The sequence below is a fragment of the Frieseomelitta varia genome, unplaced genomic scaffold, assembly GCF_011392965.1.
Source record: "Frieseomelitta varia isolate USP_RPSP 00005682 unplaced genomic scaffold, Fvar_1.2 scaffold_411, whole genome shotgun sequence".
Taxonomy (NCBI): domain Eukaryota; kingdom Metazoa; phylum Arthropoda; class Insecta; order Hymenoptera; family Apidae; genus Frieseomelitta; species Frieseomelitta varia.
Window position 1 is genome coordinate 651,842 of NW_025110159.1, and position 63,107 is coordinate 714,948.

General features: G+C 28.4%; 4 protein-coding genes and 1 long non-coding RNA gene across 15 annotated transcripts in view; 2 read left to right on the top strand and 3 right to left on the bottom strand.

The window, feature by feature from the left end:
- Nucleotides 1-11,851, top strand: part of LOC122531683 (probable G-protein coupled receptor CG31760) — a 58,700-nt gene extending 46,849 nt beyond the window's left edge. For 3 of the 4 annotated variants that reach the window (XM_043659791.1, XM_043659793.1, XM_043659794.1), the window contains 9 exons: nt 1,371-1,524; nt 1,617-1,726; nt 2,382-2,596; nt 5,503-5,641; nt 5,717-5,822; nt 5,941-6,084; nt 8,752-8,934; nt 10,339-10,713; nt 11,575-11,851. In XM_043659791.1, coding sequence (XP_043515726.1) covers nt 1,371-1,524; nt 1,617-1,726; nt 2,382-2,596; nt 5,503-5,641; nt 5,717-5,822; nt 5,941-6,084; nt 8,752-8,934; nt 10,339-10,692 — 1,405 coding nt within the window. In that variant the 3' untranslated portion in view covers nt 10,693-10,713; nt 11,575-11,851. The remainder of the gene's footprint in view (nt 1-1,370; nt 1,525-1,616; nt 1,727-2,381; nt 2,597-5,502; nt 5,642-5,716; nt 5,823-5,940; nt 6,085-8,751; nt 8,935-10,338; nt 10,714-11,574) is intronic. The other variant, XM_043659792.1, reaches the window with a different exon arrangement.
- Nucleotides 11,852-18,397: 6,546 nt separating this feature from the next.
- LOC122531684 (zinc finger E-box-binding homeobox 1-like) lies at nt 18,398-38,225 on the bottom strand. Of its 6 annotated transcripts, none has more exons than XM_043659800.1 (6): nt 38,087-38,225; nt 30,246-30,474; nt 28,664-29,055; nt 25,089-25,355; nt 24,423-24,809; nt 18,398-21,422 (listed from the first exon to the last, which is right to left on the bottom strand). In XM_043659800.1, exons 2-6 carry the CDS (start codon nt 30,463-30,465, stop codon nt 21,171-21,173), a joined length of 1,518 nt encoding a protein of 505 aa, XP_043515735.1. In that variant the 5' UTR covers nt 30,466-30,474; nt 38,087-38,225; the 3' UTR covers nt 18,398-21,170. The 6 variants fall into 6 exon arrangements, with proteins under 6 accessions (XP_043515735.1, XP_043515734.1, XP_043515731.1 ...); XM_043659799.1 differs by having other exon boundaries at nt 30,246-30,488; nt 38,087-38,223; XM_043659796.1 differs by lacking the exon at nt 38,087-38,225 and adding an exon at nt 34,722-34,965 and having other exon boundaries at nt 18,398-21,419; nt 30,246-30,488.
- Nucleotides 37,222-40,040, top strand: LOC122531685. Its single transcript, XR_006307355.1, has 3 exons — nt 37,222-37,893; nt 38,077-38,181; nt 39,475-40,040. It is a non-coding gene; the product is annotated as an uncharacterized LOC122531685 (long non-coding RNA).
- Nucleotides 40,041-40,641: 601 nt separating this feature from the next.
- Nucleotides 40,642-43,192, bottom strand: LOC122531687 (protein downstream neighbor of son homolog). 2 transcript variants are annotated; one of them, XM_043659804.1, is made up of 7 exons: nt 43,070-43,192; nt 42,175-42,796; nt 41,788-42,116; nt 41,501-41,715; nt 41,230-41,433; nt 40,979-41,165; nt 40,642-40,896 (listed from the first exon to the last, which is right to left on the bottom strand). In XM_043659804.1, exons 2-7 carry the CDS (start codon nt 42,768-42,770, stop codon nt 40,724-40,726), a joined length of 1,704 nt encoding a protein of 567 aa, XP_043515739.1. In that variant the 5' UTR covers nt 42,771-42,796; nt 43,070-43,192; the 3' UTR covers nt 40,642-40,723. The 2 variants fall into 2 exon arrangements, with proteins under 2 accessions (XP_043515739.1, XP_043515738.1); XM_043659803.1 differs by having other exon boundaries at nt 40,644-40,899.
- Nucleotides 43,193-45,069: 1,877 nt separating this feature from the next.
- Nucleotides 45,070-46,574, bottom strand: LOC122531688 (40S ribosomal protein S13). 2 transcript variants are annotated; one of them, XM_043659805.1, is made up of 4 exons: nt 46,480-46,574; nt 45,905-46,032; nt 45,205-45,520; nt 45,070-45,141 (listed from the first exon to the last, which is right to left on the bottom strand). In XM_043659805.1, the coding sequence occupies exons 1-3, from the start codon at nt 46,500-46,502 to the stop codon at nt 45,216-45,218; spliced, it is 456 nt and encodes a 151-aa protein (XP_043515740.1). In that variant the 5' UTR covers nt 46,503-46,574; the 3' UTR covers nt 45,070-45,141; nt 45,205-45,215. The 2 variants fall into 2 exon arrangements, with proteins under 2 accessions (XP_043515740.1, XP_043515742.1); XM_043659807.1 differs by having other exon boundaries at nt 45,119-45,520.
- Between the last annotated feature and the right edge of the window lie 16,533 nt (nt 46,575-63,107).

A 63,107-nucleotide genomic window follows, 5' to 3' on the forward strand; every position in this document is an offset into this window, starting at 1 on the left:
ACTTTTGACTATCATGATTTACATTGTTGTATTCACCTGAAGAGAAAAAATCGAAGTGGTCTTTTGTAAATTATCATTTTGTAAATTAGAATGAAGCTAAACAAATTTTCTCTGACAAAATGATAGTCTCACAAAACCAAAATTTATAAAATATAACGTTTTTAAGCAATAAAATAATTATTGTCGATATTAACAGTTCTAGTTTATAAGATATACTTTTATATAGATTAAATTCATTTTTTATTTCTTTCTTTTAGATGAGTACAATACCAATCAAGGTAATTATTAAAAATGATATACCGTGGAAAACATGCAGTAATTTAAATAATTATACAAAAATTACATTATATCATCTTGAAATATAAATCAATAGATACACGAAATTCTAGAAATATGATCAAATAGGTACACGAAATTTCAAAACTTTTAATCTATAATACTCGCTTAAAAATAAATTAGCCACTTAGAATGAATCCTTTTAAATACGTAAATTAACCTTCATCTGTCTCTTGTATCTCAATTTGATACGAAAAATACGAAACTTTGTGACATCTATTTTTCAAATGTAACACATATTTTTCACATTTTTCATAAAAAAATATTCTACCAGAACTGCTGATATTGTTGGGCGCTAGAAAAATATATAACATAACTGTAACAGGCTAGTTTATCAAATATTTAACAGACGTATATACAAAATCAAACGATATGCAAATCGACACGCATTGACCAAATGATTACATCTACTATTGAAAATTGTGCACATAACACAAGACCAGACAAAGGGAATTAAATATTTTTGTTGAACCCATAACGTCACGATTACCATCTTTTCAGCACACATTTTCAAAATACTCAGCAGCAGTACATTGTAGTATAATTATCATGCATTCGATATATCATCTTTCCGAAGATGCATATAAACATCTATAGTTTTGAACATGTGTTCCTCAAAAAGAAAAAAAAAAAAAAAATGAACAAGAAGATGCATAGATACTGTAATAAGTAAACAAATGGTCGTAATATTAGACAAACCTAGAGAAGATAATATGGATATAAAATCAAACACATGTACATGGGAGTAGGATTATTGTGGATCTTATATGTGATTAAATAGAAACTTAATTTATTTATAGTTAATAAAGGAATTTATAAATTTAATTATTTATCTTTTCATTATATCAACCGTGATGTCAATTTGATACCAAAGAACAAATTAAGTTCGAAAAGTACGGAGCAGATGCAGGTTAAAATGTATTTTCATATTATATACTTTATCTATTAAAATTGTCAAATTTTTAGACAAATTGAATAAATTTTGCAACTCTGCGAAATATTGATTTGTCAGTTAATAAAATGTCTGTTTTCAGAATCTCTCTTCTATCGGTCTCTATTTTCTGTGTATTTGGTACTATTATCCTAGTGGTCTATATGTATCAACAGCGTAAGCTTAAAGTGTTCAAGGTCGCTTCGCCGATATTTTTGTCCATTACGCTTTTGGGTTGTGCTATTATGTATCTCGAAGTACGCACACAATTTTGTAACTGCGTATTAACATAATATTTGTATTTGGTAATTTTAATATTCTTTTGTATGGTAATTTTAATATTCTTTAGATGGCCGCAATATTTCCCGTTTTGGATATGTACTCGTGCATCGCTACGAAATGGACGAGACATCTCGGTTTTTGTATTTCTTATACTGCATTGTTGATGAAAACTTGGAGGTAAATAATACAAACTTCGTAATTATTATTATAAACGTTATTTATCAAACTTATTGGAATATATAATTAGATAAAATAATAATGTTTACTGGTTTTAGAAACCAGGCTAATTTCCTTGTTATTTTGTGAATATTAATTTAATTCTTTACCTTTTTTCTATACTTAATTTTTTATTCTTTCTTGTACTTCTTATTTCTTTTCCTTTTTTTTTTTTTTGATGTTTTATATTTATGGCTTCATATCTTAATTATACGAATAAATATAAAAATTAATTTTGTTGCAATTTAATAATTAATCTTTCTTAAACAACGAGTAAATTATTTAGTTCAATGAACATAGATTATTACATACATATATTACCTTCATTGTAAAATATTATAATTAATGCATAACATTATATGTTAAATTCTAATTATTTGTATTATTATTAATATTATTTGTATTAATATATAAATATATTAAATGTATCTTATATTATTTGAGTACAAATAACATTGTACAAACAACGCTTTTTGATATAACTAATAATTTTAAAAATATATAATCGTTATACTTTAGATATTTCAATTTTATTATAGTTAATATTTTAATTCTTAAAATATACAAAAGAAATATATATATTAAAATAAAATTTGAACTATATTTTTTTTCACAGAGTTTCTCTCACATACCGTGTGAAAAGCGCGCATAAGGTAAAACTTACGGACAAACAACTGCTGCAGTGGATGTTTCCAATATTGTTAGTAATGTTAATTTATCTTGGTACGTGGACTTTGAGTGCACCGCCATATGCTGAAGTAATAGCTGACAATTATGGTCTGAAATTCTACCAATGCTCTTTCAACTGGTGGGACCATAGTTTAGCAATCGGTAATAACAAATCTTGAAACACATTAGAAACATATTATAAAAAAACATAAACTGATGTTTTGGTTTTTAAAAGTCTAAAAGAAAATATTTCATTTAGTATTTTTAATAAAACACATTTATCAATAGACATACAGAAATTTTATATCTACTCAAACAATAACTAGTTTTAAATATCAACGTTTGGCAAAAATATTAATATTTAATTTAGTATTAAATTAAAAATATTAATATTTAATTAAGTATCAGTATTACAAGAATATATTATGTTATTTCGCATTATATAGAGTCGCGCATTTTGATGTTTAAACTTTGCCAGTATGTTCTGTAACTAAGAACAAAATTAAAATATTATGTAGCAAAAGTCCATAAATGCTTCGTTAAAAAATTATAACAAAAATATGAAACATGAAACTATATTCTTTTATGTGTACATTTTGAATTTATTGTGATTCGAATTTTATGTTGACTTTGTCGAATTTTTTTGATTTTTAGCAATAATTCATCTTGTGGGAATGTTTCTTTGTTAAAATCTTTTTCTTTCCCACAAGTAGAAATCTAAAGACGTAAAAAGTAATAATGTGCCATATATATTATATTTTACCTTGTGTTAAAATCGGGTGAAAAAATGGAATCTAGATTCCAATCGTAGAACTTTTTCGAAAAATGTTTTTACATTACAAGTCTCGATAAGAACAGATAAGTAAATGTTTTTAAAAATAATAGTTTCATATAGAATAGAACTTATCGTAACAATCACATGTAGCGGGAAAAATATAAGCTCCATTAACAAACATTTACAAACAGCCATCAATACCCTTCAGGACTGGTCAAAAATAACGGGCTTAAAATTTTCTCCCAAAAAAAAAACCCAAGGCATCTTATTTACTAGGAAAACCAAACTCAGTCCCCCAGTTAAACTATATCTAAGTAATCTTGAAATAAAGATCACTGACACCATCAAAATATTAAGCTTTATTTTCGACAAAAAATCTTGGGCGCCAAAAACCTTAAAAGAGTCCTGTATAAAAAAACTTAACATTACCCTTTCCAATAATAACTGGAGAGTGGACAAAGACACTCTTCTAGAAACATACAGAGCGTTAATTAGATCCAAACTAGATTACGGCTCTACCGTTTATAACTCAGCCAAAAGCTCCACCAAAAGAATAATAGAATATCCAATCTCCCACACAGCTCTTAGACTAGCCACAGATACATACCGAACATGCCCCATAAACAGCCTACTATTCGAAGCCAAAGAAATGGTACTTAAATCCAGAAGGAAGTTCCTAACTCTTAAATACGCACTAAAAATCTCCAAATAATCCTTCCTATAAAATTTACACTGACGGGTAAAACGAACTCTGGAGCTGGATACGCCATCATTACAGATAAAGCCAAAATAACACAAAATCTCCCCTCATTATTATCCATCTTCACAGCCGAAACTTATGCTATCCTGGAAGCCATTAAATATGCACACTCAAATAACGAAGCGCAGATCGTTATATACACCGACTCCATGAGCGTTACAAAAACCCTAACGAAATCATATGATCAAGAAAACCAACAATATCCACCATCCAAGAACTAAACCACAACTAACACAAACGCCACAGTCATCTGAATTCCAGCTCATCAAGAAATAGAAGGAAATGAAAAAGCCGACGCAGCAGCGAAAGAAGCCACAGTTCCCTCACTTACTAACAATCGCAACCATCTTCCAATCCCCTGCGACGACCAAATAATCCATTGCAAAAAAGTAGCAAAAAATGAATGGAACAATACATGGAAAACAACTAAAAGCACCCAACTACACAAAAGTATCCAAGACTTTCACCAGCAAACACCAAACTTTAACAATAGGAAAGAAGGAATAATTATCACACGCCTAAGAACCGGTCGTACCAAGCTGACACATGAACACAAAATCAAAAAAACTATACCACCCTGCACTCATTGCAATAACCATTCATTAACAATAACTCACATACTGCACGAATACCACACCACAGAAACCCAAAGACAGAAATACGGAATCAACGCAAACATAAATCTGATTTCTCAAAATGACATACAAAGAGTATGAAAATATCTCAAAAACATAAACTACTACACACATATCTAATGGCACCGTCGTCGCTAATGACCTTACTGTCGATATGACATTAAAGAAAAATAAAAGAAGAAGAAGAACTTATCAAATATAAAAATAAAAATTTTTAGTTTTATTTTCCTGTGGAAGGAATAAACAGATAATTTGTTCATCAATATTTAAAAAGTTCTCAATATTTATAGTAAATCCTGACATTGAATATTATTCAGTGAATAGTACTTGAATATAAAAATGGATTTTTAATTAAATATTCTAAAATAACTTGTTTCCATGAAACTTTTATTATTCAGATTCTAAAATATTTGCTCCATGAGAACACTATTCAAAAGTATTCCTAAATGTAACACTTTTTTAAATAAAAATTCTACGAAAACAAATATTTTACAAAACAAATATTATACAAAATGTATAACTTCGTAACAGAATTTAAAAAAAAAGAATGTTAATTTCGATTTGTGGTTAAAATTACGTATTTGTCACGTTTCATATTTTGATTACATTTTTATATTCGTCACAAATTAAATATTTATGAACTTTTTGCTATATGATATTTTAGTAATATATTTTTCTTATATTATCTGTAAAACACAGAAAATTTGAATATTACAATACGGAACACTGTGTATAATATCAAAGTGACTCATTGTCAATATTGGCTGGGATTAAATAAATAATTTTTACAAATTATGAGTCATTGTTAAATCCATTAAAAATTTCTGATGCTACATCAATAAAAATATATTATAAGACATCGTTGTAAAATATACATAAGATATCTTTCTTTTTTCAGGGGAAATTATGTTTCTTGCATGGGGTATTAAAGTGTGTTACAACGTTCGCAACGCAGAAAGTCTCTTTAACGAGGCCCGTTTAATAAGCTACGCTATTTACAATATAGCAGCTGTGAATATAACCATGATCGCTATTCAGTATGATTTTTCATCTTTACTATTTGTTCCCAACATTACTATAACTTAAAATTTAAATTTTGTGACTTTTTGCAGTCTTTTCATTTTTCCTCATGCTGGCCCAGATATCAAGTATTTATTAGGTTTCTTACGTACACAGCTGTCTACTTCTGTCACCATATTTCTTGTATTTGGACCCAAGGTAATCTAATTATTTTTTTATCACTCTTTTCCCTATAAGGTAAAATAATATATTGAGTTTTGAAACAATTCAACAAGCATCATTTAATTGATCAGTAATAAACGTTATTTAACTATAGGTGCTTCGAGTTTTACGAGGTCAAGGTGATCAATGGGATAGTCGTGCTAGAGCCCGTGGTGTTACAGCGAGTTTCTCATTAAACGGGATCGGCCTTGTATCCGAAGAAGCGACTGATTTACATCAGGAAAACGAGGAACTGAAGGTATATTATTCTAGGTCACATGATTTTTATATTTATTCATTTATATATTATATTTATTCATTTATTTATTTCATTTATATATTATTTATATTTTTTATTTTATATTTTTATATTTATAATTAAGCACAATGATCATCAACGAGAATTTATTTATAATAATATTAATATAGTACAGTAATATTCTTCAAGAATATCTTATTATTTTACCATTTTTTTAGAAGCCTAAACTTTTCATTCCGTTATTTATTTTTAAAATAACGGAATGTTTTAACTCTCTATAGCCAGAATTTTATTTGCAAAAGAAAAAGATTCTAATTACTTACTTTAATTTAAAATTTGAGAACTAATAATTATTATGAATAAATCATTTGAGATTTTTATTTGGTGTTACCAATGAAATTTATAAGCGATATGATAGTAATATAATAATTCTTCCATTTATGCGGACTTTTAGCGTACAATATTAATTTACACGGTCAGAAATGTTTTTTTCTAATTTTTATTCAATTTACTACATATTCGGATAATTTTAATTGAGAAGATTTGGAGACGTACGAAAAATCCTCTAAATCGCCTATTTCACTAGTTTAACCATCATCGAATTGACGGACAGAACAGTAACAGAAATATGGCAACCATGTGAGATGAACCTTTCAGATTTTGGCAACTATACTTTTATCAAGAAATTCGAAACTCATTACCTGTGTCCCTTTAACTCGTTATTCTTTTGTCATAATACGCACAGTAGCGAAGACAATTGGGTGAATGTGTAGATTGACTACTCCCCCAATTTCGATGATTTTTGATTGTATTGTGAAGGTATTTTGAATAATATTCATTGAATGGTCTTTTAACGGCAATAAATGTCCTTCAATGATCTTGAAACGCCAAATATAGTAGTGCCCTTAAAAGTGACCACACTTTTGACTTCGTAAGCGTCCGTCTCTCATCTCCACCAATTTTTAGAATTGGGAATATCCCCACTCTACGCTATCTTACCGTGCGGCCGCGTGACATACTCGCACAACACAAAATAAATGATATATGATACCAATATTTCGGCACATTATGATTGTTTTAGATACATCCATCAAAGTTAGGCAAATTTTATTTAAAAAAGTAAGTACAGTAGTCCTTGCTTAAGTAATTGCTTCATTTTCATAAGTATTACGAATTGAATATTTCCTTAATATTAATATTACATTAATAATTATACTAAATTATACATTAAATAATAAGAATAAATAATGGTAGAAATATTACAGAAAAAAATAATAATAAAAAGAGCAAATAAAAATTATTTTAAGTTGTAATAATCTATTATAGATTTTGCATGATTTGCAATTCCTGGTTCTGTTGCAATAATTTTTCGTAGATAATGTAACAATTTGTCAGTTTCTTCTGCTTCTATTGGATTCACAGAAAGCTGCGAATGAGAAAAGTTTTCTGCATCTGTCTTTTTGGTAGCATCTTCTCTAATTCATTCTGCTTCTCCACTCCATTCATTGATCCACTCTTTTTCATCAGAAATTGTTTCACATGCTACATCACACGGAGCAGTTTCTGTTGAAAAAGTGACAAAATGCGTCAAGTTTTTTTTAATTTTTTAACTGTTTCTTGATTAAGGAGGTAATTTACTCTACTATTACTTCAGGAATTGAATATATTCGCAGCAGTCATAGTGGCCCATGTTTCATTTATTACATCTATACAATCTTGTCGTGACTGACTTCAACAAAGTGTAAAAAATATATATATTTTTTAAGAACTAGTCATTTTGACTGGTCACGATAAGACTTTCCTAGATATAGCAAGTATGAGTAGATCTAGTGTTAACAACTACATACTTTTATAGGAATTTCAATAAATTTTCAAGAAATTTAGATTAATTAAAATCATTTGATAATTATTGCTTTATTATAATTTATTGTCTTATTTAGTTTAAAAGTATATATGTATTAGGTTTAAAATGGTTTAAATATATTCAATTTTAAAAGAAGTTAAATTCCTTTAACTTTGAATGTTAAATTATTAAAACGTTAAATTTCTTTACAATCTTTAATAATTTAGTAAACAATACTGAAAATCGCCGTATGTGCCTGGTATCGGTATAACAGTTAACGTCCATCTTCACTCTTTCTTTCGATGCCAATTCGCAGAACACACAACTCCTCTTAAGCGTCCGCTTTTGGTCCCGACTGTGGAACCAAAAGCGGACGAGGGCACTATATATTTAAATCGATAAATTCATCATGAAACGGTCTACATGTTCGAGTAAAAATTTAAAAAAATGAAGATCACCCTGAAATCTCGGAGGCATGTTCACCTAAATAAAATGGTCATTATAAGATGTTTCCTTCAAAACATTGTAAATTTTATTTGAAACATTTCTTTCTATAACGAATAGTTTAAGAAATAGTTACATGACTCACTTTAAATAGGACATCTCGTATATTATATGACATTATATATATATATATATATATATATATATATATATATATAATTATATTTGTTTCTTATAATAATTGGGATTAGGAGGAAATAAATCTTTTACTGCCAGCAATGTATGCTAATATATACGAAAACGAGATTTGAAGCTTATTTCCCAAGTCATAAAAAACTCTATTTTACGCTAAAAATATTAATCATTACCATTAATTACAGGAAGAAATTCAAAAATTAGCAGCGCAAATAGAATTTATGAAAATCGTACATATGGAAATGTACAATCGTCACATAAAACCGAAAGCAGGTGGATATTTCACTACTCATGGGCATAGTCACAGTCATCCGTCCTCGGCACAGAGTCCCATTGCCAAAAGTTCGACAGCCAGTTTTATATTGAAAGTATGTACCTAACTCGTCTTATTCATTCGAGGCGTGTTTCTATTAGAGCTCTTACTAACAGGATTACCTAATAGTCTTTAGAGTACTTGTTATGACCCAAACTTCGTTTCGATTCAAATTTAACTTGAATGTAAGTACTCGTGTATCCAAACTGAATATTCAAATTTCTTACTCGAATGTAAAACTTTTTATATATTCAAACGAAACGTAACTTATTTCAAACAAAACGTAATTTATTAATTCATTAAATTATATTGTATATATCGTTATGTATTTACATTAAATTTATTGTTAATGCAATAATAAATGCAACTTATTAACCTTCGATTCAAAAATATAAAAGCGCATTATTTCAAACATCTGAATTATGCTTAAGGTGAAAAAAATTTATAATATAATATAATCATGTTTTAATTGTATTTTTATATAATATGATATAATATATATCGGTTTTTCTAATCCAATTTCAAATATTTAACAAATACTTTAATCAAATAATTAATAAAGGAAATATCTAACAAATACTATAATCAAATAATTAATAAAGGAAAACAAATTATTGAAGTTACATTCGAGTTATATTGAATATTTTGAGTACTTAGATATTCAAACAGAACGCGCTCATTGAGTGTCCAAGTTTAAATTGAGTAAGCTTCAACATATTCCGATATATTCAGATATTCAAATCAAGATTAAATAAGTGTTCTCAAATCTGGATACTCAAATCTGAATTACGTGAACACTAGCGGACAAAATTATGGCATTTTATATTTTTGTAAATTTCGTATATTTAAAAGAAAAACTTTATACATCTTGTATATAGACATATGCATGCTATCTACAGACAACAAAATCTCAAATTCATATGATTAACGGGAAAATTAGAGAAAAAAATATGAATATAAATTGATATTAGTTGAAAAAAATTGACATTGGTTAGCCTATTTTTTGCTTTTTACAATTTCTGTCAGTAATTATTCGACTATGAATGTTACTTCGAATTTTAAAGGAAATACAAAATAAAATCTACATTTTCATTTATCAATTTTATGTAGGTATTTTGCAAATATCTAAATAAGCTCAACAGTTTCATAGATAAAGTGAATAAAATCTCTATCTCTTAAGAAATAAAAAATGCTTACAGAGTCTAACGTGATTTTGTGAATCTGTGACTTCTATAAAAATAAAGAAATAAGAAATATAGAAACGAGTACCCATTGGGATCAAATATACGAAATTTAGCTCGAATGTGTAAAGTCTTATATTTATAATTATAATTTTGTCCATCAATGAATCATCAAAAATCAGGTAGCTCAGAGAAACAGTAAGAACTTTAGTTTTTGCTCGATGTAAATAGAGCAGATCGAGAACATATTGAAAAATACAGTCAAGTAAATTATTGAGCAGACGGCCGTGGAGCGAGGTGCGAGTGCGGCCGCGGCTGCCGCGGTCGAAGATTCTACTTTTCCTTCTGGAAGCTTGCATCGGGCACGTAGGATGGAATTCCTTAGAGAGCGCAAAGCTGAGAGGGAAAGAGAACGGGAGAAAGGGCGGGAAAAGGAAAGGGAAAAGGAAAAAGAGAAGTACAAAGAAAAATATGAGAAGGAGAAAGAGAAAGAAAAGGAGAAGGAAGGTACAGCGAAAGAAAAAGAAGCAGAAATGGAAAGAGAGAAGAATAAAGAGAAACAAGCAGAGAAAGAAAAAGAAAAGCAGGATAGAAAGCAAGAAGAGAATGTTGAAACAGGCGGAGAAGTCTGACTAGTACTGAATAGCGAAGAGGTAAGATTCATTTATTTACTTATAAATATTTTATTACCATTTAAAGATACGCGTAGATAAACATGATATATTATACTACTATAAATGATTTCCAAAATTATAATCATTCAATATGGACGTATTAAAAGTCACTATAAATGGCATAAATAAATGATTAATAATTCTGAATAAAAGAAGATTTTTTGTATTTATTTAAATTTTCTTTACTAACAATGTGATAGAAAGTAATAATACATATTTTAAGGCAAAGCCTTCAAATTGCGACTTTTAACTAAATTTTCGAATTATATTTATTTTGTTAAATCGTGAAGAGTGTTGCATAATGCACCTTATATAATTTATATTAGATTCGATCACATTTTATTTAGAACAAAATAAAAGATAACAATTTGAAATAATGAATTTCAACTAATTTATAATATTATTCTTATTTTAGAGATAACATAATAAATAAGAAAATAAATATATCATCTCCAAATAACTTCCTATTTGAGTTAATTTAATCATTATCAATTATAATAACAAATATTGTGACATAATAAGTTATAATGAAATTATCCATATTATTAATAATATTAATGTGTATACAAGAATTACAAATTTGTTTTTAAAAAAATTATTTGAATAAAAATTTATTCAAATACGAAATAAAAGATAAAATAAAAAGTTATTTCGTTTAAAAAACGAATAGTGAAATAATCTAAAGAAGAATCATTTTCATATTCAAATAAACTAATGCATAATTATATCAAATAACATCTGACTAAATAAGAATAACGTCTAAGTTTATTTAAGTCAGATGTTTCAATTTGTACTTGTTGAAATCTTGTTGGAATTTTAATATGTAATTACTATCTTTAGATATGGTTATGACAAACGCGAAGCGCTAAGAAGAATAGAAAAATGAAAGATAAATATGACTGGGAGGATAAAAAACAAAAGAAGCAAAGGAAACTTAAATGGTATCCTTTAATAGACAAAAGGCGTTCATGGTTTGTATAAATCAAAGAACTATCTAATCAGCAAATAGTGAATACTAAATCCGTATAACGTGTCATTTGCTTGTGGTGGCAATGTCTCCTTGTTAGCTTTATTGTAAATTATTTATGTGACCACCAAATGATACCTCGTTGTACGAAAAGAATGCATATTGTATGTATAACGACGAGATAGTTGTTAACGGTACAGTTATACAAGATTTTTATTAATTTCGTTACTACGCGATAAACGTAACGAAATTCTCATTATTTCAGTAACTATAATTGCGACTGTAGTAATATTACTCTTAGGTAAATATATTGTCCTGAGATACCTGTGAAGTAGAAGAGCGAAAATTGTATTTCTTGTTATCAAAACAATCACCTTTGTGATTCACGTTAACAAAATCATAAGTTGTGTAGATCTATCTGAATAGCTCACAAAGAATTAATAATTAGTTATTTTTCACTTTAACATTTACTTCTAATATTGACAAATATACTTTGTTTTAGAATGATATATGGTTTCTTAAAAACACAATTAAGAAAATAACAAAAAGAAAAGAATTGTTTAATATACGTATAATGTTTAATGTGTCAGAATATAATATATCGGTACATGTTATTTCCATAGCTAGAACAACAGACGATGGCATAAATGAAATAATTTTATAATAATTATTCGATTATAGTATTTTTGTTTCGCGTCAACAAAAAGGTCGATTATGTGTTTCTCTGTTAGAATAAAGAAAGATATAAATGGAAGCGTTTTTAAAAGTTTCGATTTATTACGAAAGTAATCTTTCTTTTTTTAAATTACAAACTGTAACATGTATTACATACATATGTATAGCATTTGTAATCTAATTGTAGTTTTAATTTCCGACACTGTTACCTGAGTATGTGAAAATCACATACGGATTTATGTCAACAAATGCAATCATATCACAATTCATACCGAGTAAAAATTGAAATTATCAATTGTCCGCTTTAATCAATAGCGTTATCTAAACATTCACTCGATATAAATTTCTAAGGTGTAACAGCTATTGCAAGTTATAATAACATACAGATAAGAAAATACAAAGAAGCGTAAATGATAATTACATACAATAAACATACCATTATTTGATACAACTCATGACATGTATTGACACTTGTTTATTTCTTTATAACTATACACGATGCATTGAGTAAGACAAAGTATGTATATATTTTAAATTGTTTACTTTCCTGCCACGAATTAAAATTAAGACAATTTTCATGACGCACCAAAGTTACAAAAATCTTGAAATAAATTTGGAAGTAGTTCTATAAGGACGGATAAGAGTTCTTATATGACGAATCGATGAATTGCAAATGTTCGGTATAAAATGTCGTGTTGTTTAAGAGCAATATTGTTAATTAAAAAATTAAACCTTGTATTTGAAATGCAAATTGGAACAGAATCTGGCAAATGATATTATCGGCTTTGTCGATATATCGACAATATTCACACACTCGCGAGCGTGCTATTTACGCATGTATATGTATAGATGTGTGTATGTGCATGCGTGTGTCATGTGAGAGTGTAAAAATTGCTTCAAGCGTACAAACGCACTTCCAAACCTTGACTTTTATAAAAAAAAAAAAAAAAAAGAGATGCGTTTCTAACTAAATTGAAGATCACGATAATCACAATTACTCGTACCGATTACAATTTTGTAATTCTTTTGTTCGTTTCATTCCAATTACAATATGAGATACTATTCGTACACACTGTAAAGGAACTGTGCGAATAATAATCGAGTCGCCTCGTAAAAATATCCTATTAGACGTAAATTGAGAGAAATGCGAGAGGCATATGATAGTTGAAAGTAAATACAGAATAAAAACATCGTTGTATCGCACAAAATATCGATAAGTATTGAGCACATAAAGCATTTTATTATATGATTGGAGTGTGAAAATTCACTTGAAGATACGTCAAAAGATATATGCATTTTATACGACAATAAGATAAAATTTAAGGTATGTTCTTGTTACTAGTGACACACAAAGCAGCTCGCAATTTGTAATTACTGAAACGACTTGCGTTATATATGATTTCGACCCTGATCATTAAAGACTCCGAACACTATTAAAATACGAATGTATGTAACGCAAATGTTTTATAATCACAGCCTGTACGTGGCAATTTTGTATTTCGTACAGTGCACCTGCTAAAATACTATACTCAAAATGCAATGCGTTGACTGCCATGCGAAATTTATGTGAATTTTTGCCTACGAGAGAGAACATTTAATTTTTGTGAAATATTATGTCATAATAAGAGTGCAATGAAAGCATATTTTTTATTTCAAGATATAATCTTATTTATATTACTACTAAGTTATACTATTTGTACTCTTTAAACTATTTAAACTCTTTCTCGATGATATTCATCTTATTTTGCTCATTCTAAAATATTCATAAAGTTAGAAACACCAGTCACTGATGACTATCATAATAGTCGATATATTAATTCGTAACACAAATTTTACTTTTTAATTACTCTAACGATTTAATAAATTCAATAAATTAATCAATTATTAACTGATTTTACAAACTCTATCGCGTGCTATCTGTTATCATTGGAAATAACACGTAAAACTGCATATATTTGACTGTTTAACGAAATTGCTATGTATAGCAATTGATCGTCGAGTAATAATTCTGCGTTATATTTCACAGCATGTTAACGTGTTGCAATATTATTCGCACGAGCCTGCCCAGCTTATGAACTATGTATAAATAAAACACGTAATGAAAAAAAAGATTGCATTATGGATCAATTTAAACGGTGACTATTTTACATTCTTTGGAAAATTTCAGTTCTCACGATAGATATTATTACGTAGAAGAAATTTATCACTGTTTATGTCCAAGATATTTATCGTATGTATCACCGTTGTTGAACTTGTATGTTTGCTTGCTTATCTGAATGACACACATAAATTAGTAGTCGTAATCAAGACATTTTTATTCGAACCTTGAGATAATACATGTACAGTGGACAAATTGTTTTTCTATTTTGTTTTTAATTTACGTACTATCTAATTTAAATTTCATAGATTAATTTTAAAGAAGACTTTTGTTTAATTCTAAAAAAGAAAATGTTATTATTTTAAATTACTATGTTATACACACACTGCCGCTCAAAAATTTAGGACATGTTAGAACGTGTTAAGAACGGACTTGTTCAAGTAAAGAAATATTTTATTCATAAGATTATATTTTTATCTTTAATATTTAGCTTTAATATTTTTATAGTATTGGAACTTTACGTTTATATTAATTGTATTTAAATCAAATATTTAAAAATCAAAGTTACAATTATAATATTCTTATTTCTCAGAAAAATACATATATGAAAAAGTCTGTTTCGCGCAAAGAGCAAAGGTTTCTTCAATCTTTTGAGCAGGAGTGTAGCTATATATTAATATTCGATAATTTTTAAAAATTTTAATAGGTTGTAATACATGAAATGTTCAATTTCGCTGTATTAATTTTCTAAATTCTCTTTTTTTTTACGAATACTTGTACTTTTGAGAATCTTCTTTTTCACACATGATTAAAATCTTTTAATTTTTAATCGGACATTTCATATGTTAAAACCTAATATATACTACACTAATTCATCGGAGGAAAATAGCTTTAAGAATAATCGCGTCGATACAAGCCAATTAGACCGATTTCGATGATAAGAACGTACGAAATTCCGAGGAATGGAGAAATTGATAGTAGGGATCGTCCAGATCGAATTTGTCTCGAGAAACAGAACTTGTCGTATACATTTGTATGTGCAAGTAAACTGTAAGTAATCTAATATTAAAACAGTGTTAATAGCTGGTAACTTGTTATGGCTTAAAAAATAGAATAATTTTAAAGATAAAAAATCGAATTGTTTGACTCGATGAAAAAGTACGGACAAAGAGTAAATAAATTAAATTTTTTTCATTTCGCAGAAAAAATATTATTAACATATTCGAGATCGATGATGTAACTTCTGCATCAATCTATTTCTTCACTCGTCAATAAGCAAAGATGCAATGTCTGCGTCATTAACTAAAATTGACGTTATTATTTATTGTCAGTTGTTGGATTGCAATCGAAAAACTCATTTTATTAATGAGGTCCTTAAGGTATTGTATAATGATTGAGTTTAACATTATATAAAAATATACAAATATATAAATGAGTATGTTACAAGCAGAATGGTTAACATATAAAAATAGTGACACATACGGTGCGTTAACCAATTATGTAACAGAAAAATAACTTCGTATATCCAATGACGCTTATATATATATATGAGACATTTATTTAATAAAATTTAGAATGTTAAAATATAATTATCTTCAACACGAATTTTATAGCTATATTAATACCGTAAGAGGAAAACTATCGTCAGCTATTAGCGATAGTGTTGCAAAATCCACTGATCTCAAATATGTTAAAATATGAAATACTTTAATAGTAATGGAAACAACATAGTTTGAAAGGTCAATATCTTTACTTTATGAATCTTTTTTTTTTCCTTTATGAATACAAAATAAATGTTACAAAAGTTATAAATACATTATTATCAAGTAACTTTCTTATTTGAAAAATATAGTATGGATGTAGGTAACACTCAAACGATAATAATAAAAGCAAAGAAATCAAAATGATAAATTTAGGTACATGATGTAAGCAAATAATGTCTGCAGAAAACTCATAATCATTCGTCAAAGAAACGTGTGATGTGTTCAAAGACATGATGCGTTTCTTCTTTAATGCAGTTACACGAGTGCAATCAATAGAAATAAGAAATAGGGCAGAAAACAGAAGGATAAAAAGAATATTATGCTTTCGATGTCGTCGTTGTAACTTAAATGTAAGGTTAGTTAAAGAAAGAAAGAAAAGCGCTATAAAGTAAATCGATGTTAGAAAAATGCTAATTCACTAAGATTGTGTTTACTAATTGAATATTATAGTTGCGATATGATATCTCTCGAGACCGATCTCGAACTCAGACGATTCTTCTCCATAATTTTTTATTAATGGGATCGGATATAATGATATTAGCATACAGTTTGACGCTATGTAACCATCGTAAAATCTGATGAACAGCAGGTATATGATTCTGCTAAACGGAAAAATATATTCGTAATTTTTCCCATTCGACCCTTGAAAAAGTCTGTGTATAAACGAGAAAACATATTTGTAAAAATATATTGTATGTCAGAGAATATAATGATAATTGCGAGTAACAAGAAAAATAATGCTCTTTGATGTTCTTTTGTACCTAATTTTCAATTACGTAGAGTATCCCACATTTCTTTTTTTACATAATATACTTTATGAATGAAAATGAGAAGGAAACGTTACATAAATATTGGCATGTATATAGCTTGTTAAAAAATTATAACATAATATAACAAGTTCTTTTGAACCGCTTTTAATAGAAATGTACTGAATGTTAACTATCACATATAAAAGTTATCAAATATATATCATTATATTTATTTATATAATTTACCAATAGAAATGTACTAAATGTTAGTTAACTATCACATATAAAAATTATTATCAAATATGTGTCATTATATTTATTTATATAATATATAATCTATTACATTTTCAAAAATTTTATATTACAAATATTTGAATCGCGGATTATTATTATAAATATGTTAAAACGTGCGGCAAAATGTTAAGAAACGATGGCATACAGAAAGAGATTGGTAATATTTACAATAATTTCATCTTAACTCTCATACATTTCTCATTTTTTTCAATTTAATTTGTCCCTATCAAATAATGAAAAATGAATAACCATAATGAAAAGATAAATAATTAAATTTGCAAATTCTTTTAAATTCGCAAATTAAATTTGCAAATGAAAAAACTAAATTTCTATTTAACTATTTGACATCCTATTCTTACATATAAGTATTTCATCTTATCTTCTGTAGTTTCATCTAACAATAGTTTGGATTTTCATTTGTTACAACCATGTACAGAATCGAAGATATCTACACGAATCTTCATTGAATGTATAATTATATAAATTTATAATAATTAGAAGATGATATACTGTCTATGAAGAAACTAGAAAATTATTCTTAATTTTCTTCTTTATTTTTAACAGTAGAATACCACCCGACATATATGTATATATATGTATGTATATCGTTCAATTTCAATTCAATAACATTTATCGTAAAATGTCGAAAATATTCTAAAAGAATTTACTGTAATAAATTAATACAATTGCAATATATTATACTCTGAATTTCATTAGCGTATAAATTTCAAACTTCATTTATTCGCTACAAGTAACATATTTTTCATATATGATACATATACGTGTGTACAAAAATTACTTGCAAATATTAGGAAAAGCATTAATATTTTTTATGTGTAATTGTGAATAATTGTTATATATAGTTCTAGGTCACATAATAAATATTTATATATATATATATATATATATATATATATATATATATATATATATATATATATATATATATATATATATATATATATATATATATATATATATATATGCCACAACTCATCCAGCTATTTTACTTATTACATTTTAAAACTATACAAATACTATAAAAAATACTAAAAATACTAAAATGTTTATGTTATCTGGAAATATCAAAAGATATAAAAGAAGGTATCAATTAAAATAGACATTGACTTTAGAATTTATTTACACATGCTACACAATATACACTGTAAGATATGAAGACGCGCGTACGACCTTCTGGACACTAATGGATTGCACCAAGTACTCGTAAATTGCCGCGGCAGACCAAAGAGTCGTATCGCTGAAATAATTGCACATTGCCATAATAAAAGTTATAATGCAGGAGGTATAACACTGGTAGATCGAGCAACAAGAATTTAACGAAACAAAATGCAATTCGTACAACAACAACAACCGATGTTACAGAAAGATACAATTCGGATGGCATCAACACATACTATGTAATATGTTATTCTATATTATTCTATAAAGACTGGTTTTTGTAAAATTTATCAAAATTAATGGTCGATTCAATTTCCATACTTGCAATATCGTTTCGTTTTTATTTTATACTTAAAACATGGAATCAATGGTGATTTGCTATTTTCTTATCAATAATTTTCTCATAAGAGAAAAAATTAACGAAAATGTATTTTTTTAACGTAAAAGTGGATAAACAAATGGCAAATTGATGCGAATAAATAACAATATCGATAAATATAAATGCATATTATTCCATATTTTAAGCATCAAATTGTTTCATTTAGTCAAAATCACCGAATTACAGTTGTTTAAATAAACGCAATTATATCTATTTATAAAATTATAAAAACAAAAACACAAAAAACATTGATTAATCGAAAGTCGTTCAAGAAGCTACATTATTGTATCTGAATAGAGAAAGAAACAAAAATAGATTAACAAGTTTCATTAGTATGAACGGAAAAGAATTACTTCCGCCAATTTTTGAACGTTATATCTATACTGCTATTTCTCTTATTTTCTTTTATAGTACGACAGGCACACACACTTACGCACATGTATATTCTAATATTTGGACATTTGTACTTGACGTGTTTAATAATCGCGTGTATAACAAAATATTTGAAGCTACATTTCTTTTTTCGGCTCTAAGAATTGTTGAGCCTCATCTACGCATAGATGTAGTTTGCACTGCCGTACATTTAACTGCATATATTTTATAATTATAAATTCAGAGAAATATATTCCTTCAAAAGAATTTCAACGCTTTGCGTTTGCATGAAAAGTTGAAAAGAAAAATGTTGCTTTCCTTCTTATAATATGATGGACATTAAAACATTTTTTAGGCATTTAAATAGTTCCAACTTTTGTTAGGCCTATATTTAAAGGCGTATATTAGAAATATAAATACATATATTGGTTTTGCTGCACAACAATCGAAATAATATAGTTGAAAATAATGAATCTTTTTAAATATTGAAAAATTATTTAAAGATATGTATATAATTGAATAACAAATAAATATAGAAAGAATATCAAAACGAACTAAAAAATGAATAACACAATATGCATTTACGTAATAAAATATTTCCCTAAATTGATAATTATCTTCGTATTCTAAGAACGCAAATAAATTCTGTAACTTAAGCTTTAATCAGTTAAACAGTTTCACAATGCAAACCATACCACAGTCTCCCAGCTTAAGTAATTTGGTCGAGTTCTCAACATAAATTTTTTTTCCTAATCTTATCATACGATAGAAATATCGTATTATACGACAGTGAATCGTCGTAGAATTCGACTTATCAGTACCTAAACAACCATCTTAGAAAATGGGAGATAAAAATTGTTTATTATTTTTCTACATGGCCTGTGTTCACCATCAGTTAGTCTCACATCTAACATAGGTGCTTCAGGTACTCTTTTGAACAAATTTCTATTTAATCTATAACAAGAATACCACGAATCTTAATAAATAAATATCTACGAAAGTCAAAATTATTTGGTAAGTTTCCTTCATAAAGTTATTTCGTTTCTATGACGAGATCGAAAAAGGACACGCGCGATGTACATAAAAAACGAGGGACACGAATTTTAAGTGTCAAAACTATATTATACGTTTATAAATAAAAAATAAATTTAATAAGTTCGCATGATTTTATACGCAATTATTATTTGTAGTATTACTTATAAGTGTTATTTCTTTAAAAAATACGTTAGATATTTTATGCTATTTATTGAATGCCTATTTATAGAAATCATTTTCAGTTGTTTCTTAATTCTTACATGAATTTTGAATGACTTGTTGCACGTGTAATAAACCAATTTATTTATACCTTAAAACGGTAATCTAAATAAACATTGCACACTTTTCATATGAGTTATGTAAATATCGACATCATGAACTGATTTTACAGTGACATAATTTTAAAGAATATACAAAAGTCAAACAAATATTGTATAAGACGAGTTGTATAAGAGTAACAATCGTTTCACAACAATCACTTTCATTCCATTAGCGTTTCAATTTGAAATGACAATTTCTAATTAATGTTCTTGTATACAGTGAAAATGTTTCCAGTACATATCGTTGCATATTTATCTTACGTATGTATATAAATATGAATTATAACTTTTAACCAATTTACGATCTTATTTATTTATTTCACTAATTCAAAGAATACAAATTTTCTTTGGGAAAGAATGAACATCGAGAATCAAGAATTATATTGCACGTAAAGTTTTGTTAGCATCTCAAAGTATGCTAATGAATTTATAGTTTATATTTATCTCACTATCAAACGTTGAATGAAGAAAGATCAAGAAAAGTATTTAGATCGTATCGTTGATCGAAAAAGCTCAGTAATTTCCATCACTTTTTAATCACGTGATTTCTTACCCATAGAAAAATATTTTTTGTAAAAGCACGGAAGATAATAAACGGAAATTACTTAAACAATATCTTGACCATTTTCAACTTGACAGCCATAATTGTCTTTATCTTTGTTTATGTCCTTATCCTTATCTTCGTTTCCTTCTTCCGCAGCATCCTCTTCTTGCTCTTTGATTTTTGCTTCATTTTCAGTGGAAGCGAAATCTTCATTTTTGTCCGTCGCATTCGCCGAATGGGATTTGTTCAAGAGAGAACTAAATTCGCCGAATTTTAAAATTTCTTCCATGGCCGACTGTTCTAAATTTACCTGCTACAAATTAATAATATTAGTATCTGCTCGTACAAATTCTTACTAAAATAGTCAAAATATTTTTGAATTACTTTCAAACTATTTAAGATTTACTTAAAATAGAATTTTTAAAATAGCCAAAATGAAGCAAGAACAAAAAAAGGTAATATAAATATTTACAAAAGTTTATGTTTTACAAATTTCGATGATCTTAAAAAATACAATGGTATGAATATTTATAAATTCATCAATATACATAGATATCCACATGATTTTTATTAAGAGATAGTTTCTTAAAAAATGTAACATCTTTATGCGTATCTTTCCACTTTCAGATCAAACTTGAATTATTGCATTGTAATTGAAAACGTTTCGCTATTTACAGCGATGAAGCTATTGTCTCTGAGTACTATCTATTTAACGGCCAGAGAGAACATTGGTAATTGCTTGTTTTGATCATAATTTTCTTTCCTTTTTCCAAAAAAATTACTAACTACATTTTGCAATATAATGTCTGTAACTTCTCACTGCAACATTTTATCATGTCGCAATATTCGTTCTATTTCTACATTCGCTACATTCGCTGTTCTATTTCTCTTAATTTATAATGCATTATAAATTAAGAATTATTTATAATTTATACAACAAAAATGGAGATGAATTTTTTGTTCCACATGAATACGAAGTAATCACGTATGCATTATGATTTGATTTTCAATAAATCTATGTTTATTCACAACTATAATACTAAATAATTACTTTTGTGTAATACTAAATAATTACTTTAATGAATGACTGCAGATTTTTATGCATTTATAGGAAATTTTAAACTACAAATGTGGATAAAATGCATATAATAAGAAAAAATATATAAAATAGTCATTTTATATATTTATTTAATATGTAATATTTATACGTATATGATATTTAGTACATAAAACAACTTTTTACCAAAATTCTATTTTAGAAATTGTACATTTAAAATTATATATGAAGTTACATAAAACTCCGCAATCTGCTAATAAAAAATTAGAAAATAATTCTTGCTCAAATTAAAACACATCCTGAAAAATTAAAATGATAAATTTAAAAATTTATTATTTTTCTATTCAAGAAATTTTCCAGAATTCTCTCTGAGCCTATAATTATCTACTATATGTTGTCAGAGGTCACGATTCTGAATAATTATGTGTAAAAATATTTTTAACATTTGAATTAAATTTATATTGATTTTAGCTGGTAATAAATAAAAATAATAATTACAATTTATATGATAATAAATAAAAATAATAATTACAATTTATTTTGGTAATAAATAAAAATAATAATTACAATTTATATGAAATTTTGTAGTATATAATTTCTGTTATTAAAAATTTTTCAGTTATAATATTTAAAGATACAATTACAGAAGTTGATCGTAGTTTGAACGGAATATTTTGTCATATACTGTATAATATTTCTAGCACGATTGATAATATCAGTAAAATTTACTCTTTTCTCTTATTTGTATAAAATTCTGTAAAAGAATTTTTTCTTTATTTCTACAATTAAATTTAAATCCTATCTAAAATAATATAAATTGAAATTTAAACTTTAAAAATACAATAGATATATCCAAACAATAAAAATATTCGTGTACTCGATGAAAAATTATCAATATTTTAAATTGTTTAAACTTCATGAAACAAAATCATGTAATAATCCAGTTGTCTTCATTTTAAAGTGTAAAACCTCTACTTTATCAACTTTTCTTTTTTTCCAAAGATGTTTTCTTGTTATGCAGCAAATAAAACAGTAAAGTCTTTTGTTGTCAAAAATTGAAAAAATTTAAATCTTTTGAAAATCTGTGAAAAATTTTTTTCATGACTAGATTCATCATCATAATCTTGAAGACTAAAATCTTCTTTTTATATCAATCTCTTAAAACTTGCTGTATAATCTTCCTTCGTTATTTTAACGGATCTTGAATATCGGAGTTAAACGACAAAAATTCCAAAAATCCTAACATATTACCATTTAATTCTAACATTCAAAATTCAATAAAAAGAGAAACTTCACGACCATGATAGATTTCACAACTTTCAAACTTCACGATCATGATAGATTTAGTCTTAAAAAAAGTTTTTTAATTTTTTCAGAGGTATTTGAATTTTTATAATTTTTGAGAACAAAAGTATGCGTACTTTTCCACTTGCTATATAATGTAAAAATATCTTTGAAAAAAAAAACGACGTAGAACTCTCAGAATGGAAGCTTTTTCACACTTTAAAATAAGACCAAATAAATTGTTATATGATCTTTTTTTTTATAAAATTATAACAGTTTAAAATATAGACAATATAGAAAATATAAAATATAATATATACAAAATATAATTTTTTGTCAAATGTGATCGTCTACTTCTGTAAAGTACAAAATACTTTTTGAAAATTAAAAGTGAACGACAGTTATGCATACATGTGTGTAAGTTAGTTACTGTTAGGATATTGACTTTATAACATGATTTTAAAATCATCGAAATCGACAAGGTGTACTTCTTTATAAATTATCATAATATCTATATGCCATCGTGAATAAAGAACTTATATAACATTTATACAAAAGAAAATAAGTTAAAAATACGCGTCCTTAATAATAATAAAAAATAAAAATAAAATAATAAAAACAAAACACATGAAGTTAAATTAAAAAAGAAAGAATAAACGGAAAAAAATAAGTATTATTCATAAAAGTATTTATCCAAATTAATAACAATGTGAAATACAAATTATATTATGGATTTTTGTGCAAATTTATATTTTTGATATTATTAATTATTTTATGTAAATTTATATTATTTATACTTTCATATTATTAATTATTAATGTCTCATGTAGTAAACATTATAGAAGGCACATTTTAGGCACATATCACATATTTTCTCACATTACGTGCATCCTGTACAATTCTAAACTTTAAAATTTCCTATAAATGTGCAAAAAAATCCGCAATCTAATGATTACAATATTCTGTAGACACCTTTCGAGGTCTACCCCTTTTCCCTTTAGCAGGTACAGAGGGGGCTGATTGACAACTTGAATTCGACAAGTTATTTTTTCTTTTTGGCCACTGTAAATGCGAATCCAAATGCTGTTTCAATTTATCCTGTCTAGCAAACATTCGAGGACAAATGTTGCAAGCGAATGGTCGTTCACCCGTGTGAACTCTTCTGTGTCTGGCCAAATGAGAAGCTCTCGTAAAGGCTAAAGTACATAGGTCGCAGGAGAAAGGTTTATATTGCGCTTTTGCATTTGTTTGCATCGGTCTAGCATCTTTTCCTTCGTTTAATCCTGATCTCTTCGTAGGGCAGTCGCCCTTCTTTTTGATAGTTAATCTTGAATTATCATCTGTGCTCTTTGAAGAATCCTGAAAATAGAATAGCAATTTATTGAAAATAATTGCTTGCAATAGAAACAACTCTGAACTTACAAGAACGGTCATAAAAAGTTTTAAATTCAATGAATCGATATATATATTTTGGTAAAATGAAATGTATTCGTAAAATCAAAGAGTTAATAAATTTTTATAAATGTGGATTACACTGTCAATTCTTATAAATATCGATGAATAAATATTAAAATATTGAAATGCCAATGATCTTAAATATACAAATATACAATTTCAATCGTGATCATCTTTTCATACCAGACTTTCATCTCGTTCTTGTAAGTCGTCGTTCATCTGTATATCCGGTACCGTAGGATCTGCAGATGCATTGTTAAAATTCGAGTCAGATTTAACCGTGTTCGATGAATCTTCGTAGCTTTCCCTCGTAGATTCTTCCTTTGAAGCTATGCGCTCCTTTGATCTGAATTCTAATACATCATTGTTTCTTGTTGAACGTCCCACAGAAACTCTTTTTTGGCCTTTAAATCTTGTTTCTCGTTTATACATTGGTGGTGGCATACGTCTCTGTTCATAAAAAAAGTTGTCAACAAATTAAAATATTAATTACAAATTACAATGTGAACTTATGATGTAAAAAATTACTACACATATACAAGTACTTCACACAACTTGTATATTATGAGTCAAAATGAATACGCGTTGTGAAATATGCACATGAACCTTCTAATATCAATACAATGATTTCTTTGTCTAAAATAATTTACTACATAAGAAGTGAACACGTCTGTCACTGTACAGTATAATCAAAAAATATGTAAGAAAGAACATATAGCGAAATATAAAACAAACAACAAATATGAAATACAAATGCAGTAAAAGTATATCCAAATTTTTGCTATTATATATAATATAATTTCAATTCTAATTATTAAGCAAATTACAAAATTTAGAAATGAATCTATCCACTTTATTTAAATAAGAAATCTAAGAATTTTACTGAAATGAGATAAATGAAATAATTATAATAATTTAACAATTTGTGAAAAGACACCACTCCAATTTTTATTTTGATAAGACTTTTGCTTTGTTCTTCTGATAAGACTTTCGATTCGTTATTCTGAATCGATTTGTTATAATTGACAATAGAAAAAATAATTAATGGAATGAAAAAATTGATCTTGAAAAAAATAAAATGTAATTTGTCGATAAACTTCCCTTTTTAAATTGTATTAAGATTTTTTCTAACTGTTTTATTGTCCAAAATAAAAGACGTAATTATAAAGTATAAACAAAAGATAAAAATTGTGGTTTGAGTTAACACTAATTTTATCTTATACCGTCATAAAGATGTCATCATTGAACAACAAGGAACTTTTTGTCGTTTCTTGTTGCTATATATTTCACAATATTTTCAAAAAATAACAACTTATAAGCCACGGCTTCACTCAAGCATCATGAAACTTTTTGTGCCATGTATCTTGAAAAAAATTGATGCCGAATGTTTCTCAAAATTTCTTTATGGTTTTGTTATTTAACTTACGTAATTCCATTATTCTATAATAGTATTTATGAACATTTTTAATTTTCAATATCAGGAGTTCTTAATAGTTCTCTATGAAAACATTAAAATTATATAACTGATAAATACCACAGCATTAGTAATGAAAATAAATAATATTCCATACCTATATAAAGTTATTTTAAACATTCTATATATAAAACATAAAAATATAAACAATTTAAAATAAATGATTTCTGTAGCTTTTGTACAAATATCATTAACAAATTACCATTACTATATCATTACTATATACGTTATCATTATTATATCATTAATTTATAATTAGATTATGTGATTATACAAGATGCTGTTTGTAATCATTAGAAGGAATAATCTGATACTTTTTACAAAATGATTGAATTAGAAATTGAGCAAAGGATCGACGAATATATACAGTGAGTCCCAAAATTATTGGCACACGTATATACTAACAAAAGAATGCATCAAATAAGTAGTTTGTAAAAATATTTTGAATACTTTTTCAGTTGTAACATATATTTTATACTCGAAACTAATAGAGCAATATTTATTGTTAACAAATAAAAATAACAGTCGATAACAAAATATATGCTTTTCTGACCTCACAAAAATATTGGCACACTTTGTATAAGAGTTAATTATAGTAAAATGTTAAACAGTATATTTGCTTTTCAATATTTTGTAGAATAGCCTTTTTGCTCTATTACTTTTGCCAACTTTTTTGGCATTGATTCGATCAACTTTTTTATATAATTTATGTCTACAAAATCCTATTTTGATTTCAGTTTAGCTTCTGAAATATTTTTATTAGTTACATTATATTTGCGAATTTATATATCAATTTTATTCCAAATCATCTCAATTGGGTTGAAATCTGGTGATTGCGGAGATGTATCGATAACTCCTGGACAATTATACAAAAGCCATTCCCTTACAACATATGCTTTGTGTTTTGGATCATTGTTTTCGTACAGCATGAACTTGTCCAAAATATTCTTTTTTTTCGGAACTCTGTTTTAAATTGTTTCTCAAAATGTCTAAATATATTGTTATTCATGTTTTGTTTAATAATACGTAAATTTTCCATACGTGATAACTGAAACATCCTACCATAACATTTCCGCCTCCATGCTTTACACTTGCTTGAAGATTTTTTGAATTGAATTCTTCGTCCGGTTTTCTTCATATTTTTGAATGACCATCTGATCCCCAAACTTACTTTCGTTTCACAAAAATGACATTATGCCAGAACTCGACAGTTTTTGATATATATTTTTTTGTAAAATCCAATCGCTTTTTTCTATTGATTGCACTTACTAGTGGTTTTTGTCTAGCAACGTGTCCATTGTATGAATGTATTCTCAGTACTCGTCGTACTGTTTCATTTGAAACAAATTTTTCGAAAAAATTTTCCAACATCACATTAATTCTGGGAGCAGTTTCTTTCGGATTTTTTTTATTTGTCTTATAATAAAACGTTCTTCTCCTGCATTTAAAATTTTCTTTTTCCCACGTACACTCTTATTTTCTACTGTTCCTTCAACTTGATATTTCTTAATGATATTTCTCATGGCACTAAAATTTCTGCCAATTATTTTGCCAATTTCTCTGGACTTGCCATCCTTCCAGTGAATTTTTCTCACAGTTACACTTGTTTCTGTATCTTCATTATCCATTATTGTATGCAATATTGAATAAATTAAATTCAATACAAGTATTTGAATTATAACGTTTCTTTTCGTTAACGATACACTGAGCAGTGATACATTATTGTTATGGTAAGCAGAAATATTTGGAGATCATGGTGTTTTTTTATTAATACAAAAAAACAGACTGTGCCAATATTTTTCTGAGGTCAGAAAAGCATATATTTTGTTATCGACTGTTATTTTTATTCGTTAACAATAAATATTGTTATTTTTTTTGTATTGTTCTATTAGTTTCGGGTATAAAACATATGTTACAACTAAAAAAGTATTAAAAATATTTTTACAAATCGCTTATTCGATGCATTCTTTTGTAAGTATATACATGTGCCAATAATTTTGGAACTCACTGTAGATTTAGAAATGGTCGTTAATGACTTTTGAAATTAACACGCAATGAATATAGAATATAGAATATAAAAAGATGTCAGAGAACACAGAGTATTGAATTCATTTAATGAGTCTCTTCAAATGCAACATAATTCATTAGAAATGTTTCTTCAATAAGAAACGAATTATTTTAGATAATAGTTCTCATTATTCTCATATTCTTTATATATATTTTATACACAATAATTGATTATGTCAAAATTTTCTACTACTTTAACTGTATTAATGAGACTTACAATTTGCGTTTCCGCCGATCGCAAGGGTTCGTCGAATGTATCTTCGTGCCCATCGATCACCATTGGATCATCTTCAACCTCAATTTCTTCCACCTTGATATGATCTTCTAATGATTCTATGGAAGACTGTTTTGGTAAAAAAGGAATCACAGACGGTTCTTTCAGATACTCCGTTGTGTGAACTCTCGTTTCTATGTGACATCGTTGCATCCGTGTCTCAACTCTCGTATAAGGACTACGACTATTTTCTTGATTCCTCTGCTCACCGGAAAGACCACGAATCTCTAGATCTGTTGCAGTTTTAATCAAAGAGGGCAAATGTTCTTCAGCAACATCGATTGAGCCACGATACATAAAATCCAGGAGACATTCCATTTCTTCAACTGCAACACCTGCGAAAAAGTAGAAGAAATATATGCAAAATATTTTAATATTGTTAAATATCCAAATAAATTTACACGTGTACAATGATGCTTAATTTATATAATACATGTATAAATGTTCATTCATTAAATAATAACTTATTTGTGATATATCTATTTTATGTTTGTGAAAAAACAATTTTATATAAATAAAATGCATTTTTTATCCAAAGTATTGTAATAGTATAATATTGGATGATAGCAAAAGTTCGTGCCTGATTTGAAAATAAAATACAATTATATTTTAAAACAGTTTTATTAACCAGTTATATAGTTGTAATCCTTTGTTATTCTCTACTAAGCATGCACAATATTATTTTTAATACCGGAAGATTGTCCAGAGCGAAGTCGATCGTCCATATTAAAACCATTTCGAAATCTACAAAATCACTTTTTAATTGTTCAGAGAGCAGAAACATTCACTTCTTTCCAAAACTCGGAATATAACGAAAATATAATTTTTTATTTTCCATATTAATAAATGCTCGTGCACAAATCAACGTAATTTAATGATGCGATGTCTGATGCTAAAATAATTCATGACAACCCTATCTTTCGATAGCTATGTAATATGACACTAAACATTTATGCCAAACTGCGATAATGCTCTCGCCATCTCTGAAAATTCAGTACAAACTTTTGCAGTCATCCAATATTATATACCAATACTATTTCAAATTTATTAGGAAAATTGTTTAAATATTTTTCAATGTACTTCATTACGTAATATAAATATATGTATGACATATATATATATATATATATATAAAATATGTATATTTTTTTATTTACATTCTTTTTATAATTTTATTAACACTTTTATATTTTTATTTTTTTTATTCTTTCTTTTCTTTCTAAAAAAAAAAAAAAAACGTTCAATATTGAAATTGAATTCAATGCTGAATTTTATAAAATACTGAAGAAGATAAAATAATATAACCAGAATACAAAATAAGCATGATTGCACATTTTACAATATAAATTCATCTTAGCAAATGAAAAAATGTTATCAGTCATTGATTACAATCAAAATTACAAGTAACAATAACATTGTATTTCATTATTAAATTTTGTTCATCAATACTTAAAAAATAAAACTGACTTATATGAATGTTTAAAATAAACTTATATGTTTTAAAAAATTGCAACTTTTAACTTACCTTTCAAAATAAGAATTGGCTGTTCACCATAATGTTCTTTAAAAACTCTTTCAAAGTATGGACTACATGCTGCCAAGACCAGTCTATGTGCCCTCAACATTCCACCTTGACAAGCTAACGTTGTATCAGTTAAAGAACCACTCTTGTAGAGTCCTTCAAACAATCCGGACAAGTTCGCTAGGTGATTGTTCCAAGTAAGGTTGAATGTTTTTTCACCCATTATTATAACCCGTCCAATATTCACTATCAAACATATCATTCATACATTTATTTTTTAAATAAATCTTTTCAACTACTAACATTCGTTTTAATTAGTTAAAGATTCAATACCGGAAAAAATATGCATTCAACTGTATTGTTCATTAACAATAGTAAAAAAAAAATTCAATTTTTTAAACAGATTTTATAACAATTCATAATAATATTTTTAAGAAAATTTTATAACTGTTCATAATAGTATCTTTAAAAAGAAATGATAATAAATAAATTACAAATTTTTATGCAAATTCATATTTTTGTGAAGATAATTAAAAAAAAGTAAAAGCTAGCTAGAGATTTGATTCATCTATTATATACATGTTATAACAAATATTATATTTAGAATATTATATTTAGAATATATTTCGCCTATTAAATGTTTCCCCGAACTTTTGATAATTGCTAATAATAGAATTAATTTTTGGACACTTATCGAATGCATTGTATATTACGATTAATTAAACGAATTATAAACTGGTCAGTTTTTATAAAGTTATTATAAAATTGAAGCAACTTCTATTATAAAAGATAATATTATAACATTATTTTACATGTATCTATAGAATTGCATACTTTTTAAAACTTGACTCCAATAAAAAATTCTATTAATATATTTTTTATAGTTTCTAGTAATAAAAATAAGGAGTTTTTCAATAATTTGTAAATGAATTTAATAATAATAAAATAACAAAAATTAACGATATTATTCTATTTTTCATATAAAATTCAAGTAATTAAAATTTGAATTTCCGTTTCTTGTTCTTTTATTTAATTTAAATGTATATATAATGATGTCTTGATAATGATATTTTATATCATTATTTGTCCAAAATTTTCACAAATTAATTGAACATGTGATTCCAAAATTTTTAAAATTCTTATATCTTACAATTCTGTAAAAAGAACTAAAAATCTTGATTTTGAATATTTCAATAATTAAGAAATTAACTCTATATATCGCACTCTTGCAAAAAAAGTGACACAACTCAAAAAACAATTTTCAAGTTATCACTATAAAAATGTTGCAGAGACATTGTATTTGACCGATTATAAAAATCTTATTCATTAATCTTCATAATTTGACTAGTGGAAATGAATTATGTTGTCCTTCTTGATTTATGTGACATTGCTATTTTTTATAATCTCTTATTATAAATTTTATTTTGACTTGATCATTGTGATATTTTATGCTAATTTGTGATAAAAATGCATTGGGTTTTTAATTGCGTTGTTTTTTTAATTAATAAAATAATGTCTAATTTTATCCAAAACCAATTTTTGCATTTCTTGTAAAACATAAATTTGTCACAAGGGTACACTATGTTCTAATAGTTGTTACTCAGATGTGAGACAGAAATTCTTCCTATTGAAACATCAAAATTATTAAAAATAACAATTATTTACTATAATGAACAGCTATACTTAATTTAGCAAATGTACAATAAAATATTTTTCATTTTTTGCACATTTTTTCTATTTTTATCAAAATTTATTTGGTATCTTCTTGAGGAAATATTTGTAACATTTGGATTACCATTCAGAAGGTAATATTTAGTATTTTATTTTAAAATATTTATTTGATATATTAAAAGATAGAAACAGAATTAATATTGAGTTATATTCTACAAATCCAAAATAAAATAAAAGGAACATAAGGTGAAAGTTAAGAATAATAAAATGGCATTGGAGTAAAATAACCTCCTGAATAATAAAAAATTAGTTAAATATATATTGACAGATTTTCAAACTCGATTTCTCAGGAATGAAAAGAAGCTTTTTTGTTTTTGAGGTAAATAAAGTTTGTGAAATAATCCATTATCATTAATACCATATAGGGTAATTGAATAAATTAAGAAATTAACTGAGTTAGAAACACTCTCTGCTTTTATAGAAATATCTAGGCCATGTCTAATAAAGACTCCTTCAAGATTATTAATGATAGAAATTACTTTACTACACAAGCGTACAATATTATAATTTGCTAAGTCTTTATTATATCTAATAGAATTCTAATAGAATCGGTGTGATATGATCATATTACATTAAACTCTTCTGTATTACATTTAATACATTCAATCATTCTTTCAAAAAACGAAATATCATTATTTTTTATTTACTTTTAAATATAAATTGCAAACTTATTTCATTTTTAAAGTATTTTATAAGATAAATTAATTATATAATTTATTTATTAATATTGGATTCCCAAACATATTTATTATATGCTATTATGAAATCTTTGAACATTATTTCCAATAAATGTTTTTTTCTACAATTTTATATTGTATATCTGTTTATCTTTATACTAATATTTAATATTAAACCATTATTATGTAATAGTTGACATCTTGCAGCTATATATGTAATACATCAGTGTTGGTATTTGATTAACATCTAACTATTATAATTTCTCATACAATTTAAATGTGAGTTTAAAAAATCGGAAATCTATTTACAATGATTAACGCGGAAAATATTTCGTAAAACTAACTACAGTTTATCCAGATCAATGTTTATATAACTATGTTCAAAAGAAACAAACATTTTAATAATGATTCGATTCCAAAAAAATTTAAGAATTAATTTAATAGTCTTATGTACTTCTAATTGATCCATGCAATTTTTTACTAAAATGTAAATATTTGATTTAAAATTCACGTAATAATAATAATAACTGACAATAAGAATGATAGATAAAATTTACAATGCTCATTTTGACATTTCCTTATATATATATTTATTTCATGTATCAAAAACATGAATTCAATTTTAATTTTGTTTATTTAATATTTATTTGTAATATTTAATGATAATAATTAACGTAAAGTTAAGCAATTAGTTAATAATAATATTTGAATGCTAAGATAATTTTTAAAATAATTTTTAAGTTAAATATCTGTTAAATATCTTTTATTGATTATGCTCATTACAGGTGATGAATTTATTCAATGAATTTTTAAATATTATACTATAATCAACAATAATTAAACCAATAGGTAATTGTAAATCATGCTTTCATCGCTATAATTTTTCTATAAACAATTTTTTCTTTAAAATATATCTATTACAGTATGATGTATAATATAAAAAGATTTAATAAAAATTTAATATAATCATTAATAAAGTTGTAAATTTTAAAGTTAAAATTTACAACTTTAATAAATAATTTTCATTTTTGAACTATTTTGAATATTATACTATATATACTATATATATATTGCAGAGAAAAAACAAATATTTAGAATATAAAATAATAAATTGAAATCAATAAAAGTTTTAATTATACTATAAATATACATTAATCTTTCTTAAAGAATGTAAACCAAAAGAAGAAAATTATAAAATATAACAGTAGAACAAAGATAATTTTTGAAATATTTAAATTAAAATAATTGTTTAAAAAATTAATTAGGAAAACAATAGTCTTAATTAAATTAAAGAATTGTAAATGAAGATTTGTTCTCAGTTAAATTGAATTCAGTTCGTTATTTTTCTTAAGTTATGTAAAATACGATTGAATTCTTAATGAAGTAATAGCACATTAGTCAATGTAAGTTGAATATCGCTTTATAACAAACGTGCGCACGAGATGAATATAAAATAAAAAATTGATTAGCAAATAAAAAGATACAATGATTTAGTATTGTGAAGTAATCATAAAATAAATCAAAGAAATTAATAATATTGAAAATAACATGATGTTATTGAACATGATAATATAGTATAAAACAGTATTGAACATGAAAATATAAATCTAAGAAGGGTGCTGAGATGTATAAAATTTTGAAAAAGAAATACATATAACAAATTCAAGAATTTCATCTAAAGTAGAATACTAATAATATAATAAGAATAGAATAAGAATAGAATATTAATAAGAAAAGTCATCCATTGCGGAAAGCGGAGAAAATATAGATTAAACATGAGGAAGTAGAAGTACCGCGAACAACTGTCAGAAATAAAATGAATTATTTTTGCTATTTAATCGAGTAAACAAAATCGAAAATTATGAAAGTATTAAATAGGAAACTCACAAGTTGGATACAGTCACAAAGATATCCAATTTAATGTATAATGTAATGTTATATTACATAAAACAAAATGAAACTAGGGAAAGAAAGTGAGCAGGATGCACGGATAGGTATTCATGTTCATAGATGGAAAGTGGGCTGAAGAAGGGTAGAGCGATCTAGTGGTGGTCATGCGCAGACGTGATACCTAGGCCCGATCCATAATTTCGTTGGTGGACCCCGTCACGCATTTGCAAGGGGCTAGGCTCGTGTGTCGTCCGAACGCACCCTTTTTGCCTCTCGTTACGAAGTAGCTACGTCACAGTAGAAGCGGGCACCACGAAAATTGACAATCATTGGGAGAATACGAACAGCTCCTTACGCAATCGAGGGAGCCGTCTTTACACGGATCGTCATTCGTCATCGCGTGGAAAAATGTCTAAACGTCTTTTCAGGAAAAAAACACGCGTTTCGTTGTCACGCGTCACGTGGATGAACACGTTAATAGTACGAGATCATACAAATGTAATCAACTTGCTTTCAGTTTCTTTCATTCATGAAATACCAATATAAAATACTTGAAATTTTTCATTTAAATTTAATCAAATACTTGATGAAGAAGGCTAAATGTATCTTATGTCTTTAGTTTGACATTTAGTTTAGTAACAATATGCATGATATATAACAAATATAGAAATTGTGTTTGATATAGACTATTTTATATCTTTATCATAAAAATTGTTTTTAATTATCATTCAATTATAATGTTTTCTTTTTCGATTAAAAACGATTCTAGAGTTAGCTATTAAGATTTAAACACATTAATTCTATTAAATTCAATTTTTTCACATGATTATAAAGATATTCTTTATTTAATACTAATTTATTGTTATAATAAAAAGATAATTAAATTTTATTAAGTTTATTAAATTTTCATAAATTTATTCAATAATTTTATTTATTTGTAATTATTCAAAAATGTTTTGAAAACAAACAATTGTAAAGCTAAGATATTAATAAATTTTATGATAAAATTATATATAGTAATTTAAAATAATGATTTATAAAAGATACTCTTACTTACTTACTTATCAAAAATATTTAAACAATTAATAAGTAATAAAATAATTAAACTGAAGCTATTCGTTTAATATGAGTATCTGAAAATTTAACAAATGCATTATTACATAGTTATGTGTGACAACTAACACAAAATATACTATAATTTTATTTATAATTTCACAATAAACTTATTTGTATTATAAACATTAGAGTTATATTATATACACTGATGTAATATTACGGTTGAAAAACACATTCAGCAATAATCATGTATTGATTATGACAATTACGTGATGAACAGGTATATGTAATGAAAGAAAAAGATAGTTCAACGACAAAGTTTACTTGTACTGAACGGTTAAATAATATAGTATGTGATTCTTTTATCTTTGAAATTTTTCTTCCCTCGCAATTTCATAAAATTATTTTTTTATTTGTGAAAGACATTTTAAATTATACAACTATACAAATACACCATTTAAAATAAGTTTTATTGCAAAAAGTCCAATATTAACAATTGGATATTATAACAGCGTGATATCAGGTGTATGTAATCATCGTTATATAGGTGATTATGAAGATAAAGATATCGAGAAAATATTACATATCAATGTTATATTACCTAAATTATCTACACTTGAATTTAATCTCAAGATTAGTACATATTGAGGCAACATTTATATAATTCTATATAACTTTTCTCCTTACATTCAGATTTAAATTAATTAAGCCATATTTGACCTTTTCATTTTTGAAACCAAAGAATTTAGATAATAAAAATAATTTCTGTTTTACTATTTATGTTAAATTACTTATTAACGTAGCGTACTAATTAAATAAAATTAAATAAAATTATGAACAAAAACATTTATTACGACATTTAAAGGAAAATTTTATTTACGCTTGAATAGCTGCGATTTGATATTTACACACTATTTCCATTGTTATACAAGTATAATAAATACATCAAAATTTTATCCACTCAACACGCTACCAAAGCTACCAAAATAACAGCGCGAATAGAAACAGAAATTTTCATCAGCATTGAATTCTTTTTGCGTTACACTGATACAATGAAAAATATTTTAATTTAAATCATTTGTCTTTGTGCATCTATTAGGCAATTATTTTTTTTTTTATTTTCTATCGTCAAATATATAATATATAAGCACATTTTGTATTGAATATGACTTGATTTGATCAAACAAAAGATCTTTTATGCAAATAGCTATAAATATTGAATTAATAAGTATCATTTACATAAACTGAAATGAAAACATCAAAGTTAAATATGTCTATTCTATACTTTAACCGTTCCCTTATGCTTTAACACATTTCTGTACCAATTAATACCTGATTATATGTATATTTCCTATATATTCCATATTTGATTCATATATGTATGTACATGCTGCTTCAACTTGACTTATATTTATAAAAGCATATCATGTTAATATAGTTAATTTTTCATTGAGTTAAATCATCATAAATATTTGATTTAATTTAAAATACTGTACGTTTTGATAATTTTGTTCGTTATAATTTTTTTGAAATTACATATCGAGGTCTAAGATTCGCGTGACTAAGATATCCAAGAATGCATAAGATCTCCCGTGGCTGGTTAGAGCGCTCTAGAATGCTGAAGATCAAGAGAGCAAAGAGTCGGTTTAAACCGTGTGCCCCGTCCCAACGTCGACTCTATTAATATCCGCGCCTTGTCGTCGCTTCTCGAGAACGTGTGCACCAATATAGAGACATTAATATAATGAGACTGTTCTTTTATTAAAAAATCTTTTGGTTTTAAAAACGAATAAACTGAACTGTAATCACGTTCATTATTTTAATAAAAAAATATATAAAAGAAAAAATAAATCATACAATTCTAAAAAGAATCGAGACGATTTTAACGTGTTAAAAGTCATTAAAGTTATGTGTTTAATTGTGATAAAGATGTTTTATTTCAAAACAAAACTGTAAACGAGAGTATAAACTTTGATATTAACTTAGGTATCAGACACAAGGAATGAGGGAAAGGAGTTGCAGCTTTAACAGGACATATCGTAGATGTCGTACAAGTGCATCGCAGTCAATTATGTGATCAGCTACAACCATTCGCTTCATGAAGCTATTAGGAACAAGTTAATAGAATCATCGCATCGTTCCGATGGACGATGGGTTCTCATAAACAGAAAGAGGAAAAGATACAAACTGTTATAATTTTAACATAGTAGCCTACAGATGTCGTACGCAGTCTTAAGCTCGATCGGAGTCAGTGCAAATATCTAATAGATAGTTTCGCAATGTCATTTTACCCTTGTGTAAGTTTTTTCGTCGGTTTGGTTCGATAATTGATTAAGATCATTATAGAAGTAAATACTGTTTAACGACCTACTGAACGATTCTTAAATTAGAAATGAGATAAATCAGCAATGAAGGAAAGACAAACGTAAAAGTTGTTTCATAGAAACAGATGCGCCTTAACCAAAGATCATTTTTTACAGATTCACTCACCTTTGATTATATGAAATGACGAAAGTTACAAAAAGTTGTAGAGTAAAAATACCACCAACGAAATCAATCCGATGGATGTGATCCAACAAAAAGGGGTAGATTAAAATACACCGTGGGACGTTTTCACTTTTTCCTTTTCCACAACCACCATACACCCTTTTGTGTTCCCCGAAATAACCAATTTTGAGTGAAAACACGCACTGCAAGGAAAAACGTATGCAAAGTGAAGAATCGAGTAAGCTATTGAGCTCACTCTGCGAGGGGCACGGCACGTGCTGGGGCTCCCTCGACCGAGTCGCGACTGATATCATTTCCAGCGGGGGACTGTGGGGTCGCCAGCCAGAACCCCACCAGGGGGTCTTCGTGCAACCCCCACGCGGTGTCGTAGTAGTCGTGTTCGCCGTCGTGGTTGTAACTCGTTGTCGTGGCTCCACCGTTGCTAGCCTCTCGAAACCCCCTTTGCACGTACAGGGAATAAGGGACCAGGATGTATACGTACAGCAAGGGGAGATTTCTCTCTTCCTCTCGTACACTGCGATCCAGCTGCGATCGTTCTGTCTCACACTCACTCCCTTGCTCCAACGTACCATTCATTTCCGTCTCGTTCCTACGCATACTTTTATTGTATATATTTCTCTTTGTTCCTCAATGAGCTTCTCTTTCTCGTTCTCAACTCCCATCTTTGTTTCGCGCAACGTGTTAGGTCGAAGCGTTTGTTTCTCTTTCGTCGTTCTCCTAGCTTCGTCAGTTCTGTATAAAGCACACGCAACATCACACTAACACAGCTATGGATCTTCCTCCCCTGCCCTTCACCGATGGTCCCCTCCCTTCGCACGAATCCCTTACCCCCTACGTATCCAGCAGCTTTATCCACCCTGAACCCTCCTATGTACGAGGGTTGCTTCTCGGCAGTCTGATCGGACGTTCGCGAGAAGGGACTTTCCCCTCTACCTCTCACCGCCTAACCATGCTTTTTTCGTATTTCAGATTTGAGGTTGTTTTATTCTCGAGAAAAATTCCATCCCCCTATGCTCTATCTTTTACACCTTGAAACTTTACTTTGCAATGCCCTATGAAATTTTAAAACATCTTGTGGTAAAAGTAGAAAATTATTATAGCTTTTTAGGAAAAGAATAATTATTTAATAATTAAAATTTTTTTTTATTCGATGTTACGTCAATTAATTTTTTCTATTTATATATTTATTTCATTTCCTTTTTTGCATTTTTATTTATTTTATATAACGGAAGATTTATTTTATTTTCAAATCGTCTTTAACAATATGATAACGATGGCGATATCACCATAAATTTGACTTTGAATCGAGAAAAAACCAATTTTTGAATGGAAGTCAGAACAAATTTTTGGCATACAAATATCGCTTTCAGCAAAGCCTTTGGGGGCAATATTACCGGTGCATTGTTCGATTCGAAAAGTGAACTCGCATAAAAGACCTTGGAACACGAAACTGCTCGTTGAAGAGAATCGCAATACGATGAGCACAGATTACAATGGGCACTGATGTAATCATCGCATGAATACATATACAATATATTCACGTAAACGATAAGAGACGTATAATTTGCACCAATAAAATTTTTAAAAATTCTTCTTGTCAATTATATCCATAATGCAATTAAACCATTAAATAAAATATAAATTTAACTTTTATAATTCTATATATCTACTCAAAAAAAAAATTTCTATATTAAACTAAGCGTTTACTGTAAAAAAAAATAAGTAAAACAATACCTTATTACAATAAATTGATTGTTCACGCTCGAGGTGACCGGGCGACCAATTCGGGGGCAGCGAGCGAATATCGATTCGTTATTTTTAGGGGTAGTCCATCCGCGAACCCCACCTTCGTCGCGCCCCCGTTCGAAAATTTATCTGTAATGAATTATTGTTATGCATATTTTCACAAATCCAATATATTCTGTAAATAGTTAAATAAAACACAAAAGTGAATAATATTAAATAAAATGTAACAAAAATTATATAATTTTTATTATCATAATATTCTGTTGTAAATTTAATACAATTTTTAAACATTACAAAATATTTTTATTGGTAAAAAAATAATTCTACTTCGATCAAACTATATAAATTGAAATAATTCATCATTCTGCATTTGTTTTGTAAAAAATAAACCCAAATCGATTATAGCAACTTATTTTAATAATCCTTTCAAATAAGGAATTATCATTCATTGTCAAATATTTATTGTATTGTAAAATAAGTATTTAATAAAAAATTTCTATAAAATATTAAGATATTCAGTACTCAATAGATTTTTTATCTATTATACAATTGTTATTATAGCCTGTGTATATTATTCAGTATCAATAGTAATATTATAATTATTAATATATAATATAAATATTAATAATTACCATCATAATTACAATTATGATATCATTTAATGTTTATTCTTATTTAATATTTTAATTTTATTTCCACAATGCATTAAAAATATAATACAATTGACGTTAATTTTAAATCTTCAAATAATTTCAATTAATTAATTATTGTTTGAATAAATTATATCAAACATTTAATTTTTCTAAATTAACCAACAAATAGACATAATTAGAGCTTTGCTCCTAATATTTTTAATATAATAATAATTTTTTGTCACGACCATGTATATAAATTATTTGAAAATTTAATATTTTCTATAATATTGATATGTGTTGGGTCAGGACTACAAAAATCTTTTAATAATTCGCTATTAAATCCACAATCGCTTAAATTTTCTTTACCAAAAACATTTTCTGGAATTTTTGGTACATTTCCAGATTCCATTTCTTCTGTAAAAATACAAATATCACATGGTGTTCATATAATTTTTATATAAATAACTATAATTTTGCCAGAAAAAATATTTACCAAAATTATTTTTCATTGCTGAAAATGAAGTTGTTGACTGTAATCCTGCACAACTTGCAGAATATTGTTCTAATTGACTAGATTTCATTAAAGAACAAAGCAAAGGTAATACATGTGGCAGAAGAGGTCCTTTTAATTCCATAGAAAAATATCTCTCATTGTCAACACGAACTATACTTTCCTTAACCTTCAAAAGTGAAAATAATTTATAATTTATATTATGTTTTAATTTAAATATAAGAATATTTTACCTTAATTGGTTTTAATGTTGCACCATGAAAAGCCACTGGTGATAAAAGAGTCGGAGGTACTCCTGCCAAAGGACCAGTTGTTGTAATGGCAGACTTACAATTAATTAAAAAATTAAATAAAGCTTGTGCTTCAACACCTTTTACAAAAATGAGGGATTCTTTCATATTGTCTATTTCAGTTTGTCTTTCTAATGTCATTCTTGTCTAGAAGAAAATTGTATAATCTATAAATAATGTATTAAAAATAAAATTATGCATATCTGAAAATTACCTGAGAATTATTAATTTTACGAATTTCGGAATTTTCAACTCCTAGACTTTGCAGCCATTCATCTTGTGTCTCATCATCCTCATCATCCAAATTTTGATTCTCTGTATAACTGAATGTAGTATTTGATGCAATTGAATCTACTGTATCACATCCTGAATCAGTTACATCTGACCGTCGTTTAGAATCTTTTCGCAAAGGCATTGTATACTCAATTTCTATGAAAAATGTGCAAACTTAAAATAAAATAGTGTTAAAAATTTTTTCCACATATTAGATTTTGCTTATACCTTCTTGTTTTAAAGATTGTCGGAAGCCACGTGTTGTAGGAGTCAAAAGGGCATGAGCTTCAGAAATTCCACATATTCCAGCAGCACGAAATAATACAGTAAAATTGTTCGTGCAGACATAAAAATATGGACATTGTCGTGCTCTTAATAAATGAAAAAGTGATCTGAAGCTTTCACTCCATTCTTTATACAAAGCTTCCTTAATGAACATGTTGTTTATTATCATAGAATTACTTACTAAAGTTGCACTCACTTTGCCAGTGGAACGAGGAAATAACTCTAGCCATGGTAATGAAGGATGCTGCCATATTAAACAGCATTGATGTAACCTGTTTAACAAATATTTTAATTAATGGATATTTTTACTGATACAAACATAAGAATTACCTTGCATTTGGACTAGTATCTAAAGTTGAGTGTTGTTCACTAATATCCAAACATCTTACAAAACCAGTAGTACCCGAGGCTTCTTCACTAGTTTTTAATTTACAATTCCAAGGAAATGGTTTTGGCGACATAAATCTCATTTTAGTTTTTAAAGTCCAATCTATTGGAATATATTTCTCACCTTTAAGTGCTTCTAAATTCAAAATATCCTTATTTATTTCCAAATTTAAAAATGCATCGCTAAATGTTAAAGGATAATTAGGTATTGAGTTATTCATTTCATTCACTTTTGCAACCTTAATTTTTAATAACTCAAATAATGTATTATCATTACTAGTTTCCACATCTGCTGGTGTTATATTCAACATTTTACATGTTTCATTTTTACTGAAAGGATTTTTTCGCTTCTGATTTGCACATTGATTAGAATCAATACTATTAGATTTTTGTGTGGGCTTTAATTCTAAATTTTTTCTATTGACGTGTGCATTGTTCATACGTGCTTGAAGAGCACGTTTTTTCATTTTTAGTCGATGTAACTGCATTACTTCTTCTGGTTTCTTCCACTCTAGTTGCAAATTATTTTGATTCTCCATTAGTAATTGAGATAAACTTTGTCATGCTATTGAACAAAAATTATAAATAATAATTAATAACAATGTTTAATATTAAAAAATATAAGTATTTATTAACATAACATTAACATTCTTTGAGATAATACTAATTTTTTATTTCTAATTTAATAAACACTTCACAATTTATTTCCGTTACGTTCTACACAATTATAGGTTATATTTCTTATAGTTTAATTTTACATTTCTGTTTATTTAATATTAAAATTTTAAATATTTTTGACAATATTACAAGAAAAAAGGAAATAATTAAATATACATACCGTTACTTAGGACTTTTTTATCAATCTGATTTCACTGTCAATTAAATAGATTTCCACTGTAAACAAGAGCCATATTTGAAGAATTTAAACTTACTAACGTACTATGTATGATATATATATAAGTAGTATCAAAATGAAATATATATTTATAATTACAATTGTAGAATAGATTTAAAAAAAAAATTATAATATGTATCAAAGTATCGAGAAATATTTGAAGCACCCTAACTGGAGGGATAAACAGTTCGTTACATACATAGGATGTGTATACGAACACATGCATAGATACATAATACATGTATATACATATTGGAGTTCATCGTCCCTTCAACTACTATTTATTTATGCAATTAAATGTATTTTATTAGATAAAAATTAAAATTTCATTTCAATAAAAAGTTTTATGTATGCAAGGTGTTTCTTTTATCTTGCTTATCCCGAAATGTTTGATATTTTTATCAATACAAAAGAATGTACCAGGAGTAAAAATAATAAATCACATTAATTTGAATTTTGAAATTCAATATACTATTAATCAATCCTATCATTCTTTTAAAAGTTTAAAAAATATTAAATATTTTAAGATAGGAAAATCGACAAAAACTAATTTATCGTGGTTTAAATATTTTCAAAAGATTTGGATATACGTATTTGATTTATATAATATTATATTACATAATTTTATATTATGTTATATTATATACGTATAGTATGGAAATCATCAAGATCTAACATTAGATCAAGAGTAGAACAAGAGAATCCATTACAAATATTTACAGTCAGATATTGGTTTAAAAATAAATCTCCAATTGGCAGCAAACTTTTTTGGAAGTTAATCTGCATCAATGAATTATTTTTTATAAGATCTAGGTCAGTTTATGTAAATTTATATATGATAATTGTTTGGAATCAAATAAACTTAATCAATTTCCATGACTTAGAAATATGTTCTTAATTCATCATTTTGAACAATTTTTTCCTACTCCCGTTTAATCTTCATTTCCAAGATATTCATAAAAAATTTTCAATGATTTATGATTGATAGTACATACTTTATTCTGCTTCTGAAGATATAATTTTACAAGTAGTGATTGTATAATGACATTCAATATAACAGCAAAAATATTTCCGACTTTAACAGACTTGACTTAAAATAATATGTAATGATATAATATGCATATACATAATAGCATTATAAATAGTATTTAAAATAATGACCTAGATCACATATTTTAAATTATCAAAACCGATGAAGTGAATCTGACTCTGAATGTGTAATTATCTTACATACGTAAGCTATGTAAACAAACTTGAAATTATAATTTTTAGTGTATGTGTTATTCGATTAGCAACCATCACATAGCGGCACTATAGCATAGAATATAGATTATAGACTAACGATAAGTAGGCTTACGAAGGTGTGAATTTCCATGTAAACATACAATATCGTTCTTCTTTGTCACAGATGAGGCTTTGTCATATACATATGTATGATGTTAGCATAGACGAGGTATATAAATTTGTTATTTTGAAATAATTTTTAATTTATCGACATAATTTTGGCAATCGAATAACACATACACTAAATTATATTTCTCAATATGATAACAAAAATATTTCTATCATTAACAATATACTTTATATAACAATAATATTTTAAGTTAATTTAATAAGTATTTTAAGTTAATTACGCATGTAATTTTTAAAGAAATTGCGTTTTTCTCATTCATTATTTTATATATAGCCGTAAATATATATGAACATGTTCTAATCGTTTTACTCAATGATCGCTAGTCGATTTCAGGAAAATGGTATATAAACTAGAGTATGAAAGTTATGTATTGAACTCGGAAGTTGGAAACGTCACGGGACATTTTCTTTAATATAAGACTTTGTGTTCAGGTGTGATATGTTTGAAAACTATGGAGTAAATGAAGTGTCTGTTTTGCCATTTTTCAAATATATGGCCACTGAATAAAATAGGTAGCTTATTTTTTGGTGTTTGTATTTAACAAAACACAAATAATTTATATGTAAAGCTCTATTTTGTTCAAAAATACATGAATAATACATAAAAGAATTATATTACATGAATAATATTAATAATAATACATACACATAAATGAATAATACAAAAAATACATAATTACGCAACAAGTGCGCTAGCTGTGGAACTTTCGTACTTCCAGTTTGCTGGAAGAGTTCCTTTAGATTTGTAATAACGTGCGAGTCTATGAATTCTAGACTCTACAAGAATTAATCTAAATTTGCTGTCTTTATCTTTTCGATTTCTTTCTAAATGTTTTCTTATAGCTACTGCTTTTTTAATCAAATAGTATAAATCTTCTGGTAAATCAGGTGCGAGACCCATACTTTTAACTATCCTCAGGATTTTATTTCCAGTACGGAAACGTACTTGAGCAACTCCATGAGAATCTCGAAGAATCACGCCTGAAAAATTTCATCATCTACTTAAATAAATACATTAAATAAGTAAATTTTTAAAAAATGTAACACATATTAAATAATTTCTAAGTTTGTTTTTGATAAATACTTATAATAGCATGACTAAATATCACAATCATTTTAAAAAACTTATCATGTTTTTAATATTGCAATTTATTTACATTATAAACAATGGCATAAGCATTGAATTTTAATCAGTTTGCTTGAAAAAAATTATATCTAAACAAATTTTGATAAACAAAACATAAAATATATATAAATAATAAAGGTATAACTTATAATATACAATTAATATGTTATATTAATATCTAAAATCATTTTTAAAATTTTCAATAAATTAACTATATCAATTGTATGAAAAGAAATTACCAATTTGTGATGGAGTATGTCCTTTTTTTGCTAATTTATAAATCAACTCCTTGCAATCCTCTGGAGTTAATTTGAGCCAGGTAGGGACACTACGTCTATAAGGTAACGCTGACTGGGATATACCCTTTCTGCAATATTATAAAATTTTATTTAAATACTTCATACCTTTTATATAACAATGTATACGTAAAAAATGATATTAATATGAATCAAGAAAAGTACAATTAATTAATTCCTTCGAAAATACAAAGATAACTGAAAAAAATAAATTGAGGTTATGTATAAAAAGAAAATAAAAATTACAAAAAATTTGTAAAAAAGATAAGTTTTTTTCGACTCCAAATTTAAATGAGAATATGGTTAACATATATTAAAATATAAATTATTTTTAAGAATATGCAACTATCGCGACTTTTAAGAAACATGTGGAGGCTGAAAGAATATTGTTATAATAATTTTTTATTCAATTCATTTATGAAATCATACTCTGATACAAAAAAAAATTAAAAAGCATGCAAGAAAAAAACTAATTTTAAATGTAATAATAATTTTCACTAAAATTCAAATAATCTTACCCTGGTGCGTGCATACGACCCATCTTTGCGTAGTTCTCATTCAAATAGACAGATTCCGTGCGCAGTTCTCATCCAGAGACAACAACGCTCTTTTAATCCAGTTGGAAAATAGTAGAACTACGAAACTTAAAATTTGTGGAAAAATTGATATAAAAATTATGACGTAAAAAACAATTGAAAAATATTACGATCGTAGAATATTTAATGTCGCACTAAAAATATTATTTTAATCAAATTATAATTAATTTGAATTTAACTATCAGTTTCAATAATAATTATTGATAACACGCTAAAATACAGTATAATTTAACAAAACGTTGCGTAAAACTAATACAATTATACAAAAAAAACAAATAATTTTAAATTATAAATAAACAACAAAAATTGGAAACCCTGAGAGATTATTTCAAATATATACGATATACATAATTAAAAGTTACAATCGGAGTTAAGCCAAAAGTTAAATTCTGCTTCTCTTTCGGCTCTAACTTGCAGCGGATGATTATCAAAAAATCAATTCACGATCTAAATAAACTTGAACAATTTAAATTTTAAAAATGTTCCAATTAAATATTGCGAGCACGAATATTTTTTTTAACAAAATGTTCATTTCATTATTATAATTATTTCATGTAAACTATGGAATATATAGTTTCTGGAAAAATTAGACAAACAATGAGAAAATAGCACAACTTCGTAATATCTTATGATCTCATCGAAGTGTGATTCCAATCTAAAATATTTAATTTTGTACATTTGTTTTTTAAATCTTATTAAACAAACATTATTTTGATAACATAAATGTTCTTTTAACTTTATACTAGATTTTTTATTTATTGAAGATATAAAGTAACATAATATTAAAGGTACAAAATGATTAATAAAAAAATCTAGAATAATATATATAATTTCAAATCAATATATAAAAAAATATATTTAGAAAAAACATAATTATGTAAAATATAAATTTAAATATTGTACTGAAATAAATACTTTTTAATCTTTGATTTTTTGAGTTTATCCTGTAATTTTTGATTTCTGAGTTTTACTATTCTTTTTGGCGGTAGTTAGTAGGTTTCTGTTTAACTTGTGTAGGTGGTTTCCTGTTTTTTGGTATTTTCGTTTTTATCTGTTTCTCTCTTTGAAGAATGATCATTCTTCATTTAACATCATTAGCGCTTAGGTAGTAAAGCAGATAGCATGTTATCTAAAACCGAATAGTTCGAAGTATTTGTTACAGTTACCCAGGCGAACCTTCAAGGACAGAATTCAGTGTTCATACCTTGGATGATCCAACTTTTACAACTGGAAGTCTCATCTCGTAAAGACCATCCAGACCAGAGCAACTTAAACACGGAGCCACCACAATCTGTACAATCGCAAAAAAATACACTCAATGGATAATAGCAGTAAAACAGAAGCTCAATGAGGATAAAATCAAAATTGAAGCTACCCGAAGACGAAAGTCAATGTCGCTCTTTGATTCACTACCGGTCACCAAGATTAACAAAATTGAAAGTATGGACATCACAAATCCTGACATTCAAACAAAAAATAGGTTCAGCTTATTTGCTGAAAATCTTATGATCGAATAAAACACTGGAAAACAAAGAATCCTTCACGGGTAACCCTTTACACATGAAAATCCTACAGCTAGCCCTAACCTACCAGTCATAAAATCTCATAACACAAAATCTCCTCCTATCTACGTATAGCCTACACGGCAAAATAAATCATGTCAAGCTTCTGGATGCTCTCAAGAAAAAATATAAGAACGCTTTTCAAGTAAAATTTACCTCAAATGAACTGAAAATTATGTTTGCAAATTTAAATGATTTCACTGATTTTAAAATCATATGTCAAAAGGAAAATATAGAATACTATACCTACTGTCAGTATGGAGAAAATAACTGTAATATTTAAAGGTCTTACAAGACTTCCAGAAGCTACGATATACATCTGTACAGAAATTCCAACGCACACAAAGTATCCGATTTATCGTGTTATTTTCGCACTCAGGACATCTCTAGCACAAATAAACTACATCAGATATATAGAAAATATTAAGATTTATTGGGAAAAATACGAATCACACAAACCTGCCATTCAGTGTTTCCGTTATCAAGCCCACGGTCACACCACAACAAATTGCAATAAAAAGTCTGCGTAAAGTGCGCTGGTCCACACGATTCCAGAGCTTGCAAAAAAAATATTTGAAACACCACCTACCTGCACAAATTGCAAAGGAAGTCACTCAGCGAACTTTTTAAAATGTCCTGCCCTCCTAGCTTTCATCTCCAAAAAAAAAGACGCAAATCCAATCAGTACAACAACCTTCACCTATCCTTACTCATATCATTTCCTCATCCTTCCTCCCAATAAAACCTTTATACTCTTCCTTCTACTCAGTCCATAGACGGACTAACAAGGCCTAACTTACCCAAGAGCACTAACATCTCAACCACTACTCACTCCTTACTAACAGATCAACAAAATAATCCAGATATCACAGTTCAACTCGATCAACTTAAAACAGCAAATTTCGACTTATTCTTAAGAATAATTTCTTCAATACGAAAACACTACATTAAATGTAGTGTAATAATCTTGACAGAGTTAAAGCTACAATCTTAATAATCAAAGAATTGAAAAATTGCCATTCATGAAAATTCTTTGAAATTCACATTATGAAACGCAACCAGTCCAAAAAACAAAACACTAGAACTCCAAAAATTTCTTATAGATCATAACACAGACATTGTCATCATTACTGGTTAATGCAAATTATAACATTTATAGAAAAGATGGATCCCCCACCACCACAAACAGACCAAGAGGAGGAGTACTCCTAGCCGTACATAAAGATATTCTCGTTGAAGACATCCCTCAACCTACTTCCCCTAACATAAAATAAAATTGAAAACGACACTCATCAGTGCCGCATATGTATCTCCGAAAACCAAAATAAACTAAACCGATTTAGACAATATTATTCCCTTTCACGGAACAGGACACTTCCTTATCGGTGGACTTCAATGCCAAAAACCGTATTTGGAATAATTTAAATAGCTAGGATTTAAATAGAAACGCTAACGGATCGGTAATCAAAAACTATTCAGAATTCAGAAATTACCAAATTATACACAGTCCGACTTACACCCATCAATATTTTCCTTTCTAACATACCCTACCTCTTCAAATGCCAAACCATTCACGACCTACCCTCGAATCATCTCCCAATAGAACTTCAAAGGCAGAAAGAAAATCAACAACGACAGAACACACTGGACCGCATACCCCAAATTTTGCAATAGAATCAACATAAACTGACATCCTACTAACAAACTGGACGTAAACGCAGAAATTAAAACCCTCACATACCACATACAGAAGGCATACCGTAACACCACACAAATAGTTTCAGCCCATTACATAAGCCCAATCATTAATCCGCTTCTCTCCGACTCTCTCCGATTATAAAAGACAGAAACAAAATGAGAGAAAATATCAAAAGACCGGAAATCCGATCTATAAATTCCGAAGAAACATCCTCACAAGCACTATAGAATAATCCTGGAAAAAAAAAAAAACAGAATTTGGCAGCAAAACCTTGCAAACATAAAAAATACCAATCACACGCTTTTGCAAACTTTCAGAATTACTAGAGGCTCTAAAACCAAAATCCCCGTACTACAGGACACAACGCACAACACTATTCATTGCACAGATGAGGAAAAATCTGAAGGCCCAGCTCGAAATTTTGAACAGGTAAACTTGAACGCTTACAACACATAATCTCCCATAGAACAAGAAATTGAACACAAAGCTACTCATCAAATAAATCTCTCCAACTCGAGAAAATTTCCTATTGTGCATTCCTATAATAATCAAGGACATGATAAAGAAACTTTCCAATAACAAAGCTCCTGGTCCTGACAAAATAACTGCCATTAAATTGAAAAACCTACCAACTAAACCCATAGTACAACTATATTACATATACAAAGCTTGCTTAAAACTCATCTATTTTCCAACTGTTTGGAAAATGACAAAGATTATACCAATACTGAAACCAGGAAAACCCGCTATATGCATCTCCAACCAGCTACAGATCAATCAGCCTCCTAAATATCTTGGCAAGATACTTGAAAAAGTCATCCACCAATATCTCCTCACCTACATAGAAATATCTCAAGTCACAATGCCACAACAATTCGACTTCTGAAAAGAACACTTTTGCATGCACCAGCTACAGCGCGTCACAGAATATATCATTATAGAACGAAACAAAAAAAGAATTATACAACTCTTATTACTGGACCTCTAAAAAGCATTCGATTCAATCTGACATACTGCCCTACTAGAAAAACTACATAAAACGAACATTTCTGCACAGCTCATCAATATCATAACTAGCTACCTCCACAGCAGAAATATCTCAATAAACAGATCAAACTCCACAAAAATGTCTCAGCCGGTGTTTCTGAAGGATTCATACTTGGCCCTCTTCTTTCATATTATATAATAATTTATAAGAATTTTATACTATATATAAATTCTTCCCAGAGCCCAAAATACGTACACCGCCATGTACATATGCAGATGACACTGCCATATACTCTTTCTCATGGAGCTCAGAGAAAGCCACCACATACATTCAAAACCACACAGACATATTACAAGATTATTTTAAAAACTGGAAGTTAACTGTTAATTCCAAAAAGATACAAGCTATCACTTTCACCACAAAGAAAAACATATCTCTAAAATTAATTACAATCGCAGGTCAAAATATTCCCTGGTTTTCCATTGTAAAATACCTAGGCGTCATCCTTGACTACAAAATCACATGGGCTCCAGCAATAAAAAAAAAACTCACCTAACATATTTCGCACTCCGTATACTTTATCCATTCATATCACGAAATACTCAAGCTCAAAGTAAAATGAAACCTTTACAAAACATGCATCATTATTACCTGTGGGCACTAAATTTGGGCGGCCGCTGCAGAAATGTACATTAACAAAATACAAAGAATTCAAAACAAATTTCTTTGGATGATTCTAAACAAACCCTATGATATCTCTATCAAACAGTTACACGTTCGCAAATATACTATCCAGGAATATATCAATAGCTCTCACTCATCACCGCATATCACCCGAATCACCAAAAACTACTCATCAGAAACATTGGTAAATACGAGGTCAACATTATTCCGTTAAAAATCAGGACCTTCCAAAACACGCAATTACACACGCTTAATGTTCAACTTCACATAATTAAGATCACACACGTAGTGAATTAAGATCAAGCAACGTAGGTTTTTTGAAATTTTTTCCTGCAACCACAAACAGCACTAAACATCTATAATACCTTATCATCACTAATCAATTGAAATTTACATATTAAATGCAGGTTGCAGGGATACGTCACTTCAGAGTACCTGCAGTAAAAGAAACTTCAAGAAAGAACAACTCAGTATTTGCACGATATTCTTACGTTCATCAAATCAACTTACTCTCAGTTATTAGCTCAATTCTTTTAGTGCTCAGTTTATAACGTATCTTTACGTTCATCAACTCTTATTTACTTACTTACTTACTTATTTACTTCCTTGTTCTTACTTACTTACTTACTTCCTTGCTTAGTCCACCTTCGTCAGATTATTCAAATCATTCAATTCAAACCTTATTCCTGAATTAAGATCTAATCTAACTCAACTTCATTCAGCCTTTACCCTTGAAGAGTGAACTAAAATCTAATTTAACCCAACTTTGTTCATCCATCATCCTTGAAAAGCGAACTAAAATCCAATCAAACCTCACTAATCAAATCTTTAATTTTGAATCAGCTGCCCTTCATTAACCTTAAAGGCAGCAAGTTACCGATCAAATCTTCGTCCAATATGTTGCTTCAGATCGGCACGCATTAGTCATTAGATGCATATGTATCTAATTCACTATCAAATGCACTCTTCTCGGAAATAATATTTCTAAAGCAATATTTCTCGGAATTAATATTTCTAAAGCAATATTTCTCTCATTTTGATGTTGGGTCATTAGATTGATAATTATAGATAGATAATTATTTATTGATCATTTTTCATATATGTATATTATGTATTATTCATTATTATTTAACATTACATAAACAGATAGTCATGCAACATTCTAACTCCTTCAATTTACTTCTTTGTGAATATTCGTAGGAAAAAAAAATAGCCTAATGGATGTTTCTATGAATTCAAAGGACTGTATAGAGAAATCCCAAAATAATCTCTATCAGAGGGCAGATTTTAGATCTGTATCTATCCATTCTGAGTATACTGGTAAAAATTCTTTAGAAGAGTCCGATTGTCGGTACTTTAGTTTTCTGTTTCATGCATCCGATATGCTCATAATGTTAAATCTGGATTCTGAATTCTCTTTAGTAATTATCGTTTATTCATGAAGTATCATTCATACGTACCAATCATGGACAGTACCGCTTCACATTAAGTTGATAATGATATTTCGTTCATTGTCTTTATCGAGCGATTTGCATCATTAATCAAATCTAGGTGTTTTGTTCTCATGTGAACGCCGCGTCTAATTTAATGAGAAGAGAGAAATTATAGCCTAGAAAAATGTATTTAAATTTGATCAGCTATATAGGTATATTGACTGGGGAACATTAATGGACAGTTAATATGAACCTAGTTCGGAGAAACGGAATAGATTATGCTACATCGCTCATATGGGCATACGGCACTCCCATTCATATTCAGTTATACTACTGTCTCTGGCAAAGAATCAGGAAAAATTTAATGGTATCACGGAACATTTTTCCTCAATGTTCAAAATAATGACATCTAATTTTACTTTATAATTTTGTGTAATACTTCAATATAATTTAATCTCGTTCTAAAACAAAGTTTTTTGATGTTGCGCGGTAACAAAGCAACCGGATCAATTTAAGGATCTCTGAGTGCCCAAAGAGATATTTCTTAGAAATCTAAATTTTAGAAATCTTATAGATCACTAGAATCACTGGTATCCCAGTAATCTCTTCCTTCTTAAGCGAAGGATCTAAATTGCGAATCTCCAAGATCGTAGGAAATCAAGGCATTAATTTGAAAAGATCCTTCCAAAACGGATTTCAGATTTTCAACTATTTTTTGGGTCTGTACCCTTTTGTTGACTCCTGTTGAATACCTGGTCATGTTGCATCTTATATATGCTCTATGTGTCCTGTTGTGCAGATCATAGACGATTTGTATCTCTTTGTCTTCAGAATAGCCTGACACGTTGTGATGTTGAATGGTTTCGAAAAGTTCGGATATTGAAGGACTGGCTCGGAACATAGCAGATTACAACATCTCAAACGCATGCTAGTCTGCTCCCCAATTAAATTTTGCATCCTTACGGAGGAGCGAACGAGTTGCTTTGATATCTGTGAAAACTTATTTATGAAGCGACGGTAATATCCCGCGAGACTCTAGAATTCGTGCAAATTCTTGGCTGTTTTCGGCGTTGGAAAGTTTTGAACAGCAGCAATTTCCTTTGGGCAGGATTTAACTCCTTCTTCATTAGTGATATGCCCTAAATAAGCTACCTCTTTGTATAGGAAGCCGTATTTTGATGGTTGTAGCTTCAAGTTTGCCTCGCACAGACGTTCGGCTAGCTTATTTAATTTATCTATGCTCTTCGAGTGAGCATGCATAAATTACGATATCATCTACATACAAACAATTCCATGCCCTATAGGCCTGATAAGACGGAATCCATTAATTGTGGAAATGTATCCGGTGCCTTCTTTAGCGCGATATACGCGTGTATTCGTGATGTCCATACGGTGTAGAAAATGCAGCGTCTTTTTTCTTCATACCTATTTGATGGAAACCGTTCGCGAGATCAAAAACACTAAAGTATTTTGCGCTTCCTAGCTGATCGAATACCTAGCAAGCTACTCGGAAGCAGGTATGCATGAAGTACCGACTTCTTGTTAATTTATGACCATTCGCTAACGTTTGTTTTCATGTTTGTCCTGTTTTTTTAAGCACTATCTACAAGGGAGAGTTATATGGCGACTTGGAAGAACGAACTATATATATATTTTTCAAAAGTCATTTGTTTGTCGATTTCTGCCCTGCGGATAGGCGGATAGTGGTACTGCTTGGGCATATCGATGCGTTTACGCATGTAGCTATGAATCGCCGTTTTCTCAGTAGGCTAATGAATCATGAAGAGTTATACTTTCTAAATCTTGTTGACGTAGAAACCCGATTGAGAACCTCGTGACCCGTATAAATACATATGCAACGGAACGTGCGGGAATCGTAATGGTGCTGTTTGAGAAAGAGATGTTTCGATTTTTGATTGTGGATAAGAGATAGTAGTAGATAGACCAAAAGTCTAAACAGTACCTTCCGTGCTTACAAGGAAGCTATTTAGTACTACGTGGAAATTGATGGATGTACTGTAATAAATCTAAATAGAACCGAGAATCTCGTTCGTCCGTGATACCCTGGAGGATGAGACGGCTGTTCGAATTTATCCGAATGTCGGATTTTAAGACCGAGATTTCGATTTTGACGCGCGGTATCGCACTGTTTTTAAGTATTCTCAAACCTTGCGATTTATTCTGGTTACTTAAGTTATGGTTTGAATTTTTCACGTCGGTTTTTCTCGTCGAGGCTCGATCCTGAACGGGGGCGCTGTGGTGTTTCCCGAACTATTGTATTGTCTTTTCTGGCATTCATGTATGTCGTGGTCAGGCGATTTGCAATATTGATAGAACCGATTCGTCATGGAAGGGAGAGAAGTCCTCGTATCTAGCTGGTTGATCATATCTTAGTGTTTATAAGGTATTCCAGTCGCGATCATTGTACCCGGGTGTAATCTAATCGGTGACTGTGCTGAGCGAGAGTACCATGGCAGTGGAGTTGCACGTTTTCGATAAGGTGAATTTGATCTCCATTGTTTCGTGCATCTAGGCGGATTAGAATTGCGCGACCTATATCCTTGTTTCGAGAACTGCACGCGTCGCGTTTCAGCTGCTGGTTTCTCAGTACCTGCCTTTTCTCTCTCGAGTTACTTGTATAACTGGATTGCTTTGTCAAACACGACGTTGAGCGATTGATTTCTCATTGATTGAAAATTGGAACTGACAATGAGAGGATGATTTAATCTGTTGAAGCTATTCACAGTTAATGCGACAACGTTGCTCTATAATCGCACTTTACACGACTAATATAATTTAGTGTATGTTCGTTCAATTTTATGTAAATATTCGCTAAATCACTACTGTACTAGTCAATTTTGGCGATGTTTCGAGGGAATTTGTTTTCATTTATGAGTCTGTTTTTCACTACTGGAAGGATAAAAATACAAACCACTTTTTGGCCGATTGTGTCTATTTTGTCCATCTTGACATCGCAAATACTCGCTATCATTTTTCAACAGTTTTTTAATATTTCTAGTAGTTATACTAGCATATTTTCTCGTCCTTATCCTATACTCTAGTATACAACTGAGTCTATCTAATTGAACAACTACCTTGTTGTATTCAAAATGGTTGCGTATCCTTTTCCACCAAATTCTTTTCATTCCTCAAAAGACACATCCTCTAGGAGGAAGACATTATCGTCATTCGTACTATGCAGCAGATGATTATAATTTGTTTCCTCGGATCTTACTTCCGCCAGAACTATATCTGTTATTTTCTTGTCCTCTTCTCCGACAATGTTATCTTTTATATTTAATACAGATAGCTCTGGAAAGTCACTCATTGATTCCATATCAAATAGCTTCCTAGTACTTTTAGCGAATTTTTAGGGCATTGCTTGCCAAACTTTTATTCAAGCTTTGGTTTGAATGAATTTCCGATTGATGCAAAACCGTCTTTCTTTCTCATCTCATTGTTAGTTGAAAAACTTGACTGAGGGAAGTCTGGAATCCATACACACATACGTACACATTCATGCACACACTCTCCCCTATAGGTTTCTTACAATCTGTCTGTTTGTTTATCAATCGCAATACTGAAACTTTCGATTGCGTGGTTTCCTTCCTATAATTTTTATTCTTTTATTACTATTTTATTATATTCATATATTTAAAGGTTCACAATATCCGTAGGCTCATCATTTAATTTGATCTAAATCAGTTAAGATCACTTACTCTTGTCATATTCTCATCAACAGGATTCCAGGGAATTATATTGAGATGAGGTGACAACGCGAACATACTCTGCAGAGCTCCGATTTGACTTCCAATAGGTCTCCAATTTTATCAAAGATATAAATAAGTACTAAAGATTATCCGAAGGTAAATACCGCAGTAAACACTTAAGGTAATAATTAATTAGTAAGTTAATAATTCTATCTGAAGACAATGGGTCGAAACCCGGGCTTCTATCTTCAAGATCGGGAGAGATCCATTCAGGAAAGATCCTTTACTCCTCCGATCGTTAATTGACCTGGTCAAAAAGGCACCATTTAAGTTACTACTACGTAACGATTTGCGTCAGTTAGAGATTTCGTAGCAAATTAAAGAACAATTTAATACTAGCACACTCATCAGAAATAGCGGTGGGAATTATTTTGAATAAATTAGACAATATGGATTATTACATTACTTAAATCTCACTTCACAATGATCTAAACGAATTAAAAACAACAATAGTCGTTTACGAGCTGGCGATTTAAAGAACATTCCGAATTTAACACGGATTAATATGATAATTACACATCACGCTGTAAGCTATTAAAGCTATGAACACAACAGCAAAAAGATTATATTTGGTGGTTTATCATCGAATGGACCATCCAAGATGATTTATTTTCGATTTTAATGTGATTTCAAAACTATAAATATGTCCTCTCGACCGATATAGAAAAAATGTAGATCCAAGGGAATCCGATGGATAGAAGATTTTAATGAATTTTATAGCGACTAGACATGGAACCAAAGATATACATAGATGTATCAATTATATACGCTTATTTATGGCATCAACTTCGTTTTTTGTAACTTGGGTGTTGCAATAGATTGTGTCAAAGTTATCTAGAAATGAATTATTATACTTATAGAAAGATTTTTATATCAATGATTTCCTTATTGGTGCAGACACTTTCGCAGAGATAGGCCAGTAAAAGTGTAAACTATCAGAAATTTTAGCAAGAACAAGTTATCTATTATCTTCGAAAATAGGCATCAGACTGTTCTTTAATCATAACAGAAACTATATCATGAAAATAATAGCAGAAATAGGTTTAGTAATAGCAAGAAGTAATAGAAAGAACTCGGGTTTATTATAGGATTATTTTTATTTTGCAAGAAAACTAGTAACTCACTCCTGCACAATCGAATAGGTTATATATTCTGTCAGAAATTTCACAAATTTTTTATTTAATCAGTTTGATAATTATTAGTAGTAACTGTGATAATTAAAAATAGTATAAAATGAGTCGATGTTCCAAGAGTTACACAGTCAATGTTCCAAGAATTGCGCAGTCAATGGTCGTAATTTTAAATAGATATGCAATAGATACAAGGTTACTAACAGTTTACTAAGATGTCACGGTTACTAACTGATAAATCAGTTTGTAGCAGATGGTTTTGCCAGAAAAAGCGTATGGTGCACATATTTATTTCAATACAGTATCAGTATAAAGTAATTGGAATGCTTAGTTACTATGCATTAAATTGTCGGTAGCACCATGGAAATCAATTTCCTGACCGCATATAGACTTACAACACATTACATGGTGCATTACTCCCATTGACAAACAAAGTTTCTCAGGTCTCCAATTGTCTTCAAGTTTTTAGTGACTGGGAAGCGATATTACTCAGACATTAATTGTTATTGCGTACAGGTACAAACTCTATATAGATGGAAAACATCCGTTGCAAATCGGGTAACAGAAATCCAGCACTTAACGAAGATTGAATATTTTCAAAATGTAAATGTAAATGTAATTGTAAAATCACATTTGATTTTACAATTATTATATTGTAAAATTTCATTTGATTTTACAATTATTATATTGTAAAATTTCATTTGAGGTATTTACAGACATTGCGAGATAAATGCGAACAAGCCGCAAGAGTATACATTCAAAATTTTAAAAATTTAAAATATAATATTCCACCCGCAATACCAAAAGTAACTATAGTATTTTTTTTCTTACAAGCGATGTTGAGATGATTCGTTATTCTAGTATTTGAGAAAAATCTGAAAAAAATTTCTCTTTCGAATGCATAGCAAGTGCACGCTCATGTAATATAATCTTATCATTGAGACTTCGCGTTAAAATTTGGATTGATACATATTCGAGAAGTTTTGAAAGATCTGAAACAACGCTGCTAAGTTGTAAAGTCGTGGTCCACAATAAATAATACACTGTTGAATTTCGGAAAAGAAGCAAACATAGTTATACATGGTGCGCAATACAATGAAATCCGCACTTTAGATTTTTATATTTCAAATGTTGTAGTAACATTTTCAAATTTCATGGTCTCGCTGGAATGCTTGTCGATCTTTTTTTGGAAAATTACAGAATTTGTAACTGGCTACGGTGAAATAAAAGACGATGAGGTACATATATTGGCGACTCAACCTATTCAAGTTAAATGGAAGGCCAACTAGCTGCCGAGTGCCGTAAATGTAGTGCATGTTACGAAAAGTGTCGGTCCCAGATTAAGTTAGGTTTGCACGTAACTATTTGAAATGCATCAACTAGATAGAAAGAAATAGTAACAAATATGTTCATTCAGTAAATCTACCGTGATCTATTAACTTGGAAGAAATTGAAGTTATTGAAATTAAAAATCGAGGGCATGGTCCTAAAGAAATATATTACTGAAGATATTAATTACTGAAAAATCAAGATAACTAGTGTCACAAGATTAAGATTTATTTGGAGACAAAATCGATAATACTTGGCTATATGTATAATCCAGAGTTGAGATCGTCAATATATCTGGACGTAATTAAAGATGAATACATATAGTTCTAGCTTGATATTGATTAAATATCATATAAATAATCATGAAATGAAATGAAATGTAGAAGACATCCAATCTTAGAATATATACAGGGTGTTTCGCAACTTGTGGGACCCACTTCAGGAGCTGATTGTACGCCTAAAAATAATGAAAAAAGTCATATAAATATATGTCCTATCTGTCTTCGTTTATGAGATATAATGAATTTTTTATTTTAATCACTTTTACAAAAGATGCTCAAAATGACCACCTTGGATATGAAGACAAGTCTACACGCGTCTTGTCATTGATCTGGTTACTCTCTCTATCATTCCTGGTGTTTCTCGAATTTGTCCGAAGCCTTTCTCTATACTATTTCGTAGTATTTCAGCATTTTCAATCGATGTTGCGTATACAATAGATTTTAAATGTTCCCACAAATGAAAATCTAATGGATTCAAATCCGGAGAACGAGCAGGCCATGCAATAGGACCTCCACGACCAATCCATTTATTTGCAAAGTGTTGATTTAAAAATTGCCTAGCCACTCGGCTAAAATGTNCATACGTTTAAACTAAACTGGTATTGATGTCTTGAATGCACAATAACATGTGGGTTTTCTTCATCCCAATTATGATTATTATGAAAATTGAATATACCATCCCTCGTAAAACTAGCTTACTAGAGTTTGCTCTGTTTATAAAATTTATTATATCTCATAAACGAAGACAGATAGGACATATATTTATTTATAGGACTATTTTTCATTATTTTTAGGCGTACAATCAGCTCCCCGAAGTAGGTCGCACAAGTTACGAAACACCCTGTGGATATGTACTGATTTTGGATATGTACTTTCACCAAAGCGAAAGGAATGAAAAGACACGATGAAATAAGAAATAAAATTTGATCATAAAAGACCATGCTACAGATTACATGGTATGATATCAAGATGAAGATAGCTTTAACAAGATTTATAAAGATAAAATAAACAAATATACAGTCGAATTTATAAAGGCCAGATTAAACGCAAACAGGACAATCGTATATGTCAATAGTAGTTGGAAGTAGTGGAGGTATTGCTATATGAAAAAATCTAAAAGTTTTAACTCAAACAAAAGGATGCTTTGACAGTCTTACTGATACTCTTCCGTTGTTCATTGAGATGGCAATTTGTCGACTATAGTCATATAAGGTGATCGGTTCCAACTATTTATTCATTCATAGATATTTATTTATTTATTTAGTGCTTATTTTATTTTATTTATTGATTTATGTATTTATTTATTTGTTACTTTACATATTGACTTATTATATTATTTTATTTATTTAGTTATTCTATTACATGATGTCCTACAGGCAATAAATATGATGAAGCAGTTACTAGTTGATCTTAAACATAAGACTCGTCTCAGTCCTTTATACCAAGCGATGTGATTCTATCGTATTTCGAGATGCAGGGCAGATTGTACATGAATGTATCAAAAAGTTTCCATTTCTATGAGGTTTCCAATATAAAGTTGAGTATAATGTTTAGTGTGACATCAAGATTGCCCACTGCGCGCTAGTCTGATTTTTTTCTATTTCTTATATAAGTTGGTTAGTGCGAGCTAAGGAGTATTATTCTTAAGAAATATTATGTTTATTATTGAGAAGAATAAATCAAGCAATTCCTCTACATAAGTTGAGAGATCATCACATATGTAGCAACAAGGTACATTCAATTAAATCAAATGATTAATTAGCTCCTATGTAGTCAAAATGATATAAAATTCAAATTAAGAATTAAGAGTTAAGAATTGAGATTTGAAAATTGAGTAGTTGAGCTATTGAGAGAGAGAAAGAGAGAAAGAGAGAGAGAAAGTATATCTTTTGTATCATAATTGCTGTAAAATTGTTAAAGTTTGAAGGCAATATTATACTCATTTTTCAATTCATTTTGAATCAATTCTGAACCAACAGGTATTTAAACAGTAATAAATCTTCTCGATACTTGATTGTTTTAAGTTCGCTATACGCGCTCTGAAAAATTCTTATTGAAGAATATAAAGGTGTCGTCTGATTATATATTGCACATCACTACAACCTAAAACATTATCTTCAAAGGACTGATGTTTCAGTATCATGCCTTAATAATAATTGTTTTATTAGTTCTTTCGTTTACGGCCACATTTTTTTAAAAATGATCCCACAAGTGTTCGATGGGATTTGTGGGGGTCAGTCCATTATATCATTACCTTCCAAAAATTTCGTTGGTATTTTTGCCTTGTGTTTGGGATCATTGTCTTGTTGAAGGACGTATTTCTTCTCCAATTCCATTTTTTGTGCTGAATCAAACAAATTGTTTTGTAGAATTTCAATGTATTTGGCTGCCGTCAATTTTCCGTCAATAATAACTAGGTTTTCCACACCATGCCTACTAAAACCACGCCTACATCCCCAAGTCATAGTAGAATCACTTTCATGTTTTCACGTGTCCCCTTTTAAAACTTTCGCCGTTCTTCCTTCAAACATATGCCTATTATTGTTAAAAATTTCAAATTTTGACTCGTCAGTCCAAATAATCGATTTCGAAAACTCAATTGGCTTATTTAAGTATTCCGTTTCAATGCTTTAAAAATTAGTGGCTTTCAACGGCGCACACAGCCATGAAAACCCTCTTCTGATAAACGTTACTTAATTTGTGTTATTGACAGTTTTAAGTTTTCTTTTATTTTTCTAGTCAAATACATTGAAATTGTACAAAACAATTTATTTGATTCAGCACAAAAAATGGAATTGGAGAGGAAATACGTCTTTCAACAAGACAATGATCCCAAACACAAAGCAAAAATAATAACGAAATTTTTGAAAGATAATGATATAACCGTACTGGACTGACCTCCACAAATCCCATCGAGCACTTGTGGGATCATTTAAAAGAAATAGTGGCTGTAAAAGGAAGAACTAATAAAACAATTTTTATTAACGCATTGTAAGGAATGGAACAATATTAGTCTAGATGTAATTAAAAAATTAATTCAGAGCAAAAGTTTATCATACAAAATATTGAGATATAATTTATTGTAAAATACTAAAAAAAATAAGATGTTAATTTATTTTCCGAACTTATCATTGTAGTCACATTGCATGCTTTGTTTTTCCTTTCCTTAATTGTAAAATATTATATTATTTCTCTATGACCAGTTCACTGTATTACTCTACTAAATGTACATTTTCAAGAATCATATCATCAAACATATTATTTTATCCATTTCTTCAATTTTTATACACGACGCTGATCGTTAACTTATTTTCCGACGCGACTGTTCTTTATCAACTTATTTTTCTCAACAGGACACTTTACTTTCAAATACTTTTCTCACATTTTGCAAACTACATTGCGAAATTGGAATCAGAAATTACAAAATTGTTTCTTATATACTTTTTTTGCAAGTGGTGCTTATACCATTTATTAGGAAATTAAATTAGGAAAATTAATAGTATTAAAACAAATTAAATATGTTTAGGTTGTAGTTAGACTGATTTTTATATATTTATAGAAAATTGGATAAAAATAACTGTATGTATATAATAAGCAAATATAAGTAAACTGAAAATATAGTATTTATTATAATGTATTCATTATTCAAAATAAGTTTTAAATTAATTTTTAAA

Excerpts from the sequence above, each read along its gene's own strand:
- LOC122531684 (XM_043659795.1), bottom strand. The coding sequence starts at position 34,764 with ATGCGTGACGGGGTCCACCAACGAAATTATGGATCGGGCCTAG. Across the intron at positions 30,489-34,721 it reads AAATTATGGATCGGGCCTAG|TGAATATTGGACGGGTTATA; the intron begins GTATCACGTCTG and ends TATGTTTGATAG. Across the intron at positions 24,810-25,088 it reads AAGAACGAGATGAAAGTCTG|GATTCTTCAAAGAGCACAGA; the intron begins GTATGAAAAGAT and ends TTCTATTTTCAG.
- LOC122531687 (XM_043659803.1), bottom strand. The coding sequence starts at position 42,770 with ATGGAGAATCAAAATAATTTGCAACTAGAGTGGAAGAAACCAGAAGAA. Across the intron at positions 41,434-41,500 it reads GTAAAATTAATAATTCTCAG|ACAAGAATGACATTAGAAAG; the intron begins GTAATTTTCAGA and ends ATTTTCTTCTAG. Across the intron at positions 40,900-40,978 it reads AGCAATGAAAAATAATTTTG|AAGAAATGGAATCTGGAAAT; the intron begins GTAAATATTTTT and ends GTATTTTTACAG.
- LOC122531688 (XM_043659805.1), bottom strand. The coding sequence starts at position 46,502 with ATGGGTCGTATGCACGCACCAGG. Across the intron at positions 46,033-46,479 it reads GGTCGTATGCACGCACCAGG|AAAGGGTATATCCCAGTCAG; the intron begins GTAAGATTATTT and ends ATAATATTGCAG. Across the intron at positions 45,521-45,904 it reads ACATACTCCATCACAAATTG|GCGTGATTCTTCGAGATTCT; the intron begins GTAATTTCTTTT and ends GAAATTTTTCAG.